This window comes from Gymnodraco acuticeps, unplaced genomic scaffold (genome assembly GCF_902827175.1).
Source record: "Gymnodraco acuticeps unplaced genomic scaffold, fGymAcu1.1, whole genome shotgun sequence".
Classification (NCBI taxonomy): Eukaryota; Metazoa; Chordata; class Actinopteri; order Perciformes; family Bathydraconidae; genus Gymnodraco; species Gymnodraco acuticeps.
The window spans coordinates 1-52,585 of NW_022990163.1; the positions used below are offsets into that span (position 1 = coordinate 1).

General features: G+C 41.2%; 3 protein-coding genes and 1 pseudogene across 6 annotated transcripts; all 4 read left to right on the forward strand.

Moving 5' to 3' along the window:
• Positions 1-15,270: 15,270 nt before the first annotated feature.
• On the forward strand, positions 15,271-16,853 carry LOC117547003 (nuclear factor 7, ovary-like). Its single transcript, XM_034217466.1, has one exon. The coding sequence runs from the start codon at positions 15,296-15,298 to the stop codon at positions 16,673-16,675; it is 1,380 nt and encodes a 459-aa protein (XP_034073357.1). The 5' UTR covers positions 15,271-15,295; the 3' UTR covers positions 16,676-16,853.
• A 2,634-nt stretch (positions 16,854-19,487) lies between these two features.
• Positions 19,488-26,045, forward strand: LOC117547002 (nuclear factor 7, ovary-like). 2 transcript variants are annotated; one of them, XM_034217464.1, is made up of 3 exons: positions 19,488-19,890; positions 24,173-24,320; positions 24,640-26,045. In XM_034217464.1, exons 1-3 carry the CDS (start codon positions 19,851-19,853, stop codon positions 26,042-26,044), a joined length of 1,593 nt encoding a protein of 530 aa, XP_034073355.1. In that variant the 5' UTR covers positions 19,488-19,850; the 3' UTR covers position 26,045. The 2 variants fall into 2 exon arrangements, with proteins under 2 accessions (XP_034073355.1, XP_034073356.1); XM_034217465.1 differs by lacking the exon at positions 19,488-19,890 and having other exon boundaries at positions 24,234-24,543.
• Positions 26,046-32,079: 6,034 nt separating this feature from the next.
• Positions 32,080-33,912, forward strand: LOC117547004 (annotated as a pseudogene).
• A 1,936-nt stretch (positions 33,913-35,848) lies between these two features.
• LOC117547001 (nuclear factor 7, ovary-like) lies at positions 35,849-45,221 on the forward strand. 3 transcript variants are annotated; one of them, XM_034217462.1, is made up of 3 exons: positions 35,849-35,981; positions 42,160-42,265; positions 42,363-45,221. In XM_034217462.1, exon 3 carries the CDS (start codon positions 42,378-42,380, stop codon positions 43,776-43,778), a length of 1,401 nt encoding a protein of 466 aa, XP_034073353.1. In that variant the 5' UTR covers positions 35,849-35,981; positions 42,160-42,265; positions 42,363-42,377; the 3' UTR covers positions 43,779-45,221. The 3 variants fall into 3 exon arrangements, with proteins under 3 accessions (XP_034073353.1, XP_034073354.1, XP_034073352.1); XM_034217463.1 differs by having other exon boundaries at positions 35,960-36,071; XM_034217461.1 differs by lacking the exon at positions 35,849-35,981 and having other exon boundaries at positions 42,089-42,265.
• Positions 45,222-52,585: the final 7,364 nt, after the last annotated feature.

Sequence of the window (52,585 nt, forward strand, 5' to 3'; positions counted from 1 at the left end):
CACGGCTAAGCTGCAGCTTTAAGGGAACACATCGCATCTCCTTCTCCACACGGCTAAGCAGCCAATAGCAGCTGAAACAGAGCAATATTTGGCAATTTGTTTGGCTTTTCTCTTTGACATTCCAGCAATTCTCAGACCAATCATGGTGCATTTATATACATGGCCAAGACTTCCGAATATAAGCATGCTATATCTACACTTGTACCCAAAGCTGGTTACATTGAGCAGTGGTTGGTATTTGACATCTGAAAGTGTGGTGAAGCATCCTCATTACCCACAATCCTCGGGGTGTCATTGAGGCCAGGGTGGGGAACACACACACACACACACACACACACACACACACACACTGGGCGGTGTATTGTTAGCGCACTCTGGTTATGATGTGTTCCCTCTGTTATTATGTGTTTTCACCTCAGGATCATCTCAGTGAGTTATTTCACATCTGACACACACGTGCTGCTGTAATCACACACACACACAAACTTGGTGACCCTCAGTTAGTGCTAAACGGGACAATAAAACTGTGCACAAACTACAGTATGGTAATTTTCAAAAGTCTTAAGATGTTATTTTATAAAACAAACATTTTTCAAAGAGTTGTCAATAAATGCACATTATTATTTTGTAAGACTTTTTTAAGACATGACTATCCATGAATGCGGGCGTCGTAGCCATTATATGAGGGTGGGACAAGTCCCCAGTGGCGTTTTCTCCCGGAGGCCAAGGGAAGCCAGGCTTCCCCTGTTTTTTCGGATTGTAGTTATAATTTAAATAAATAAATAAAAACACTTTGTTTTGTTTCAATAATTCTCCTTTGCTGTGTGTTGCTGCCGGCCCGTCTCTCCCCCATTCTCATTGAGTACTTTACAAAGAGTGAAACAGCGCCCCTCTAGATGTTATGGTGAAACAGTAGATTGCACTCTCTGCTGCGAGAGGAGGCCAGCCGAATCTGGCTTCCCTTGGTGAACAAAAATTCAGGGATTGACCAATCAGATGAGGCTCACGTGATGCCCCTGCCAACCTGTGATTGGTCAGGGCCATGCCAAGGGAAGCCAGAGGCGGCTGGCTTCCCTTGCCTCACAATCCAATCAAATCGCATCAATTTAGTGTGGCAGTGACGCGTCCTAAAACCCGGAAGTAAGCTGCGCTCGGATTCCCTCGGCAGAAAGCAATGGGAGTTCTCCATAGAATTTTGGAAAATAGCTCGAAATAAGATCAGTGGAAAACGAACCTGTTAGATAAATGCACGTTTTGTTCAGTCGGATAATATCCACATGTCTACCCTACTTTTATAATTTTCGAATCATAAATCTAATCGATAGAAGATAGATAGCGTGCCACTGCACCACTCCGCCTTTAGAAAGTAGCAAGCAACTGAATCAAGTGCAATTATGGAGGGTGGAGATTTGGAGTATTTCATCAAAAATAATTGTACTAAACTTCCGCTACAGCAGAAACAACAGATACAATCTGATGACAGGCCGATGCCCAAACTGGAGCTGTGTATAGAGAGGAAAAAAGGAGCGAATCGGACGTAAAACGTTAAAGGTCTCCTGATTTAGTTTGTGAATGAATGCTTATTAGAGTTTGGGCTGGAGAGTGCGTGCGGACCTGTCGGTTAGATAACAGGCGTGTGTAAGTCCTGCATCTGATAAAAATGTGTGTAAAATGATACCGGGTGCTATAATCACTCATCTGGTTACGTTATTACATTGACCACCACACCCCCGACCCAAAATAAAGGACGTATTATTGGCTTCCCCTAATTTTTTCCCCATGCCACGCTACTGCAAGTCCCCCCCACTTTTTCAAATGATTAGTTTAGACCCCCCCACTTTTACCATTTTATTGAGAGAATGGCCAAATCAATGAAACTCCGTACCATGTTTTCACTGCTACTTTGTACCAAGGCAGATTCTCACATAGCGCGCGCATGTTCAAGGAGTGTTGTCATAGTTGGACAGCTCAGATCTGTTGTATGAAGCGATGCCGGTAGCGGAGGTAAGGCACACACACCAAGTGTTCAGGACATTGTTAATATAGCGAAAATCAAAGCTGACGATCTCTTGGTTTGATATGTTTTCTCCCCCAGACAACATGGACATAAGAAAAAAAAATTCAAAGAAGAGGAAAGTAAGTCTTCAGCTGGTAGCAGTTAATCAGTTAACAGTGATGGCGGCGGCGTCTCACTTCTTGAGAGGAGTTTCATCTTTATGTCATGAGAGAGATACAGATACTGAATAGTTTAGATGAGAAAAGGCATCGAAATGCCAGGTTACTAGTATTTATCATGTAAACAGGGAACATGAATAACCCGATCTCTCTGTGCTCATGTAAACACCATATCCCCAATATGATCATAACCGGGATAATACTCATAAACGGCTTACTGATGTCCATGTAGACGCAGTCAGTGTGTTTTACTGGAGCCTCAGTTCGATAAGAGATTATTTTCTGAGTTCTTTAACTTCGGTACTCTCTCTCAAAATGGTAATGTGCATTATGTTTTAATTATACTTCTTATCATTCAGAAGCTTGTTGTGTGTGTTTATGTTTTACTGAGTGCTTATAGGCCATTTCCATCTGAGTATTCAGTTAACTATTTATTTTCTGTGCACATTACATAGACTAGCTAATATTCTACCTACTGCTTGGGACTTTGAGTCTTCAAAATGTCCAATGTCACAGACTGGGACTTACTTTAGAGTCAGTTGTATTTACATTCAGTATGACTTGTTATGATTCAATGTGAAAGAGTAACTGCTCAATCAGTAATGATCACTTCACCACCTCTCTTGACATCGAGGCGCTTGAGAGTGAGTCAGAGGCAGAACACAGGGACAGTGGAGAGAGGTCCGTTGCTGAGGTGAGTGATGAAAGGGAAATGACAGTTTAGAGTAAATTGTGTTGTGGACTCTCATCCCAGAATGTTAAGGAAATCAGTGGGGATATTGAACAGGAAACATTTCAGTCAAGGGGCATCATATGACCAATATAGACAGAAGAGCAACATTTATTTGAACATTTAAGTCAATAATACCATTCCTAGGTGAACTTAACATCTGTATGGAGTCAGATCAGTCTCAATATTAATAAATGCTCACAGAAGGATTCACACATTTATTTTGCGATTTATATACTGTATAAATGACTCTCCACAACAATATCTCTCAATGCACTCACAAATATTTATTGTTTTATATAAATGTACAAAAAATGGGCATTTAAACTGCTTTTCTTGTGAACCTCTGCATTTGTGTTTTGTTTTTTTGAGACTTCCCTGACGGAAATGCATATTTTTTTAACAGGAAACTATGGAAATTATAACTAATTGTGGTTTTCTTTTACATTACTTAAAACAAGAAATATTTATATGTCAGAAATATGCCTATATTTGCGAAACTTTTTTTATCTGGATTTTTTTACATTTATATACAACAATAAATATTTTTGTGTGCATTGAAAAATATTTTTGTGGAGAGAGTCATTTATATATAAATCCCGAAATACATTTGTGAATCCTTGTGTGCATTTATTAATATTGAGGCTGATCTGACTCCATACATCCTAGGCTATGCTCACTTTCAAACTGTAAATCCACAATGCACCCTATAATCATTGTCATTTATTTACACACAATGGCAGAGAGTGTAGTCAAGTGCTTTAAAACACAGCCCGGCGTCAACATATGATACACAATGCAAATATAATGTTTTAGAACATAAACTCAAGGTTTAGTATCCAGAATACCGGAAATCTATTTTTCTTCTCGTGGGGGAGGACCCCCACCCGTTAAAAATGTCCCCCCCATATTCAGGATGCTTCCTACGCCGATGGACTTAGATAACAGAAGTAATCATATATTCATATTAGCAGATAGTGTAATGTGTGTGTGTTCAGTATGTAGGGGAAAGGTGAGCAGCAGGAGACTGAAGGAGAAACAAAGATGGATACTTTTTATTATTCAGTCTTCTTCTTTTCTTTCCTCACCTGCTGTGTGCAGTGGCGCCTCCAGAATTTGTTCATAGGGGTGGCCAAATGGGGCCACTGAAAATCTTGGGGTGGCCCACCAAAACCAAGCATTTAATTGTTGTAAAAGTATAGAGATGAAAACAATGGCAAAGAGAATCACCTACTGATATACTTTGGTTTCTTATTTTACATTTTCTGATACTATTCATCTGAAGTGAATATAATACGGAAAGTTAACATTTTACTTCAAACAACATTTAAAAGAACCTTGTTTTGTGTTATGTATACATGTGTTGGTGATTTATTGTTTTGTTTTTTATATATGCTAGTTGTTCTTTCCTTTTAAAAAGATAAATACAGCTTAATTTAAATAAGTTCCTTTATTGTAAGGCACAAAATGTTCAGCATTCTCAACACATACAACACACAACATGTTATTCAGTTATAAGGGGTATACAATGGTAAATACATACTGTGATTGAACACAAACACACCATCTATTATTGACCTTTAAAGCAAATTCAAAACATTATAAATGATACAAAACACCACCTTTTAGTATTAGACAGAAAATAGGTGACGAGACATATTTAATTTTTTTTAGATTAGGCCACTGTGGTGAGAGTAATACATATAGCTTGTATTCCATTTGTTTTGAAAATGTATATTTATACTTTATAAACAAACTGGTTACCCTTTTTTAAAATTAGCATACAGAACATTATGAAAACAAACTTGACTAATGGTCAGCTCATAACCTCAGAACACAGAAGAGGAAAAACTGCATAGATTCTCGTTTCATTTTGAAGGAGCTGCAGACCTAAAGTGTGTAGAAGACTTAAATGATTACAAAGGTCACAATCACATTAATACAACTGTATTTAGGTTTTAATTTCACTTTTACAAAACAGAGTTCCACATGTACTTTCTAGCATGTATGGCCATCTCCTCACTAGCCCTATGCTGCTGCTCCCCTGCCAGCTCTGTCTCTCCTTTACTCATCTTCTTCTTAAAATATGAAGAGATGTCTGTTGACTTTCTCTTCATTTTCTGCAAATTGACATTACACACAGCAGTGATTAATAGTAGCCTACGCATTACACCAGCCCAGCATACCAACATCAGCATCAACATTAGCGTTAGCTTAGCAAGCTAAGCTAACGCTAACTAGGATAGCTGCCAAAGTGTGTTTACAGACAAATTATACCTGAAGTCAAGCCAGCCTTTACTGAGCCCCGAGCCTGTTTTCCAGGTCTTCCAGCGTTTTTCTCGTTTTAATGCCATTGAACACACATTTTGATCAGAATAACAGCTAAAGGTAAGCATATCTCCGTTTTTTGCTACCTAAAGCTAACACACTAAAGCCTAAAGTGTTGTGGGGCTTAACAGGCAACGAACGTATACGACTTACCTTCTAGAAGTCTGGTGGATTTGTGTCAAGTCAGTAGAAAAGTCAGTAGAAAGAAACGTTTTGCTGCAACCTGCTGCTGTCTGTGTCAATCTCAGAGTGGTGTGCGCAAGTATCAGAGTGGTGCGCGCGAGTATCAGAGTGGGGCGCCGAGTATCAGAGCGTTACCATGGTAGCAGAGGGGGGGGCTGAAGTATGAGTGTTGGAAGCTCAAATCAAGCGATTCGCTGGCTGTGTATTTGTTGTTAAATATCAGATAAACTACTACGCATACGTGACTGGCGAGGCGGTGTGTGTGGTGGGGGGGGCCAACAAATATATCAGGGTGGCCATGGCCCCCCCTGCCCCCCCCCTGCTGGCGCCACTGGCTGTGTGTGTCGTCTGATGCTCCCGGCAACAGGTGGCAGGTGAGGGACTTGGATCACACACACACACACACACACACACACACACACACACACACACACACACACACACACACACACACACACACACGTCCAGTAAATCAGACATTATATCGCTGAGATCATCCCTCCAGGGTCAGATAAACAAAGAGAGACAGAGAGAGAGACAGGTGAGGCAGTGAACGTGTAATATGCTTAGTCATCTTACTTACACACACACACACACACACACACACACGCACACACACACACACACACACACACACACACACACACACACACACACACACACATACACACATACACACATACACACACACACATACACTGTCACATCATTGAATCAGACTGACCCAGAAAGATAACTCTGTGTGGCAGCTGCTCAGTGACTCACAGTGACTCTGCACAAGTGTGTGTGTGTGTGTGTGTGTGTGTGTGTGTGTGTGTGTGTGTGGGTGGGTGTGTGTGTGTGTGTGTGTGTGTGTGTGGGTGTGTGTGTGTGTGTGTTGCACTAGTGTTGCACCAGCTGCAGTACCACTCTGCCCCACCAGAGGAAACGGTAGACCAGAGTTGTAATCCTGCATGGAAACCTCTACTTGTTTCTTGCACACATTTCTGAATTTACAGAAATAGGAAATACAAACTTCCTGTTGACTCACAATATCTGTTAACTGTTAATAATTAATGGGAACTTGTTGTATTCTATTATATTTTTCATTAACATTTCACTAGTGTTAACATTCAATTAGTTTCAATTGCTTTTAAAGAGGCCCTGTTTTGCTTTTAGTTTTTCCCTCTCCTGTAGTGTGTTATAGGTTTGTGTGCATGTAAATGGTCTGCAGAGGCTAAAATCCTGTGTTCCCTCCAGAGGGAGTGACATCACTATGTTGCACTCGCGCTTCTATTGGCTAGCGCTCCAACACATTGTACGTGATAGGCTAAGAGGCGGGACATCTCTAAGCGGTTGACCAATCACAACAGAGCCGGCCAGCTAACCAATCAGAGCAGACTGGGCTCTGGTTTCAGACAGAGGCTGAAAAGAGTTGCTGCAGCACAGACAGTAAGAGTAACAATAAAGAGCTTTTTGAACATTAAAGCATGGAGACATGTAGAAACACTACATACTGATATACACCTGAACATCAGCAGGAGAGGACTCTTTAAAGTAGAGACACTACATACTGATATACACCTGAACATCAGCAGGAGAGGACTCTTTAAAGTAGAGACACTACATACTGATATACACCTGAACATCAGCAGGAGAGGACTCTTTAAAGTAGAGACACTACATACTGATATACACCTGAACATCAGCAGGAGAGGACTCTTTAAAGTAGAGACACGACATACTGATATACACCTGAACATCAGCAGGAGAGGACTCTTTAAAGTAGAGACACTACATACTGATATACACCTGAACATCAGCAGGAGAGGACTCTTTAAAGTAGAGACACTACATACTGATATACACCTGAACATCAGCAGGAGAGGACTCTTTAAAGTAGAGACACTACATACTGATATACACCTGAACATCAGCAGGAGAGGACTCTTTAAAGTGGAGACACTACATACTGATATACACCTGAACATCAGCAGGAGAGGACTCTTTAAAGTAGAGACACTACATACTGATATACACCTGAACATCAGCAGGAGAGGACTCTTTAAAGTAGAGACACTACATACTGATATACACCTGAACATCAGCAGGAGAGGACTCTTTAAAGTAGAGACACTACATACTGATATATACCTGAACATCAGCAGGAGAGGACTCTTTAAAGTGGACACACTACATACTGATATACACCTGAACATCAGCAGGAGAGGACTCTTTAAAGTAGAGACACTACATACTGATATACACCTGAACATCAGCAGGAGAGGACTCTTTAAAGTAGAGACACTACATACTGATATACACCTGAACATCAGCAGGAGAGGACTCTTTAAAGTAGAGACACTACATACTGATATACACCTGAACATCAGCAGGAGAGGACTCTTTAAAGTAGAGACACTACATACTGATATACACCTGAACATCAGCAGGAGAGGACTCTTTAAAGTAGAGACACGACATACTGATATACACCTGAACATCAGCAGGAGAGGACTCTTTAAAGTAGAGACACTACATACTGATATACACCTGAACATCAGCAGGAGAGGACTCTTTAAAGTAGAGACACTACATACTGATATACACCTGAACATCAGCAGGAGAGGACTCTTTAAAGTAGAGACACTACATACTGATATACACCTGAACATCAGCAGGAGAGGACTCTTTAAAGTGGAGACACTACATACTGATATACACCTGAACATCAGCAGGAGAGGACTCTTTAAAGTAGAGACACTACATACTGATATACACCTGAACATCAGCAGGAGAGGACTCTTTAAAGTAGAGACACTACATACTGATATACACCTGAACATCAGCAGGAGAGGACTCTTTAAAGTAGAGACACTACATACTGATATATACCTGAACATCAGCAGGAGAGGACTCTTTAAAGTGGACACACTACATACTGATATACACCTGAACATCAGCAGGAGAGGACTCTTTAAAGTAGAGACACTACATACTGATATACACCTGAACATCAGCAGGAGAGGACTCTTTAAAGTAGAGACACTACATACTGATATACACCTGCACATCAGCAGGAGATGACTCTTTAAAGTAGAGACACTACATACTGATATACACCTGAACATCAGCAGGAGAGGACTCTTTAAAGTAGAGACACTGCATACTGATATACACCTGTACATCAGCAGGAGAGGACTCTTTCAAGTAGAGACACTACATACTGATATACACCTGAACATCAGCAGGAGAGCACTCTTTAAAGTAGAGACACTACATACTGATATACACCTGAACATCAGCAGGAGAGGACTCTTTAAAGTAGAGACACTACATACTGATATACACCTGAACATCAGCAGGAGAGGACTCTTTAAAGTAGAGACACTACATACTGATATACACCTGAACATCAGCAGGAGAGGACTCTTTAAAGTAGAGACACTACATACTGATATACACCTGAACATCAACAGGAGAGGACTCTTTAAAGTAGAGAACCTACATACTGATATACACCTGAACATCAGCAGGAGAGGACTCTTTAAAGTAGATACACTACATACTGATATACACCTGAACATCAACAGGAGAGGACTCTTTAAAGTAGAGACACTACATACTGATATGAACTTGAACATCAGCAGGAGAGGACTCTTTAAAGTAGAGACACTACATACTGATATGAACCTGAACATCAGCAGGAGAGGACTCTTTAAAGTAGAGACACTACATACTGATATGAACCTGAACATCAGCAGGAGAGGACTCTTTAAAGTAGAGACACTACATACTGATATGAACCTGAACATCAGCAGGAGAGGACTCTTTAAAGTAGAGACACTACATACTGATATGAACCTGAACATCAGCAGGAGAGGACTCTTTAAAGTAGAGACACTACATACTGATATGAACCTGAACATCAGCAAGAGAGGACTCTTTAAAGTAGAGACACTACATACTGATATGAACCTGAACATCAGCAGGAGAGGACTCTTTAAAGTAGAGACACTACATACAGATATGAACCTGAACATCAGCAGGAGAGGACTCTTTAAAGTAGAGACACTACATACTGATATGAACCTGAACATCAGCAGGAGAGGACTCTTTAAAGTAGAGACACTACATACTGATATGAACCTGAACATCAGCAGGAGAGGACTCTTTAAAGTAGAGACACTACATACTGATATGAACCTGAACATCAGCAGGAGAGGACTCTTTAAAGTAGAGACACTACATACTGATATGAACCTGAACATCAGCAGGATAGGACTCTTTAAAGTAGAGACACTACATACTGATATGAACCTGAACATCAGCAGGAGAGGACTCTTTAAAGTAGAGACACTACATACTGATATGAACCTGAACATCAGCAGGAGAGGACTCTTTAAAGTAGAGACACTACATACTGATATGAACCTGAACATCAGCAGGAGAGGACTCTTTAAAGTAGAGACACTACATACAGATATGAACCTGAACATCAGCAGGAGAGGACTCTTTAACGTAGATACACTACATACTGATATACACCTGAACATCAGCAGGAGAGGACTCTTTAAAGTAGAGACACTACATACTGATATACACCTGAACATCAGCAGGAGAGGACTCTTTAAAGTAGAGACACTACAAACTGATATACACCTGAACATCAGCAGGAGAGGACTCTTTAAAGTAGAGACACTACATACTGATATGAACCTGAACATCAGCAGGAGAGGACTCTTTAAAGTAGAGACACTACATACTGATATGAACCTGAACATCAGCAGGAGAGGACTCTTTAAAGTAGAGACACTACATACTGATATGAACCTGAACATCAGCAGGAGAGGACTCTTTAACGTAGAGACACTACATACTGATATACACCTGAACATCAGCAGGAGAGGACTCTTTAAACTAGAGACACTACATACTGATATACACCTGAACATCAGCAGGAGATAACTCTTTAAAGTAGAGACACTACATACTGATATACACCTGAACATCAGCAGGAGAGGACTCTTTAAAGTAGAGACACTACATACTGATATGAACCTGAACATCAGCAGGAGAGGACTCTTTAAAGTAGAGACACTACATACTGATATGAACTTGAACATCATTAGGAGAAGACTCTTTAACATAGAGACACTACATACTGATATGAACCTGAACATCAGCAGGAGAGGACTCTTTAAAGTAGAGACACTACATACTGATATGAACCTGAACATCAGCAGGAGAGGACTCTTTAAAGTAGAGACACTACATACTGATATGAACCTGAACATCAGCAGGAGAGGACTCTTTAAAGTAGAGACACTACATACTGATATGAACCTGAACATCAGCAGGAGAGGACTCTTTAACGTAGAGACACTACATACTGATATACACCTGAACATCAGCAGGAGAGGACTCTTTAAACTAGAGACACTACATACTGATATACACCTGAACATCAGCAGGAGATAACTCTTTAAAGTAGAGACACTACATACTGATATACACCTGAACATCAGCAGGAGAGGACTCTTTAAAGTAGAGACACTACATACTGATATTAACCTGAACATCAGCAGGAGAGGACTCTTTAAAGTAGAGACACTACATACTGATATACACCTGAACATCAGCAGGAGAGGACTCTTTAAAGTAGAGACACTACATACAGATATGAACCTGAACATCAGCAGGAGAGGACTCTTTAACGTAGATACACTACATACTGATATACACCTGAACATCAGCAGGAGAGGACTCTTTAAAGTAGAGACACTACATACTGATATACACCTGAACATCAGCAGGAGAGGACTCTTTAAAGTAGAGACACTACAAACTGATATACACCTGAACATCAGCAGGAGAGGACTCTTTAAAGTAGAGACACTACATACTGATATGAACCTGAACATCAGCAGGAGAGGACTCTTTAAAGTAGAGACACTACATACTGATATGAACCTGAACATCAGCAGGAGAGGACTCTTTAAAGTAGAGACACTACATACTGATATGAACCTGAACATCAGCAGGAGAGGACTCTTTAACGTAGAGACACTACATACTGATATACACCTGAACATCAGCAGGAGAGGACTCTTTAAACTAGAGACACTACATACTGATATACACCTGAACATCAGCAGGAGATAACTCTTTAAAGTAGAGACACTACATACTGATATACACCTGAACATCAGCAGGAGAGGACTCTTTAAACTAGAGACACTACATACTGATATACACCTGAACATCAGCAGGAGATAACTCTTTAAAGTAGAGACACTACATACTGATATACACCTGAACATCAGCAGGAGAGGACTCTTTAAAGTAGAGACACTACATACTGATATGAACCTGAACATCAGCAGGAGAGGACTCTTTAAAGTAGAGACACTACATACTGATATGAACTTGAACATCATTAGGAGAAGACTCTTTAACATAGAGACACTACATACTGATATGAACCTGAACATCAGCAGGAGAGGACTCTTTAAAGTAGAGACACTACATACTGATATGAACCTGAACATCAGCAGGAGAGGACTCTTTAAAGTAGAGACACTACATACTGATATGAACCTGAACATCAGCAGGAGAGGACTCTTTAAAGTAGAGACACTACATACTGATATGAACCTGAACATCAGCAGGAGAGGACTCTTTAACGTAGAGACACTACATACTGATATACACCTGAACATCAGCAGGAGAGGACTCTTTAAACTAGAGACACTACATACTGATATACACCTGAACATCAGCAGGAGATAACTCTTTAAAGTAGAGACACTACATACTGATATACACCTGAACATCAGCAGGAGAGGACTCTTTAAAGTAGAGACACTACATACTGATATTAACCTGAACATCAGCAGGAGAGGACTCTTTAAAGTAGAGACACTACATACTGATATGAACCTGAACATCAGCAGGAGAGGACTCTTTAAAGTAGAGACACTACATACTGATATGAACTTGAACATCATTAGGAGAAGACTCTTTAACATAGAGACACTACATACTGATATGAACCTGAACATCAGCAGGAGAGGACTCTTTAAAGTAGAGACACTACATACTGATATGAACCTGAACATCAGCAGGAGAGGACTCTTTAAAGTAGAGACACTACATACTGATATGAACCTGAACATCAGCAGGAGAGGACTCTTTAAAGTAGAGACACTACATACTGATATGAACCTGAACATCAGCAGGAGAGGACTCTTTAACGTAGAGACACTACATACTGATATACACCTGAACATCAGCAGGAGAGGACTCTTTAAACTAGAGACACTACATACTGATATACACCTGAACATCAGCAGGAGATAACTCTTTAAAGTAGAGACACTACATACTGATATACACCTGAACATCAGCAGGAGAGGACTCTTTAAAGTAGAGACACTACATACTGATATTAACCTGAACATCAGCAGGAGAGGACTCTTTAAAGTAGAGACACTACATACTGATATGAACCTGAACATCAGCAGGAGAGGACTCTTTAAAGTAGAGACACTACATACTGATATGAACTTGAACATCATTAGGAGAAGACTCTTTAACATAGAGACACTACATACTGATATGAACCTGAACATCAGCAGGAGAGGACTCTTTAAAGTAGAGACACTACATACTGATATGAACCTGAACATCAGCAGGAGAGGACTCTTTAAAGTAGAGACACTACATACTGATATGAACCTGAACATCAGCAGGAGAGGACTCTTTAAAGTAGAGACACTACATACTGATATGAACCTGAACATCAGCAGGAGAGGACTCTTTAACGTAGAGACACTACATATCAACCTGGTCTCACCATAATACGTGACTCCACCACGACTCCTTAACACCGCAGTGCGTGGTGGAGTCACGAACTCTGCTACATTTACGTGTCTGCACCACGGAATCAACCCCAATGTAAAGTGAATGAGGCTCCTTTGTCGTGGTGCACACACGCATTTTTACAACGTCCCGCAGTGAGCTTTTATTCTATGAAACGTTTTTAAAATGTAATTTATAGCTTAACTCACGGGAGGCTTCTTTTATTTTATTTGTATTCATAATAATTTGTATTTTTCGTCAGAATGTATTATGGTGCATTAGTTACGAATTTTTGTTCTCAAAAAACCAACCCGGTATCACAGCAAGACGTGAACATGTGACGATTTACCATGCTAGGAGACGTGAAGATGTCACGATTTCGTCCCCTTAAACGTGACAGTTACACGGTATTGTTAACCCATGTTAACCAGTGGAGAAATACCCGGAAATGCCAAGCAAATGCTCCCCGACGGTCGGTTATTATTGTCAATATTAATATAATAATGATTTATTTTTTAATAATCACACTCGATTTCGCCGATTTTCTTGTTGCCCCAGCTGTTCGACACCTCTTTGAGCATAAACAAAGGCTACATTAAAGTATTAAATCGATGTTAATCCGTGCGTGTGGATGTGGAATTAACGGACGTGACGTTGTGCAATTGCGTTGCCAGGCAACAGCTTCGGTTCATGTTAATTTACAAACTCTTCAACTAGAACCGTAGTTATATTTAAAAACATTTTAGAAGGCCTTACGAAATACTTTATTGTACATTTTAATTTAAATGTGAAGGAATGTGTGTATAACAAAATACATCCGTCATAAACAATACCGGAAACAGACGTAGGCAAGATCCTCAGCTCGCTGATTGGATGGTTTAGCCGCAATGCACGTTGGGACATGGTGTTTATGCGATGTGAAATCCGAAAACATTTTTTTAAAATAAAATAATACATAGAAATGTCTCTACTTTAAACATATGTTTAAGCACTTATTTTAACTGATATTATACATATGTATTATACAGTATACTCTTATAAGATGTATGTAGATAGTATAAGAAATGTGCAGAATATGACAGTTTAATGGTGGAGGTATACACTGGTTTGGTCTGCCTACAAAAAAAGGCAGACCATAAAAACAACAACAACAGCCTCTGATTCCTCTGAGTTCATGCAATGCTTCATGGGATGCATAATCCATCCATCCATCTATCCATCTTCTCCCGCTTATGCGTGGTCGGGTTGCGGAAGTAGCAGTTCCAGGCCACATCAACCAGCTCTGACTGGGGGATCCCAGGGCGCTCCCAGGCCAGCGAAGAGATATAATCCCTCCACCTGGTCCTAGGTCTACCCCTCGGTCTCTTCCCAGCTGGACGTGCCTGGAACACCTCCCTAGGGAGGCGCCCACCTCAACTGGCTCCTTTCGACGAGAAGGAGGAGCGGTTCAACTCTGAGTCCCTCCCGGATGACTGAACTTCTCACCTTATCCCTAAGGGATGCATAATTAGATCTATAATCTCCATCTAACTCCTTGAACATCTAAAACTACTTCCAAGATGGATAAATGTTCAAAAAATATATCCATTGTTTGTTTATACGCTTCTTGAAATCTAAAAAAACAAACATTGTTTTTCTATAATAGATTACAAATTGCCTGAAAAAGTTACAAACAAGCGGCAACATATGTGATGAACTTAAGCTCGCACCGTTGCGGAGATATTTCCACGAGAGTGACATGACTCTTGAAGAGAATGAGGAAGCTGGTCTGTGACATTTGAACAACAATGCTCCACCCACTGCATGACTCACCTGAGACAAACAAGGATTGTCAGTGTGTTGTTCTGAGACAAAGACAGAAGAGATTTACCTTCGTAGCAAACTTCAGTTCACGAGGGGAAAACTGGACTACTGCGACACTGAATGTAAGTGTATTACTACTAAAGAGAAAACAACACTTGATAGAAAACTGCCATACTTACAGTGCTTGAACTCTTGCTGTGTGCCTGCATCATTTTCAGCATTTTGCAACACACAATGGCGTCCATATCAGAGGAGGATCTCTCCTGTCCGGTCTGCAATGACGTCTTTAAAGATCCAGTTGTCCTGACATGTAGCCACAGCTTCTGTAAAGCCTGTTTGAAGAACTGGTGGAAAGGAAAACAAACACACGAGTGTCCAGTTTGTAAGAGAAGATCCTCAAGGAGTGATCCTCCTCATAACCTGGTGTTGAAGAACCTGTGTGAGAGTTTCTTAGTGAAGAGAGATCAGAACGTTTCAGCCGGGTCTGAGACTTTCTGCCGTCTGCACTTTGAGAAACTCAGACTCTTCTGTCTGGACCATCAGCAGCCAGTGTGTGTCGTCTGCAGAGATTCAAAAGCACACACCAACCACAGATTCAGACCCATGGATGAAGCTGCTCAGGATCTCAGAGAGGAGCTCCAGAAAGCTCTGCAGCCCTTTCAGGAGAAGTTAAAGACTTTTGAAGAAGTTAAAGTGGAGTTTGATCAAACAGCAGGACACATGAAGGTCCAGGCTCAACGAACAGAGATGCAGATTAAGGAGCAGTTCAAGAAGCTTCACCAGTTTCTAGAAGAGGAAGAGGAGGCCAGGATGGCTGCACTGAGGGAGGAAGAGGAGCAGAAGAGGAGGATGATGGAGGAGAAGATGGAGGCTGTGAGCAGAGAGATAGCAGCTCTTTCACACACATTCAGAGCCACAGAGGAGGAGCTGAGAGCTGAAGACGTCTCCTTCCTGCACAGCTACAAGGCTGCAGTGGAGAGGCTGCAGCGCCCCCTGCTGGAGGATCCACAGCTGCCCTCAGGAGCTCTGATAGACCAGGCCAAACACCTGGGCAACCTCAGCTTTATTATCTGGGACAAGCTAATGGATTTGGTCACCTACACTCCTGTGATTTTGGACCCAAACACTGCTGTTCCATTACTCATCCTGTCTGAAGATCTGACCAGTGTGAGACGAGGAGAGAGACAGAAACTTCCTGATAATCCAGAGAGGTTTCATAAATACTACTACTCAGTCCTGGGCTCTGAGGGCTTTAACTCAGGGACTCACAGCTGGGATGTTGAAGTTGGAGGCAGTGCAGGCTGGTTTCTTGGTGTAGCCTCAGAGTCCATCAAAAGGAAAGGGAAAGCAGAGTCTGGATTATGGAGAATAGGATTCTCTAATGGAAAATACAAAATATTCTCCCCATCAACAGCACCAAGTAATCTCTCAGTGCCAACGAAGCTCCAGAGGGTCAGAGTGCATCTAGACTGGAACAGAGGAGAGTTGTCATTCTCTGATATTAATAACAACGCACACATACTCACCTTCACACAAACTTTCACTGAGAAGCTGTTTCCATACTTTAGCAATAAGGATAAAATCCCTATACAGATTCGACCAGAAGTGGATTAGGACAAGGCTGATGGTTGTTATCACAAATATGAGAGACTAAAGATAGATAGATGGATACTTTATTCAGCCCAAATTGGGATATTATATATAATTTCCCATATTGTATATGACTCCAAATGTCCATCTACATACACATCTAATACTTTATGCAGATGGTAGAACTGACACAGATCTTTTTTAAGTCATTGTCTCGTACTTCTTTGTGACGCATGTCACAAAGAACATCAGGACGGCAGATAGCTTGCACATCTTCCGGCGCAAACTGAAAACTCATCTCTTTCGACTCCACTTCGAGCGTTAGAACTATTAACGAAGCACTTTTATACTAATAAAGGACTGGCTTACCTAAAGCCAGTTGAGTAGCACTTGAAATGTTTGGCTCTATGAAACCTGATGTACTTATATGATTCTGTTTTCTTCAAGGTTGTGTCTTCCTGGTCGAATGTACTTATTGTAAGTCGCTTTGGATAAAAGCGTCAGCTAAATGCAATGTAATGTAATGTACTTGTCCCTTGTACTTGTTCCCCCCGAACTCTTTAGTCCCTGGAACTGTACTAGTCTATCACGTCCACACCGGAATAAATCCCTGAGGGAGGATTACGCAAATGAAGCCGCTGACGCCACTTCTTCTTCTTCTGCTTTGGGTTTACTGGTAGGCCGCAAAGAACTTCACAGCGTATACTGCCACCCGAAGTCCCAGAGTTTCCCGGAAGCTGCTGGGTAGCGTCTTCCGAGTAAATCGCCAGAAGCGCCAACACCTCCTCATCACTCCACCGCTCCCATATTTTATTTTGTGTTGCCATAAGTTTGTCTCTCTCCGTTGGTGCGCTGGGCTAATGCAAATGCTAATCATGCTAATGCGAGCAAATAAAATGGCAGCTTCACAAAACTTTTCGGAGTTTTACGGGGCGTTGTTTGCAATTCTCCCAGCCAATCAGAAATTGTTAGTGTGGCCGACACACCCACGAACCATTTCCTCTCCAGGAAAGTGCCACCTTTCTAGCAGGGACTATCTGGGGGTGAAAATGTCCGTGCGAACTAGGGACTAGTTCCAGATCTTTTTAGTGTGAAACCAAATCTCCCCCCTATCGGCCTAGTTCGGGGCGAAAAGTACACCGGTGTGAAAGCGCCTGTATATAGGCAGTGAAAACACACACACACATTGAAAAATACTTAAAGTTTTAAGACGATAATGTACTTAATTAACGTCATGTTAGTTTGAGGAAGCCTTGACGGTAGAGATTGAGACTGAGCTCATCTGGAAAATGTTTCCTGAGGTAATGAATCAATTGAGAGATAGTTACTTTCTGTTAGGAATCTTGACTCAATAGTATGAGTACTCAAATGCACAACCCAGAGACAAAAGAGGTTTGAAGAAAATAATCTTTACTTTGCAAAAACAAATCACTCTTCCAGAGGATATAACAAACTGTCAAAAGTAAAGCGCTCACAATGGAGGATAAAAGGAAAAACACTGAGTCCTTTAAATGATGGCTTGGATCTGGCTTAATGGAACGAACGAACAATACGAACCGACTACTAACAAGGGGAGACAGCACAATATATACATGAGGTAAGTGGGCACAGGTGGAAACAATCAGGGGCGGAGCAGACCCTGACAATGGCGGGAAAAAGAACCAAGGCAGGAAGTAAAGGGACCTGGAAGAGACATGGTGAGTACAAAATAAAACAGGAAGTGGAACATAAACTAAACTAGCATGAACATGACAATCACAAACATGACAAAACTTAACATATTTGATGAGACACTACACTTTCTCATAGACTTCTATACCTCTTGTGTTTTTGAGTGGTGTCACCGGCTGCTGGCCACTTGAACAGAATAATGACTTTCCAGGCAACCGAAAGGTTATTTCTGTGTTTTGCATTGTTTCATAATTCATGCATACTGTCAGGCCCGCCCCTCCCTACAGGCAGATCACGCATAGTGCGTGGTGCCATCTTGCGGAGGGGGCCTCATCTTGCTGAGGGGTCCTCATCTTGTTTGCAAATGCGGCGCAATTTTGTGCTCCACAGTTTCCCCGCTGCGAGGCTCTGGTGCTAACAGCTCCGCCGCTAACAGCTCACGAGCGTGCTCCGCCCCTCATGACGGAACTTTGTGTAGGGCCCCAAGTTGGCCAGGAGCAGCCCTGCATGCCGTCATAAAGTAATTGTGGCAGCTGGGTGTGGTTAGAGCGTCGGCTGCTGGGGTGAGTGGCTCAGCCAGAGGCCAGATTGTTGTTTATTTTTGTGAACTCCCCCTCAGTTTCAATAAACTTTGTTTTATTTTTCACAAACCACCTTTTACTTCCATCATTTTTTACTCTAGCGTGAGCCAGAATGCTCACAGTGGCACCTGAACTGGGACCTACATGTCGGAAGGACAAAACCCTCAAAGCGCGCTGGGGCAGGCACTCGAGCATCTCCCTACTCTCCAGGAGAACACCACCACGCTACAATGACAGCAGAGCTAGACTCTGCTGGAAATTGATGCTTCCCAGCGCGAGGAGCTGCTGCAGCGTCCGGCCACCCGGAGGCCTCCAGAAAATGACGTCGGACGACGACCCGGAGGCTTACCTCAATATCTTTGAGGGCACCGCGGCGGCGTGTGGGTGGACGGAGGAGGAGTGGGCTGTGCGGCTGTTGCCCCTGCTCTCCGGGGGGCACAGTTGGTTGCGCACAGCCTGCCGACGTCCTCTCGATACGACTATGACCAACTGAGGACGGCCATCCTGGACCGGCTGGGCAGCATGCCGGAGGGTCATCACGAGTTGGCTTTATTTTGTGTTCATGCACAGTAGAAAGACTTTCAAACCCTTGAACTTATAAAAGAAGAGATTTCTCATTGCCAGGAAAAAAGGGTAATTTTATTCAGATAGTACAACAGAAACAGAGAAAGGACTTGGTCAGCATGCAAAAACAAGGTCTTAATTATCCTCAGGATAGAAAATCTGCTCTGCCGGAGATTGGAAAACCTTCTCAAATAAGATGGAAACAACCAACACCAGTGTGATTTTGGTAACAGTACGACTATCTAGGACAAAGTTATAGTGTGGGTGCCAAATCCGGCAGCACCAATAACTGGTTCTGCCACATGTCATCTTTTCGGATCTTTTAGATGTTGGTGATCTTTTTGGATGTTGGTGAACTTTTTGGATCATAGTGATGTTTTTGGATGTTGGTGAACTTTTTGGACGTTAGTGATCTTTTCGGATGTGAGTGATGTTTTTGGATGTTTCACATGAGTGTAAAAATAGTTATGAGACCACAAGTACAAAAGAAAAAACAACATGAAAGTGTTATCACTCAGAGATGTATTCAAATCCCACAGTGAAAAGTATTCTATAAGTCTCTTGATCAGAAAATAGTTATTTCAACTCTTGGTGACCATGGGGGAAAAAGAAAGTATTTTAAAGAAGATGAACTCAGTGTGCATCTGGACCCGGTGACAACATTACCTATTGACGCAGCAACCACTGTAAGTTATATTCTTGTTTAATTAGACTTCTCGGTTTCATTTATTCGACTCTGTATAATTGTTACTGTAGCTTAAACGGCTAAATCGCTTTTGAGAGATTTTAAATCTCAGATCTGCTCAGGCGAAACCTGCTTTACAGGTCTCAGCACTCAAGCCTGCATTATTAACATAGGCAGGGCCAGTCTATTGTCGCCCATCAGCTGTAGATAGTTAACTAATTAACTTCAGCTGTGAGAACTGAGCAATCAGGCGTCCATTTCGGGTAGCTCTTTCCTGGAGCGTCAGCTTCAGCGGCAGACAGGCTAAGACTGACAAAGACATTAGAGTCCTACAGGAGTAAGACTGACAAAGACATTAGAGTCCTACAGGAGTCACGAGGGAGGCAAAGAGGAGGCAAATCCTACTTTGATTGAGCTAAGTATCGTTCACGTTTTTAATTTTTAATTTTGTTGTTTAGCCCCTCATGCTATAATCATGTGTATTTTCTCCATTCCTGTTCATGTGTCTTCTCGCAATTATCACTGGCCCCGTGTATCTCGTAATCGATATAACCGGCCTGCTCTCGTCTATCCCACGTGCTCCACTGAGATCCAACATCTAGTTTCAGGTGGCCTGTGGAACTGCCAGTCAGCTGTTCCTAAGGCTGACTTCATCTCTGGCTACGCCTCCCTGCAGTCTCTGGATTTCCTTGCTCTCACTGAGACCTGGATTACTCCATCCAACACATCCACCCCAGCAGCTCTCTCCACTGCATATTCCTTCTCCCATACACCCAGACCCACTGGCAGAGGAGGTGGCACTGGTCTCCTGCTCTCTCCCAAATGGAGCTTTTCCCTCTTCAAGCTACCTAACTTCACTCCTTCCACCTTTGAATTCCATGCCGTCACAGTAACCCATCCTATACAGTTAACCATTGTTGTTCTCTACCGTCCACCAGGCGCCTTGGGGGACTTCTTGGAGGAATTAGATCATCTCCTCTCACACATCCCTGAAACTGGCCCTCCCGCTGTACTTCTCGGAGACTTCAACCTCCAGATGGGGAAGATAGACGAACTAACATCTCTGTTAACCGCCTTTGCTTTCTCACTGTCTCCGTCCCCACCGACTCATAAAGCTGGCAATGTCCTTGATCTCATATTCTCAAGGAACTGCGCTACTTCTAACCTCTCTGTAAACCCGCTCCACACATCCGATCACTTCTTCATTTCATTCTCTCTATCCCTTTCCAAACATAACAAACTAATCTCTTCTCATCCTGCACTTGTCCGCCGTAACCTTCGCTCCCTCTCCCCCTCTAGCTTTGCCTCGTCGGTGCTCTCAGCCCTCCCTTCCTCTGATTCGTTCCAACTACTGCCTCCAAACTCTGCTGCAGAAACTCTCCTCTCTACTCTCTCATCCACTCTGGACTCGCTCTGTCCTCTGACATCTCGGCAGGCTCGTCAGTCCCCTCCTGCTCCCTGGCTAAATGATGCACTGCGTGCTAATAGAACCGTCCTTAGGGCAGCAGAGCGGAAATGGTGGAAATCCAAACACCGTGACGACCTCCTAACCTATCAAGCTCTCCTCTCCTCTTTCTCTGCTTCGATCTCTCAGGCAAAAAGCACTTTCTTTCAAGATAAGATCCAATCTTCCTATTCCAATCCTAAAAAACTATTTTCCATCTTCTCCACCCTCTTGGACCCTCCAAAAGCTCCTCCCCCCTCCTCACTTCTGTCAAGCGACTTTGTTACCCACTTTGAAAAAAAGGTTAATGATATTCGCTCTTCTTTTTCTGACTCACCTTTACTCACCGCTGGGTCACCAGACCTTCCTTCCACCAACACACTAACCTCCTTTTCCCCTCTCTCTCCAAGTGAGGTTCTTACCCTCATTACCTCTGCCCGCCCTACCACCTGTCCTCTGGACCCTATCCCTTCAAACTTCCTTCAGACTATCGCTCCTGATATTCTACCGTTTCTCACCCATTTCATCAACACTTCTCTAACTTCTGGTCACTTTCCAAACAGTCTCAAGGAGGCAAGAGTAAACCCTCTCCTAAAGAAACCCACTCTCAACCCGTCTGATGTTATAAACTACAGGCCTGTCTCTCTCCTCCCGTTCCTGTCTAAATCACTTGAACGCGCTGTCTTTAAACAACTCTCCTGTTATCTCAATCAGAACAACCTTCTGGATCCGCACCAGTCTGGTTTCAAGGAAGGTCACTCCACAGAAACTGCTCTCATTGCTGTCACGGAGGAACTGCACACTGCCAAAACTGCATCCCTCTCCTCTGTCATCATCCTGTTGGACCTGTCTGCTGCATTCGACACGGTGAATCATCGGATCCTCCTTCGCACTCTCCAAAAACTTGGAGTTTCAGGCTCTGCACTTTCCCTCCTCACCTCATACCTGAAAGACCGTACCTACAGGGTGACTTGGAGAGGGTCTGAGTCCGACCCTTGTCAATTAACTACGGGGGTCCCTCAGGGCTCTGTTCTTGGTCCCCTCCTCTTCTCCTTGTACACAAACTCGCTCGGATCAGTCATTAGCCCGCATGGTTTTTCTTACCACTGCTACGCTGACGACACCCAATTAATTCTGTCCTTTCCCCGCTCAGAGACCCAGGTCGTCGCACGCATCTCTGCTTGTCTAGCTGACATCTCTCAGTGGATGTCTGCTCACCACCTCAAGCTCAACCTTGACAAGACTGAGCTGCTCTTCCTCCCGGGAAAAGATTGTCCAACTCTTGACCTGACAATCAACATCGGCACCTCAGTTGTTTCCCCGACTCAGACTGCAAGGAATCTGGGTGTGACCCTAGATAACAACCTGTCCTTCACTGCAAACATCGCTGCTACAACCCGCTGCTGCAGATACACGCTTTACAACATCAGGAAGATACGTCCCCAGCTGACTCAGAAAGCGACTCAGGTTCTGGTCCAGGCTCTCGTCATCTCACGCCTAGACTACTGCAACTCCCTCCTGGCTGGTCTACCTGCATGTGCCATCCGACCTCTGCAGCTCATCCAGAATGCAGCGGCTCGTCTGGTTTTCAACCTTCCTAAATTCTCCCACACCACTCCGCTCCTCCGCTCCCTTCACTGGCTTCCGGTAACTGCTAGAATCCACTTCAAGACACTGGTACTTGCTTACCGTGCTGCGAATGGATCTGGCCCTTCCTACATCCAGGACATGGTTAAACCGTACACCCCAGCGCGTGCACTACGCTCTGCATCAGCCAAACGACTCGCTGCACCCTCGCTGCGAGGGGGACCCAAGTTCCCATCGGCGAAAACACGTGGGTTTGCTATCCTGGCTCCAAGATGATGGAATGAGCTCCCCATTGACATCAGGACGGCAGATAGCTTGCACATCTTCCGGCGCAAACTGAAAACTCATCTCTTTCGACTCCACTTCGAGCGTTAGAACTATTAACGAAGCACTTTTATACTAATAAAGGACTGGCTTACCTAAAGCCAGTTGAGTAGCACTTGAAATGTTTGGCTCTATGAAACCTGATATACTTATATGATTCTGTTTTCTTCAAGGTTGTGTCTTCCTGGTCGAATGTACTTATTGTAAGTCGCTTTGGACAAAAGCGTCAGCTAAATACAATGTAATGTAATGTAATAAAGCAGCAAAATCAATATATATATATATATATAATATTTACAAAAAAAGTAATGGCGCTTTATGTCAAGAATGTTAGTTGTGCCATTCCTCAAAGCAGATTATGTCAGATACAAGCCAGAGGGCCACAGTACACTGCCTACATCTTGAGGAGGTGCATTGGCCTGCATGGTCTGCCTACAAAACAAGGCAGACCAAAACAAAATGGTATGCAGCCCCAACAACAGCCTCTGATTCCTCTGAGTTCGTGCAATGCTTCATGGGATGCATAATTAGATCTATAATCTCCATCTAACTCCTAGAACATCTAAAATTACTTCCAAGATGGATAAATGTTCAAAAAAGATATCCATTGTTTGTTTATACGCTTCTTGAAATCTAAGAAAATAACAATTGTTTTTCTATAATAGATTACAAATTGCCTGAAAAGTTACAAACAAGCGGCAACATATGTGATGAACTTAAGCTCGCTCTGTTGCGGAGATATTTCAACGAGAGTGACATGACTGCACTTCAACCAGAGGACATGCAACAAATACCTGGCTGGATTCCAACAAGGTAGGTTGTGATTACATTTCAAAGTACAAGTTGTAGGGCCTTTTATGAGAGAATGAGTAAGCTGGTCTGTGACATTTGAACAAAAATGCTCCACCCATTGCATGACTCACCTGAGACAAACAAGGATTAACAGCAGTGTCGTTCTGAGACAAAGACAGAGAGATTTCCCTTTGTAGCAAACTTCAGTTCACGAGGGGAAAACTGGACTACTGCGACTCTGAATGTAAGTGTATTACTACTGAAGAGAAAAAAACACGTGATAGAAAACTGCCATACTTACAGTGCTTGAACTCTTGCTGTCTACCTGCTTCATTTTCAGCTTTTTGCAACACACAATGGCGTCCATATCAGAGGAGGATCTCTCCTGTCCGGTCTGCCATGACGTCTTTAATGATCCAGTTGTCCTGACATGTAGCCACAGCTTCTGTAAAGTCTGTTTGAAGAACTGGTGGAAAGGAAAACAAACACACGAGTGTCCAGTTTGTAAGAGAAGATCCTCAAGGAGTGATCCTCCTCATAACCTGGTGTTGAAGAACCTGTGTGAGAGTTTCTTAGTGAAGAGAGATCAGAAAGTTTCAGCCGGGTCTGAGACTTTCTGCCGTCTACACCTTGAGAAACTTAAACTCTTCTGTCTGGACCACCAGCAGCCAGTGTGTGTCGTCTGCAGAGATTCAAAAGCACACACCAACCACAGATTCAGACCCATGAATGAAGCTGCTCAGGATCTCAAAGAGGAGCTCCAGAAAGCTCTGCAGCCCTTTCAGGAGAAGTTAAAGACTTTTGAAGAAGTTAAAGTGGAGTTTGATCAAACAGCAGGACACATGAAGGTCCAGGCTCAACACACAGAGACGCAGATTAAGGAGCAGTTTAAGAAGCTTCACCAGTTTCTAGAAGAGGAAGAGGAGGCCAGGATGGCTGCACTGAGGGAGGAAGAGGAGCAGAAGAGGAGGAAGATGGAGGAGAAGATGGAGGCTGTGAGCAGAGAGATAGCAGCTCTTTCACACACAGTCAGAGCCACAGAGGAGGAGCTGAGAGCTGAAGACGTCTCCTTCCTGCACAACTACAAGACTGCAGCGGAGAGACTGCAGCGCCCCCTGCTGGAGGATCCACAGCTGCCCTCAGGAGCTCTGATAGACCAGGCCAAACACCTGGGCAACCTCAGCTTTATTATCTGCGACAAGCTAATGGATTTGGTCACCTACACTCCTGTGATTTTGGACCCAAATACTGCTCATCCATTACTCATCCTGTCTGAAGATCTGACCAGTGTGAGACGAGGAGAGAGACAGAAACTTCCTGATAATCCAGAGAGGTTTCATAAATACTACTACTCAGTCCTGTGCTCTGAGGGCTTTAACTCAGGGACTCACAGCTGGGATGTTGAAGTTGGAGGCAGTGCAGGCTGGTTTCTTGGTGTAGCCTCAGAGTCCATCAAAAGGAAAGGGAAAGCAGAGTCTGGATTATGGAGAATAGGATTCTCTTATGGAAAATACAAAATACTCTCCCCATCAACACAACCAAGTGATCTCTCAGTGCCCATGAAGCTCCAGAGGGTCAGAGTGCATCTGGACTGGAACAGAGGAAAGTTGTCGTTCTCTGATCCTGACACTAACACACACATACACACCTTCACACACACTTTCACTGAGATGATGTTTCCATACATTAGCAATACAGATCAAATCCCTATAAAGATTTTACCAGAAGTGGATCAGGACAGGTAGGTAGGTAGGTAGGTAGGTAGGTAGGTAGGTAGGTAGGTAGGTAGGTAGGTAGGTAGGTAGGTAGGTAGGTAGGTAGGTAGGTAGGTAGGTAGGTAAATTAATTAACTGTAAGTACTGTACTCAATCACAATTTTGAGGTACTTGTACTTTACTTGAATATTTCAATGTTATGTTATTTTGTACTTCTACCTTTAGTTACTTTACAGATGTGGATGAATGATGTGAAATATAATCAAGTGTTGAATCAGACTTTAGTTCCACCTGGAGTAAATCCACCAGCTACCCTGCAGTATACAAAGTCATTCAAACTAGCTGCACCTTTACCAGCTTTGAGAACACTTTAATGATCAATCATTATAAAACATATCATATATATTATTCTGAAATGGACCAATCTGCACAATCACTACTTTTACTGTCGCTACTTTCACTATATTTTGATGAGAATACTTTTCTAATTTTACTTGAGGAACATTTTGAATGCAGGACTTTTACTGTAACAGAGTATTCCTACACTCTGGTACTTCTACTTTTACTCAAGTACAAGATCTGAGTACTTCTACTTTTACTCAAGAACAATGATCTGACTACTTCTACTTTCACTCAAGCACAAGACCTGAGTACTTTTTCCACCTCTGCTAAAAGTGGTTGTTCTCTGCTTCCTCTCCCTCCGTTAAAATCATGCTCATTGGGAGTTCCACAGGGCTCTAATCTGGGGCCTCTGCTGTTCAGTTATATATCAATTATCTCCCATTAGTTTGTGAAGATGTAAAAAAAAATGCACATCTATGCTGACAACACGATCATGTACACTGATGGAGGATGTTGAACAAGTTGCCAACAAACAATGTATCCACAGTTTAGAGCTAATGGATAAATCTGTACCCCTCTAAAGTGCAATCTGCTATTTAAATTACAGCCATAAATCATTGGCTTATATTTGCAGCTGATCTTAAATATGCACAGACTTTCACTCCTTTTTTATTGAGCACCAACGGTTCACTGATCAATGATTTAAGTGTTTTAATTGAAATATATTGGGATGTTGTACAGTAGTTGTACTTATATATGTATGTACAGGTCTTTGTACAGTATGTTGACTATTTACTGATTTTGGCGTGTCTTGATTAGTATGTGTGTACCTGCAGCTCTTTTAAAAAACTATTATTTGATTTGAATAATGCTCCTTGTTTAATTAAAACCAACAATCCTAATAACAGAAGGAGCAGGGATACTCTGATGTTTAAGATTGTAGGCCTATGTTGTAGATTGTATTATCGGATCATGTAATATTTATATTTCTGATGTAATTTCTGGAGTGTCAACCTTGGTTTGTTGTTCAATAAATATTTGTTAAGTTGTACTAAACCTTTGTTTATGCTTATTGTAAATATGGGTTGGTGGCCTGACCTCAGATCTTGGAAAACTTGTTTTGACGGCAGAAGTTGTTTTGTTTGAATATATACAAGCACCTTTTTAAATTGTGGATATATGTGGTGTGCGTGTCTGTGTGGCATGTTGTACCCTCGTCCTGCATCACTGTGATGTCAGCAGGAGGTTTGTTAGATATGATTGCTCGCCACACAGCTGAGCGGTTTTATTGGAACATGCACACACACACACACACACACACACACACACACACACACACACACACACACACACACACACACACACACACACACACACACACACACACACACACACCATGCTGACTGCAGTGGGGTTTGAACCTGTGCTCCCCCTACCCCAACACCAAGGCTCTACCCACTGTGCCACACGCCTCCCTACACACACACACACACACACACACACACACACACACACACACACACACACACACACACACACACACACACCACACACACACACACACACACACACACACACACACACACACACTTAATTAACTAATTATTTTATAATTTAAAGTATTTGTTTTATTTATTATATATAATTTATATATTTAAATATTATTTTACATTTAATTCGCAATGTTGAATGTTCAATGAGAAGTTCTGTTTTAAAGGATGTACTTGAATTATTATTATATATTATCATTATGTCAGTGGTCTAAAGTGGTCATACAACGGTGCCGACAATATTATCGTTTATCACAATAATTTCCGGGATAATGTATCCAACAAAATTAATTATCGTGACAGGCCTATATGCAACAAAGTTCAAGGTTATTTATTGTCAAACTAACATAGCTACAGAGTAATTATGTCGTAATTATGTCGTTGAAAATTCTTCTTCTTGGTGTTTTGTACCTATTTAAAGAAAACTGGGAGGAGGGTCCGAGATCAAGTAAAAATGAAATCCAGTACGTTATGGACCTGCGAGAACTCCACTCACTGGGGCAGATATCACGTGAAAATGTGCTCCAGGCTCAGAAACGTCAGCAGCGCCTGTACAACAGAGGGTCAAAACTGAGACAATTTTCATCGGGAGATAAAGTGCTTGTGTCCTCTAGCTCTAAATTACTCCCAAAGTTTCAAGGGCCCATTGTGGTCACACGGCGAGTGGGGGACGTAGATTATGAGGTGGTTTGTTCTGACAGTGGGGGAGCAACACAGATATACCACCTTAACCTCCTTAAAGCATGGAGGGAGGTGGCGTCTGCTTCTCTGGCCACCACGTTGATTGAGAGGGATTTGGGGTTGGGGCCGGAGGTAATAAAAAACAGCAAATTAGCCCCGGTCTGTTGTGACGACCATCTCTCACCAGGTCAGAGAGCAGACGTTGCCTCCAGTTGTCCTGACATGTAGCCACAGCTTCTGTAGAGCCTGTTTGAAGAACTGGTGGAAAGGAAAACAAACACACGAGTGTCCAGTTTGTAAGAGAAGATCCTCAAGGAGTGATCCTCCTCATAACCTGGTGTTAAATAACCTGTGTGAGACGTTCTTAGTGAAGAGAGATCAGAACGTTTCAGCCGGGTCTCTCTGCAGTCTGCACTTTGAGAAACTCAGACTCTTCTGTCTGGACCATCAGCAGCCAGTGTGTGTCATCTGCAGAGATTCAAGAACACACACCAACCACAGATTCAGACCCATGGATGAAGCTGCTCAGGATCTCAGAGAGGAGCTCCGGAGATCTCTGCAGCCCTTTAATGAACAGATGGTTTCAGTAGCTGAAAATAAGCCTTATGCAGTCTTATTAAAACATCTTAAAACCTCATCTTGTAACTTGCATAAAGGACGGTGAATTGTTCTTTTGTGTTTTTTGTTGAAGAATAAGGTGATCACTTAGTGTGAGTGGTGTCTTTTTAATCTGGCATGTTAAAGGGTTTGGTTCTTTCAGTGGAAGAGGGAAAAGAGCAATGTGGCCTTTTAACAGAATATGTACGAACATGACTGCACTTCAACCTGAGGGCATGCAAGAAATACCTGGCTGGATTCAAAGAAGGTAGGCTGTGATTACATTTCAAAGTACAAGTCGTAAGGCGTTAGCTTTTATGAGAGAATGAGGAAGCTGGTCTGTGACAGTTGAACAAAAATGCTCCGCCCACTGCACACTCTAAAAACAAATGCTTTGGCTCAACAAAGAAAATCAACGCAACAGTTTGCATCAATGTTTATTGAGTTAAGACAACTTCTAATGGAATTGTGTTAAACCATTAAACGTATTTGAGTTAGGGGAGAAGGCTTTACTTCTAATTGGTAGCATAAACACAAGTTTTTACAGTAAGTTGATTACTCAAAAAATTAAGTTGTTCCGACTAGTTTTACCAAATGTTTTAAAAGGAATTTTAAGTTGTATGTACTTAATTACCATCATTGTGAACAACCATTTATAAATTAAGTTCCTTCAAATATATTGTATTCAATTGTTGGTTTTTCTTAGCTTTTTCATGTTTTTGCCTTTAAAGAAAGAAATTAATTAATTCCACAACAAAAATATTAGGCAATTCACTTTTTATTTTGAACTGCAGTTGTTTATTTCAACACATGATGTTTCAATCAGGAGAGACTTCATTTGGTTTGAACATTTATTGACACATGCCATATGATAAGGTGCATGAACACCTGAAATCACAGCTGACTGCAGGAGAGAGGAGAACCATTATAGTTTGGCTGCAGCTCGCTGATTGGCTGCTGGAGAATGAGGTGAAATGTAATAGGTTAAAGAGAACGCCTGTGATGAGCTGATTATATGCAGCTGCGGAGTGAATGTATATACACCCAGTCTTCCTGAAAGAACTTGCGCTGAGCTTCATTTCAATCATGAAAAAAAAGATAAATAACACAAATTTAAATGTCCCCACAAATAATAAATACACACATTAGCCATATTACCATGGGACATGGGGACACAGCAAATACACACTGCCATCACAACGAAGTTAGAGGCCCAGTGCCAAATATGTAAAATCTGTAAAGTCTTTGTAAAAGCTACAGTAACAAACTCTCAATGGCCACCAATCAGATCACACACATCCATTTTACAAAAGATGTAACAAAGATGTTTGCACTGCCGACAGTCATTATCTCAAACAGTATGAACACATTTAACGCAGAATGCTCATTAATTTGTTTCCCTCGACCACGATGGCTGCCATCGTATGGTCAGATCCTGGGTGGACCGGTCACTGATGAAGGCGATATTCATGTCCTTTTGAAGCACATTAAATAATAGGTTAGCGCATAAGAGATAATGAATTAGGTAACTGCATACTTTTTAAACTGTCACTCTGAGCTAATTCAGAGCCATTATTACCAGCTGCTAAAGCAACGCTGGTATTGTTTTCACCTATTGAGTCTGCATGTGTGTGTCGTCATGGCAATGTGGTCCTGAAGACACACAGAGGTGGGTTTGAGTACTTTGCCCAGTGTTTAAATGCATGTGGACAGATTTTGTCAATCACAACCGTGCAAGTTTTAGTGTATCTTCTCATCTGGTTTGCAGGTTCCATACAATACTTGAACTGGAGCAGAAGAGCAGAAGCCACTTCTCAAATGTTACACAATCCTTTTCCCATGCCATTGCTGTCAACACCTATCCATGCTGAACGTTGCTAAGATATTATTGATTGGGGTGTGACCAAAAGTGCAATATGCTTCAGAATGTAACTGACAGAGAGCAGTGCTTTTGTCCTGTGTTTTTACACTGGGCCCATTTATTTTATGTTATTTCAAGATGTTTTAATTACGTCGCTAAACTCCTTGAAAAGGTCCTCTTCCTTTTCTCCAAGGTACACGACAAGGCAGCGGATGGCTATAGTTCTCTGCGTACTTCAATTGTATTGTGCTATTTTTTTAAAAGGAAAAAAAGAGAAATGACCTAAATGAATATATTCTGAATGGGTGACTGCCAACAACTTGCATTTCAATGACAACTCTAAATAACGATCCTACCTCAAGAAGCATCCTTGATCTGCTTCACGAGATTCATTTAGAATAAAAAGCAATATCACAATAGTAACCAAAGTATTTTTACACTCACAGTAGCCTCTACCACTTTGTATCCTCTCACAGAACTATTCACAGTTCAAAGGCTGCTAATGTTGGTCAAACAGCAATTTGCCTATACAGTGCAACTACAAGGCTACCTACTGTATTTGAAAGACAAAAGATGACACTCACCTTAAAATGTCCTTTGTATATTTCTATTTGTCTTAACTGTGGGAACTTGTCCAGGCATGTTAAGTGGGAGTGGACTTGAAATCCTTAACTCAAAGTGTAGAACAATTAAGTTATCAAGCCAATTGCATGACTTACTACAACTTCAATTTTGTTTTAAGTCAATTGACGCAGAAATCTGAGTTTAAATTACACACAATATTAAGTTGATGTAATTACCAACATTATTACGTCAACACAACTTATAAATTAATGTTTGCAACTTAAAATGTTTATCTAAATCAATTAATCCAAATTTGTATCTTGCAACCATGCATTTAATTAAGTGGAGGTGAAAGGTCCACTGAATGACTTTTTAGAGTGCATGACTCACCGGAAACAAACAAGGATTAACAGCAGTGTCTTTCGGAGACAAAGACAGAGAGATTTACTTTCGTTGCAAACTTCAGTTCACGAGGGGAAAACTGGACTACTGCGACTTCACACTGAATGTAAGTGTATTACTACTGAAGAGAAAACAACACTTGATAGAAAAATGCCAGATTTCCAGTGCTTGAACTCTTGCTGTCTACCTGCTTCATTTTCAGCATTTTGCAACACACAATGGCGTCCATATCAGAGGAGGATCTCTCCTGTCCGGTCTGCCATGACGTCTTTAATGATCCAGTTGTCCTGACATGTAGCCACAGCTTCTGTAAAGTCTGTTTGAAGAACTGGTGGAAAGGAAAACAAACACACGAGTGTCCAGTTTGTAAGAGAAGATCATCAAGGAGTGATCCTCCTCATAACCTGGTGTTAAAGCAGTCTGCACTTTGAGAAACTCAGACTCTTCTGTCTGGACCATCAGCAGCCAGTGTGTCTCGTCTGCAGAGATTCAAGAACACACACTAACCACAGATTCAGACCCATGAATGAAGCTGCTCAGGATCTCAGAGAGGAGCTCCAGAAAGCTCTGCAGCCCTTTCAGGAGAAGTTAAAGACTTTTGAAAAAGTTAAAGTGGAGTTTGATCAAACAGCAGGACACATGAAGGTCCAGGCTCAACACACAGAGATGCAGATTAAGGAGCAGTTCAAGAAGCTTCACCAGTTTCTAGAAGAGGAAGAGGAGGCCAGGATGGCTGCACTGAGGGAGGAAGAGGAGCAGAAGAGGAGGATGATGGAGGAGAAGATGGAGGCTGTGAGCAAAGAGATAGCAGCTCTTTCACACACAGTCAGAGCCACAGAGGAGGAGCTGAGAGCTGAAGACGTCTCCTTCCTGCACAACTACAAGGCTGCAGTGGAGAGGCTGCAGCGCCCCCTGCTGGAAGATCCCACAGCTGCCCTCAGGAGCTCTGATAGACCAGGCCAAACACCTGGGCAACCTCAGCTTCAACATCTGGAGCAAGATGAAGGACATGGTGTCCTACTCTCCTCTCATCCTGGACCCAAACACTGCTAATTAAAACCTCACCCTGTCTGAAGATCTGACCAGTTTGAGACGAGGAGCGGAACAGAAGCTTCCTGATAATCCAGAGAGGTTTGATAATTACGGCTTTGTCCTGGGCTCTGAGGGCTTTAACTCGGGAACTCACAGCTGGGATGTCCAGGTTGGAGACAGCAACGAGGTGTGTTAGCAGAGTCTGTCCAGAGGAAGGGAGAAATTTAGTCTGGATTATGGAGAATAGGTTTAAATAGAGGTAATTATTTAACAGGGTCACCATCAGATCCAGACACTCCTCTCAGCCTGAAGAAGGTGTTCCAGAGGGTCAGAGTGAATCTGGACTGGAACAGAGGAAAGTTATCGTTCTTTGATCCTGACACTAACACACACATATACACCTTCACACACACTTTCACTGAGAAGATGTTTCCACTCATTAGCAACGGAGATAAATTCCCAATTAACATTTTACCAGAGGTGGATAAGGTTGACGACAATGAGGAAGATGGCAAAGAGGAAGGCAATTACAGCGAGGATGTGGACAACGAGGATGACGAGGACATTTGCTACCATGTTGACAAGAGATTTAATTACAAGTAAATGTCCTGCTTTGTGAAAAAGTACCAGCATCAGAATAATTTAATGTCACCTATTATGCAAAATCCACTTTTACAGGTCTTTTAAACATTACTATGTGTCCCATATGTGTTAAGAGACAGTGATGGTCTCAGGAACAAAGACCCCCTCTCTTTTTGTCCTGATCCATCTTTATCAAAACCTGACCCCCTGCTGTTTGCCTACAGAGCAAACAGGTCCACAGACGACGCCATAGCCCTCACCATCCACACTGCCCTCTCACACCTGGACCAGAGGAACACATGTGAGAATGCTGTTCATTGATTACAGTTCAGCATTCAATACCATTGTGCCCTCCAAGCTGGTCATCAAGCTCAGAGACCTGGGGCTCAACAGCGCCCTCTGTGACTGGATCCTGAACTTCCTGACGGGCAGACCCCAGTGCGGGTGGGAAACATCACATCCTCCACCCTGATCCTCAACACCGGAGCCCCTCAAGGCTGCATGCTCAGCCCTCTCCTCTACTCCCTGTTCACTCACAACAGCGTGGCCACACACAGCTCCAACACCATCGTGAAGTTTGCTGACGACACGACCGTCATTGGCCAGATCACAGACGGCGACGCAACGATGTACTTAGAGGAGGTCGAAAACCTGACATCTTGGTGCCAGGATAACAACCTCCATCTCAACGTCAGCAAAACCAAGGAGCTGATTGTGGATTACAGGAAGCAGCAGAGAGAGGGACACGCCCCCATCGCCATCAACAGGACTACGGTGGAGAGAGTCAGCAGCTTCAGGTTCCTCGCTGTCCACATCACTGAGGACCTGACATGGACTCTTCACTGAGGACCTGACATGGACTCTTCACACCACCACCATCACCAAGAAAGCTCGACAGCGGCTCTTCTTCCTCCGCAGGTTGAGGAGGTTCAACATGGACTCCAGGATACTCTGCAACTTCTACAGGTGCACCATAGAGGGTATCCTGGCTGCATCACGGCCTGGTACGGCAGCTGCACCGCCCTCAGGAAGAAAGCCCTCCAGATTATAAAAGACCCTCATCACCCCAGCAACAAACTGTTCTGTCTGCTGCCGTCTGGCCGGCGTTAATGCAGCATCCTGACTAAAACCACCAGACTCAGAGACAGCTTCATCCCACAGGCAATAAGACTATTAAACACCTGACCTGTTGAAACAACATCCACAACATTCATCTGGCTGCAATTTAGAAATGACTTATCTAATATATCATATTCCAATTATCTTTTCAGTTTTTAGGTTTTATTGTATTGCATTGTTGGAGGAGCCTGTGACCTAAGATTTTCATCGTCATAACTACACTGTAGCTATGTTCGTATGACCAATAAAAGCCTTGAACCTTGAACCTTTAGCTGATCAGATTTTGACCCCTTTATGATGTCACAATGTTTTTTTGGGTTGTGCAACCATTAGCCAATAACCAACCAATGTAACACCCCCCACCTTATCACCTGCATCTCCTCCTAGAGCACCTTTGAGCTTTTTAAACCAATCATCTGTATATAACTGAGAACTATAATATATTGTTCAAAAACAGATGAATAGGGGACCTTTAAGGTTCCAAAATGTCATGTAAGCTACATACAGAATTGCCCAAATCAGAATCTTACGATACACTGATTTATAATTAGCGATGCATTCATGTATTCAACGATTTAACGTTGCTTCTAATAAAGGACAAGCTTATTTGTATGACTTTTTGTTTGTTTTATAGGCATGATTATAGTTATACCATATTTCTTTGTTTTGTGTCACTAATATGATTCTGAAAATTAACTAAAGCTGCCAAATCCATGTTGACTTATTGACATGAAGGGTAGGGTTGATAAAGTTATGTAACCATCTCCGAGTTGAAGATGAGTCATCAAATGTATTTTCATGCTTTATAGGAAAAAAGAAGTGGGACTGATTTGAACACATATTCAGTATCCGAGTCAAATGAACAATTAACAGAGCTTTACAAATGTAAAATATATATTATTTGCATTACACTGTGTGATTAAGGCTTCTTTGTACTGAATTTGTGTGCAATGAAATGTAAGGGCAGTTTGCTGCAGTTAGAGGTGTTGTGTATAGCCTATTATGCAGAAGTTTAAAGAGGCCCTATACTGCTTTTTGAGGTTTTCCGTTTCCTTTTTCCGTAACGTAACGTAGTTTCTTCTTCAATTCGCCGCAACGTTACTTTTCCCAGGGACGAGTGACAGTGACACCGCCTACTCAGCTGTGTGTTTACGCATTAGGCACGAGCTCTCATTCCACACTGTACGTGATAGAGGCTGGCCGCGGGTGGTGGCATGAAGACTGAAGAGCAGTGATGGTAAGCGAGAAGCAGGCGCAGCCAACGCTAACATTCGAGGGATGGAGGTATTCCCATTACTTCGAACTTGTTGAAACTAAGGGGAAAAATGTGAGTGTAAGGTGTACGTTGTGCCCTGGCCAGAAACTTGTGTCCACTGCCGTTAACTCCACTGCCAACCTCACCAAGCATTTGAAAGGAAAACATGCTAGCATGAAGCTAGTAGCTCAAGATCGCCGGGCAAATGATGATATTTCGAGTCCAAGCCTATTTAGTAGCCTATTGATATGATTTGCACTAGCTTTGCACCTATTTTGGGGCTAGCCTATAACCCTTAATGATTATGATTTTATATTGATATTGTTTGATATTATTGTTTAGTGGTGGTGTTGACGCCTATAGCCCAATGTTTTGTTAAGTGCTCTGTGGCATTTTTTTATAATAAAGAGCACAAAAGAAATATCTGTTATGTCCTCCATAGTAGAACTTTATGTAAGCCGACACATTTAGGAACAGAGATGGGGTTCTGCCCAAAGTCGAGCAACATAAAAGTAACGTAAAAGTAACGAGTAACGTAAAAAGTTACTTTCCTTGGAGGGTAACTAAGTAAAGTAAGGGATTACTTTTTTAAAGAAGTAACGAGTAACGAGCAAACACTACTTTTTTAAAGTAACTTCCTCAACACTGGTTAACACTGTTTAAAGACTGCTAATAAAGGCTGTATAATAGCATCACAAACACATTTATTGAGTTAAACTTCCTTACGTATTAAATCGTTGTAAAACCTAAATTAACCTATTTGTCTTGCTATAGTAATTTATATAGGTATTTTAGTATGTATTTATTAGCAGTTGCATATGGTTTTTGCAGGTATCACATTTAAAACGACAAACTATGTCTTATTAAAGGTAGGGTATGTAAGTTTGAGAAACCGGCTCGAGATCGCTAGAATTTGAAAATACACGACCGGAGAAAATCTGCCACTTCCTCACAGAGCCCCTCCTCCAACACACACGAACACACACATGACCAATGAGCGCACAAGATAAGTTTGTTCACATATTGAAGGCTGACAGGCAGGTAGGCCATCCAGTTACTTTAGCCGGCTCAGATGATTGGTCGTGCTTTTACAGTACCACGGCTTCCAGAGGTGACATTTTTGTATGGATTTTTAAGATATTCATTGCTATCGGGATGTTAAGAGCATTCCATGGAATATAACAAAAAGTGTATCTCGAGCCGGTTTCTCAAACTTACCTACCCTACCTTTAAAGGTGGGGTATGTAATTTATTTCAGAAACACTTTTTGTTATATTCCATGGAATGCTCTTAACATCCCGATAGCAATGAATATCTGAAGTGCTTTGACAAAAAATCCATTAAAGAATGTCATCTGCGGAAGCCGTGGCGCTGTAAAAAGCACGACCAATCATCTGAGCCGGCTAAAATAACTGGATGGCCTACCTGCCTGTCAGCCTTCCATCTGTGCACAAGCTTATCTCGTGCCCTCATTGGTCATGTGCTCATTCGTGTGTGTTGGAGGAGGGGCTCTGTAAGGAAGTGGCAGATTTTAAAATTCTAGCGCACTCGAGCTGGTTTCTCCAAAATTACCTAACCCACCTTTAACCTTAAAAACCCTTTATTTTCCTCTTTTTAACTATGCTTTTTTAAGGATTAATGACAAACAAGGATCATTGCATTAAAGCAATAAAACCCTAAAATTAGTCAGCATTTTAAGACTCCCTGTCCGCTGATCTGGAGGTCAATGGATGTTGGTTGTTATCCTGGAATAAGGTCTGTAGTTTACTCAAGCTGAAAATATGTTTGTTCTACGAAAATATGTCAGTAAATACCCCATTGGTGAATTTCAAAATGGCGGTTGCTAAAAAGTGTCTAATTGAGACGACTAAACATCATCACGCCCAACATTAGCCGCCTTTAGCTTAGTGGTGGTGATGTGAAGTCATGTGACCGTGCTGTAGTTATTTTATAGCCCAACATTAGCAACCTTTAGCTTAGCGGTGGTGACGTGAAGTCATGTGACCGTGCTGTAGTTCCTTTATAGCCCAACATTAGCCTCCTTTAGCTTAGCATTGGTGATGCAAAGTCATGTGACCTTGCTGTAGTTCCTTTATAGCCAAACATTAGCCTCCTTTAGCTAAGCGGTGGTGACGTGAAGTCATGTGACCGTGCTGTAGTTCCTTTATAGCCCAACATTAGCCTCCTTTAGCTAAGCGGTGGTGACGTGAAGTCATGTGACCGTGCTGTAGTTCCTTTATTGCCCAACATTAGCCACCTTTAGCTAAGCGGTGGTGACGTGAAGTCATGTGACCGTGCTGTAGTTCCTTTATAGCCCAACATTAGCCTCCTTTAGCTTAGAGCTGGTGATGCAAAGTCATGTGACCATGCTTTAGTTCCTTTATAGCTAAACATTAGCCGCCTTTAGCTAAGCGGTGGTGACGTGAAGTCATGTGACCGTGCTGTAGTTCCATCCATCTATCTTCTCCCGCTTATCCATGGTCGGGTCGCGGGGGTAGCAGTTCCAGCAGAGAGCCCCAAACGTTCCTTTCCCTGGCCACATCAACCAGCTCTGACTAGGGGATTCCAAGGCGCTCCCAGGCCAGCCAAGAGATATAATCCCTCCACCTGGTCCTAGGTCTACCCCTTGGTCTCTTCCCAGCTGGACGTGCCTGGAACACCTCCCTAGGGAGGCGCCCAGGTGGCATCCTTACTAGGTGCCCGAACCACCTCAACTGGCTCCTTTCGACTCCTTTTCCCGGATGACTGAACTTCTCACCTTATCCCTAAGGGAGACGCCCGCCACCCTGCAGAGAAAACCCATCCTGGCCGCTTGTATCCACAATCTTGTTCGTTCGGTCATGACCCATCCTTCACAACCATAGGTGAGGGTAGGAACAAAAATGGTCCGGTAAACATAGAGCTTTGCCTTCTGGCTCAGCTCCCTTTTCATTACAACGGTGCGGTAAAGCGACTGCAGTACCGCTCCCGCTGCTCCGATTCTCCAGCCCATCTCATGCTCCATTGTTCCCTCACTCGAGAACAAGACCCAGAGATGCTTGAACTCCTTCACTTGGGGTAAGGACTCATTCCCTACTTGGAGTGGACAGTCCATCGGTTTCCTGCTGAGAACCATGGCCTCAGATTTGGAGGTGCTGATCCTCATCCCAGCCGCTTCACACTCCTTTGCAAACCGATCCAGTGAGCGCTGAAGGTCGCAGACCGATGAAGCCATTAGAACCACATCATCTGCAAAAAGCAGTGGTGCAATCCTTGCTGTAGTTCCTTTATAGCCAAATCTGCTGTTAATATGCAACCCAGGTTCACGGCATTTCGTGTTATAGTCACGACATTTAATCTATTGATTCGTGTTCACCAACACGATTTCCCCCTTTTTTTCGTGTCACACAGAAAGATTTGAAAAACAATGTATTTCTATTGGTAGTGTGTTTCGTGCCTACAGCACGTCTTTTTGTCCGTTCGGGTCTTGGAAGACCGGAAGCTGTGTGGTTCATAAAAGCATGTTCTTACTCAATATCAAGCCACGATTATTGTTTTTATTTTAAATCGTATAATGTCGGACTTTTTTGCCGTCTGTGAGGAAAATAAATGGCTCAGAGCCTCAGGATACTGAAATCTGTATTTTTTAAATCTTTTTTTCCTTCTAATTTGTTATTGTTTTCTAAATAACACACTGTTATTTACTCACCAATAACACACAATTATCCTTGCTTTTATTTATTTATTAATTCCTTAATCTCGGGCTTTTTTGGCGTCCGTCAGGAACTGAATTTCAAAATAAAATAACCGGAAACAAATACACACCCACTGAACTGATTACCCAAGATCCTCAGCTATGGTTTGAGCTTGGTGATTGGATTGTTTAGCCGCAATGCTATGGTGTTTATGCGATATGAAATCCAATTTTTTTTTTTTCAAGAAAATAATACTTTAATCCGAGTGTTCTTGCTTTTCTCTTTGAAAGTCATCACATAACGGCATTGTAATACACGGTTCAGCTGCATTACATATTACACATCTGCCGTAGTTCTTTATTCATAGAGCCCTGATGAGAAGACCTTTGGACAAACTGGAAGAACTGCCACCGAAACTGAATACTTGATGTGGATCATAAATATATCAGCAATTAAACAACATCTTCAATTTCTCTTCACACAATACATCTCCTTGCAGTATCAATAGTAATTCAGCTGACTTTTATATTTGATCCAATTGGTAGATAGGCTGTATTTACACCATAAAGGTGCACAGCTGATAGAAAAGGACTTGTAGTTTTTTTAAGATATTACTGATTTTCTTTGAATATCAGAATGTAAATACTGAGTTGAAAGAATAGTCAGGGGTTTTGGGTGATGGGAGACACATCTATGGATTCAGAATTTCAATCGCTTACCATTAAATGACAGATATACTTTTCTGTCTATGTTTTACAAATCAGATATTAATGTGTAGAAGTAAAACATGTGAAATAATATAGAAATATCCTGTAAAATGATGTGAAAACATGAATAAAACTACACATCTTTGGATGTTATATATAGTACATAAGTCTCCTACACTAATAATACAAAGTTATTATGGAATTGTATGCAACATCCAATCACCGAGCTTAAACCATAGCTGAGGATCTTGGGTAATCAGTTCAGTGGGTGTGTATCGCAATGATGCTCGAAATGTCCCTTATAGGCCTACGTCTGTTTCTGGTTATTTTATTTTGAAATTCAGTTCCTGACGGACGCCAAAAAAGCCAGAGATTATAGAATTAAACAAATAAATAAAAACAAGGATAATGATGTGTTATTGTTGAGTAAATAACAGTGTGTTATTAAGAAAAGAATAACAAATTAGAAGGAAAAAAAGATTTAAAAAATACAGATTTCAGGGGAAAATCGTGTTGGTGAACACGAATCAATAGATTAAATGTCGTGACTATAACACAAAATGCCGTGAGACTGGGTTGTAATATGTGGAGATTATCCTGCTGAACAAAACGTTTATAGAGTATCATGAACATCTGTTTCACAAAGAGATTATTTCTGCAATTATCCAAAATCCAATGGAAATAAACCCATTGGCCTTTGTCGAGGGAGCCCTTGCGATGCTAACTCTCAGGTACAACAATGTGTCATCACTGCAAGACTCTTTACCTTCAAATGTGACAGGAACATGCATCAACATGTTGATGGGTAGAACATGCTAGCTAGCATAGCGCTGGGGAGCCAGCTGCCAGGCAAGCCTCATTGTTGGCTCGTGTAGATATTGTTGCACTGACAATAACTCTCTAAAGGCAGGAAGGACTTGTTCTTACCGTGGTAAACAATTCATTTACGTTTACATCCTGGCACTCGATCAACTTGTTTCAACAGTTTCTTTTTTATCAGAAACACATGTAAATGTTGTATTTAGTTTACATTTTGATTCATTTTCTTGTGTTTGAATTGATTATATATATACATAATACATTTTAATCAAATCTGCCGGTGCCGCCCACCCCATTATTTTTTTTAAACATGACATTTGTTCATAAGGATAGAACTCGCAGCAAGATATCAAATATAATAAGATATTTAATATATGTTATATATATTATATCCAAATGCAAATGGCTTCTTTAGATGCCCCTACAGATCGGCCTTCTTGAATTCTAATCCAATGCAGTTTGGGGTTACAGTATATCCTGCATTTCTTGGCATCGACACAATCGTAATTTTTGACTATTTAAAAAGGTGTATTTGCATATTTCTACATACTGGGATCAATTAACAGCTTTGGATTTGTAGAAATTGGGTATTTGTGGAAGGCTGAAACTCTTTATGGATTCATTTGGCGACGATTTTTCATGTGTGAATATGTTAGTCTTCATAGTAGCCATTTCATTAGTAAGACATTATTAGAAAAACGAGATTGAGGGCATTTAGAGGATGTATTGGCTGTTTGTTTTATCACAAAGTGTATGTGCATGACTTCAAGTAAACAACATCCAAAGTCCAGCAAAATTACTCAACAAGAGTTTTTACACGTCACCAAACGCATAAAAGTCTCACCTGAAGCAATACATTGTGTTTAAATGATGAACCTTTGGTCCATCTCAGTTAATAGTTAACCATGTCATTAAAAGTGCTCTGAACAAATTGCACCCTTTGCATGGTTCATCTGAAAGATATCCAGGAAGGGTCTTCATTTTGTTGGACGGACGATGAGATTTACCTTGGCAGAGAACTCACAACCACTGAGGACTGGAGGAAAAAAGTCAACACAACGACAATGTAAGTTTTACGCTACCAAAGTTGGAAACAACCGTTTACTTTATAAATGATAAACTAAGAGTATAACTGATTTACAATGTGCCTGCTTTATTTTCAGCATTTCAGAGACACGATGGCGTCCATATCAGAGGAGGATCTCTCCTGTCCGGTCTGCCATGACGTCTTTAAAGATCCAGTTGTCCTGACATGTAGCCACAGCTTCTGTAAAGCCTGTTTGAAGAACTGGTGGAAAGGAAAACAAACACACGAGTGTCCAGTTTGCAAGAGGAGGTCATCAAGGAGTGATCCTCCTCATAACCTGGTGTTGAAGAACCTGTGTGAGAGTTTCTTAGTGAAGAGAGATCAGAACGTTTCAGCCGTGTCTGAGACTTTCTGCCGTCTGCACTTTGAGAAACTTAAACTCTTCTGTCTGGACCATCAGCAGCCAGTGTGTGTCGTCTGCAGAGATTCAAAAGCACACACCAACCACAGATTCAGACCCATTGAGGAAATCACAAAGGATCTCAAAGAGGAGCTCCAGAAAGCTCTGCAGCCCTTTCAGGAGAAGTTAAAGACTTTTGAAGAAGTTAAAGTGAAGTTTGATCAAACAGCAGGACACATGAAGGTCCAGGCTCTACACACAGAGACGCAGATTAAGGAGCAGTTTAAGAAGCTTCACCAGTTTCTAGAAGAGGAAGAGGAGGCCAGGATGGCTGCACTGAGGGAGGAAGAGGAGCAGAAGAGGAGGAAGATGGAGGAGAAGATGGAGGCTGTGAGCAGAGAGATAGCAGCTCTTTCACACACAGTCAGAGCCACAGAGGAGGAGCTGAGAGCTGAAGACGTCTCCTTCCTGCACAACTACAAGACTGCAGTGGAGAGGCTGCAGCGCCCCCTGCTGGAGGATCCACAGCTGCCCTCAGGAGCTCTGATAGACCAGGCCAAACACCTGGGCAACCTCAGCTTTATTATCTGGGACAAGCTAATGGATTTGGTCACCTACACTCCTGTGATTTTGGACCCAAACACTGCTGTTCCAGAACTCATCCTGTCTGAAGATCTGACCAGTGTGAGACGAGGAGAGAGACAGGAATTTCCTGATAATCCAGAGAGGTTTCATAAATACTACTACTCAGTCCTGGGCTCTGAGGGCTTTAACTCAGGGACTCACAGCTGGGATGTTGAAGTTGGAGGCAGTGCATGCTGGTTTCTTGGTGTAGCCTCAGAGTCCATCAAAAGGAAAGGGATAGCACGGTCTGGATTATGGAGAATAGGATTCTCTAATGGAAAATACAAAATATTCTCCCCATCAACAGAACCAAGTGATCTCTCAGTGCCAACGAAGCTTCAGAGGGTCAGAGTGCATCTGGACTGGAACAGAGGAGAGTTGTCGTTCTCTGATCTTGACACTAACACACACATACTCACCTTCACACACACTTTCACTGAGAGGATGTTTCCATACATTAGCAATAAGGATAAAATCCCTATAAAGATTTTACCAGAAGCGGATCAGGACAACGCTGATGGTTGGTAGCAAAAATATAGATCCTTAAATTAAAGAGTCTTGTAATTCAATCTACTTTAATAGATATATAGATAGATAAATAGATAGATATTTATTTTATTCATTTCAAAATTGGAAGAACTGAAACAGATTTGTTATAGTCATTCTCTTGTACTTTTTTGTGACGCATGTGGAAAAACTGTCTCTACAGAACGTGGAGTGGAGATTAGCTGCCAGTGGTGTAAAGTAACTAAGTACATTTACTCATGTATTGTACTCAAGCACAATTTTGAGGAACTATTTACTTTACTTGAGTATTTCAGGTTTTTGCTACTTTGTACTTCTACTCCACTACAAGTCAGAGGTAAATGGTGTACTTTTCCTCCACTGCATGTATTCAATACCTTTAGTTACTTTACAGATGTGGATGAATGATGTGAAATCTAATCAAGTGTTAAATCAGACTTTAGTTCCACCTGGAGTAAATCCACCAGCTACCCTGCAGTATACAAAGTCATTCAAACTAGCTGCACCTTCACCAGCTTTGAGAACACTTTCATGATCAATCATTATAAAACATATCATATATATTATTCTGAAATGGACCAATCTGCACAACGACTACTTTTACTGTCGCTTTATCTATATTTTGATGATAATACTTTTCTACTTTCACTTGAGGAACATTTTGAATGCAGGACTTTTACTTCCTACTTCCACTCTGATTACACGAGTACAAGATCTGAGTACTTTTTCAACCTCTGCTAAAAGTGTTTTTTCTCTGCTTCCTCTCTTTCTCCGTTAAAATCATGCTCATTGGGAGTGCCACAGGGCTCTATTCTGGGGCCTCTGCTGTTCAGTTTATATATCAATTATCTCCCATTAGTTTGTGATGAAGTAAAAACATGCACATGTATGCTGACAACACGATCATGTACACTGATGGAGGATGTTGAACAAGTCGCCAAAAAACAATGTATCCACAGTTTAGAGTTAACAGATAAATCTGTACCCCTCTAAAGTGCTATCTGCTATTTCCATTACAGCCATAAATCATTGGCTTATATTTGCAGATGATTTTAAATCTGCAGAGACTTTCACTCTTTTTAATTATTCAAGTGTTTTAAAGGAAATACATTGGGATGTTGTATTTGTACTTATATGTGTATGTGCAGGTCTTTGTACAGTATGTTGATATGGCTTTGATCAGTCCGTACAATTCTTAATGTCATGAAGACTATTTACTGTTTGTAGTGTGTCTTGAATGTAGTATGTGTGTACCTGCAGATATAATATAATCTGTGATAAATCTTCTCTGCACTTTAAAAAAATTATTATTTGACTGTCACCTTCTACGTCTTTTTAGGTCATAAATCAGGTGAGAGGTAATAACTTTCTCATAGACTTCTATACTTCTTTTGCTTTAGAGTAGTGGTGTCGCCGACTGCTGGCCACTTGAACAGAATAATGACTTTCCAGACTACCGAATGGTTTATTTCTGTGTTTTGCATTGTTTCATAATTCATGCATGCAGTCATAAAGCAATAAAGCAACACCTTCTCCAGAGGCTTCCTGATATATATTTCCTTTGGCAGTGCTGGAGTGTAACATTTAACACTTTGAACACAGCTGCATAAAGACATTTGCCTTCGTCTATAAAACACTCGAGATAAGCCAACAGTGAGGCTGAGAGCCTGCTGACGTTAGTGGTGAACTGATAATAAGAAGATCAAACGCTGTGTGCTCAGCGCTCGTATCTGAACACAAACAGCCACGAGATAAGAGAGGAATGGTGGTGGGGACACAGCGTCTGTTGCTACTTTAAACTACTTAAAAAATGTTGCCTCGGCGCCACGTGTCAGCAAACACAAAACACACTCTGATACACACCACTGACCCTGAATCAAACACACGCGCACGCACACACACACACACACACACATTTTGTATTTCTATGTCTAAATACATTTAACATCTCTGTTTATTTACACACATGATTTTCTCTGTGTCTCTGTTGTGTGTGTGTGTGTGTGTGTGTGTGTGTGTGTGTGTGTGTGTGTGTGTGTGTGTGTGTGTATGCATCTGTGTGTATATCTGTGTGCATGATGTGTGTGTGTGTGTTGTAAACTTTGCAGAATCTCTTCTCACCACTAGAGGTCCCTGCTGGTGTCTTTAAATTAAACGTCACTCGTGCTCTGTGCTCTCTCTCTCTCTCTCTCTCCCTCTCTCTCTCTCTCTCTCTCTCTCTCTATCTCTCTCTCTCTCTCTCTCTCTCTCTCATCTCTCTCTCCTCTCGTCATCATCATGTTTTGATCCGTTGACCAAAACCAAAAAGTCCAGTAAACAGCCGTCAGTCTGTTCCTCACTTTCTGCCAACTCTCACTGTTTTGCTTTCACTGATATTCATTTTTATTTATTTTTGGTATCTTTCGGGACCACAAAGTGAATAAATGTTGCCTTTTAAATATTAGATGTAAAAACAGCATCAAGAGAGGAACTCAAAGCCTCATCAGAGTTTTAAGGGACTTTTTGAACATTAAAGCATGGAGACATGTCCCAGTAGAGACAATACATACTGATATACACTTGAACATCAGCAGGAGAGGACTCTTTAAAGTAGAGACACTACATACTGATATACACCTGAACATCAGCAGGAGAGGACTCTTTAAAGTAGAGACACTACATTACTGATATACACCTGAACATCACGCAGGAGAGGATCTCTTTAAAGTAGAGGGACACTACATACTGATATACACCTGAACATCAGCAGGAGAGGACCTCTTTAAAGTAGAGACACTACATACTGATATACACCTGAACATCAGCAGGAGAGGACTCTTTAAAGTAGAGACACTACATACTGATATACACCTGAACATCAGCAGGAGAGGACTCTTTAAAGTAGAGACACTACATACTGATATACACCTGCACATCAGCAGGAGATGACTCTTTAAAGTAGAGAGACTACATACTGATATACACCTGAACATCAGCAGGAGAGGACTCTTTAAAGTAGAGACACTACATACTGATATACACCTGAACATCAGCAGGAGAGGACTCTTTAAAGTAGAGGCACTACATACTGATATACATCTGAACATCAGCAGGAGAGGACTCTTTAAAGTAGAGACACTACATACTGATATACACCTGAACATCAGCAGGAGAGGACTCTTTAAAGTAGAGACACTACATACTGATATACACCTTAACATCAGCCGGAGAGGACTCTTTAAAGTAGAGACACTACATACTGATATACACCTGAACATCAGCAGGAGAGGACTCTTTAAAGTAGAGACACTACATACTGATATACACCTGCACATCAGCAGGAGAGGACTCTTTAAAGTAGAGACACTACATACTGATATACACCTGAACATCAGCAGGAGAGGACTCTTTAAAGTAGAGACACTACATACTGATATACACCCTGAACATCAGCAGGAAGAGGACTCTTTAAAGTAGAGACACTACATACTGATATACACCTGAACATCAGCAAGAGAGTACTCTTTAAAGTAGAGACACTACATACTGATATACACCTTAACATCAGCAGGAGAGGACTCTTTAAAGTAGAGACACTACATACTGATATACACCTGAACATCAGCAGGAGAGGACTCTTTAAAGTAGAGACACTACATACTGATATACACCTTAACATCAGCAGGAGAGGACTCTTTAAAGTAGAGACACTACATACTGATATACACCTGAACATCAGCAGGAGAGGACTCTTTAAAGTAGAGATACTACATACTGATATACACCTGCACATCAGCAGGAGAGGACTCTTTAAAGTAGAGACACTACATACGATATACACCTGAACATCAGCAGGAGAGGACTCTTTAAAGTAGAGACACTACATACTGATATACACCTGAACATCAGCAGGAGAGGACTCTTTAAAGTAGAGACACTACATACTGATATACACCTGAACATCAGCAGGAGAGGACTCTTTAAAGTAGAGACCCTACATACTGATATACACCTGAACATCAGCAGGAGAGGACTCTTTAAAGTGGAGACCACTACATACTGATATACACCTGAACATCAGCAGGAGAGGACTCTTTAAAGTGGAGACACTACATTACTGATATACACCTGAACATCAGCAGGAGAGGACTCTTTACAAGTAGAGAGACTACTGATATTACACCTGAACATCAGCAGGAGAGGACTCTTTAAAGTAGAGACACTACATACTGATATACACCATGAACATTCAGCAGGAGAGGACTCTTTAAAGTAGAGACCCTACATACTGATATACACCTGAACATCAGCAGGAGAGGACTCTTTAAAGTGGAGACACTACATACTGATATACACCTGAACATCAGCAGGAGAGGACTCTTTAAAGTGGAGACACTACATACTGATATACACCTGAACATCAGCAGGAGAGGACTCTTTAAAGTAGAGAGACTACTGATATACACCTGAACATCAGCAGGAGAGGACTCTTTAAAGTAGAGACACTACATACTGATATACACCTGAACATCAGCAGGAGAGGACTCTTTAAAGTGGTATTTAAGTGGTATTACTGATTATGTAATCCATTACTCACATTATGCTAAGTTGCACTTTAATACAAGCTGTTAATATATCTGCAAATAGACAAAGAAAAGCTTGACATGTATTGCTGATTGGTGAAAGTTAAAATGATCCAGACCGCTATAAACCTTGTTACATATCAGGAGATATTAAAATGTTTCACACCAGTAGGCCTATCCCCTTTTCATTTCACTAAAACACTCTCACAAGGGCTTCCATATTCAAAGTGAGTGTGAAATATGGAGCATCATGATGGGAGTTATTTCAGAAAGATATGTCTCGTCTGTCGTCTCTGTTTCTACTACTTGGTAACAGCTAGAGACCACATTTATTAATATATCTTGAGCTGGTATAAATACAAATCACATGATGCTGTCCATATTGCATTTCACACTCCTCAAAAGCCCAAAAGAGGGGGGAATCATTCATTCACTTACAAGCTTTTTATGTATTATTTATAGGACGATATTATGCCTGAAAATACATCTGTTGTGAAATCTCTGAGCAGAGCATCTCTGATCCTAGAGTACATTTTGAGGGTACCATGATGTGAAATCTAAACCAAGTGTTGAATCAGACTTTAGTTCCACCTGGAGTAAATCCACCAGCTACCCTGCAGTATACAAAGTCCTTCAAACTAGCTGCACCTTCACCAGCTTTGAGAACACTTTCATGATCAATCATTATAAAACATATCATATATATTATTCTGAAATGGACCAATCTGCACAACGACTACTTTTACTGTCTTTCACTATTTTTGATTGATCATACTTTTCTACTTTCACTTGAGGAACATTTTGAATGCAGGACTTTTACTGTAACAGAGTATTCCTACACTCTGGTACTTCTACTTTTACTCAAGTACAAGATCTGAGTACTTCTACTTTTACTCAAGTACAAGATTACATTACATTACATTGCATTTAGCTGACGCTTTTATCCAAAGCGACTTACAATAAGTACATTCGACAAGATCTGAGTACTTCTACTTTTTACTCAAGTACAAGATCTGAGTACTTCTACTTTTACTCAAGTACAACATCTGAGTACTTCTACTTTTACTCAAGTACAAGATCTGAGTACTTCTACTTGTACTCAAGTACAATATCTGAGTACTTCTACTTTACTCAAGTACAAGATCTGAGTACTTCTACTTTTACTCAAGTACAATATCCGAGTACTTCTACTTTTACTCAAGATCTGAGTACTTCTACTTTTACTCAAGTACAATATCTGAGTACTTCTACTTTTTACTCAAGATCTGAGTACTTCTACTTTTACTCAAGTACAATATCTGAGTACTTCTACTTTTACTCAAGTAAAACATCTGAGTACTTCTACTTTTACTCAAGAACAAGATCTGAGTACTTCTACTTTTACTCAAGTACAAGATCTGAGTACTTCTACTTTTACTCAAGTACAAGATCTGAGTACTTCTACTTTTACTCAAGTACAAGATCTGAGTACTTCTACTTTTACTCAAGTACAAGATCTGAGTACTTCTACTTTTACTCAAGTACAATATCTGAGTACTTCTACTTTTACTCAAGTACAAGATCTGAGTACTTCTACTTTTACTCAAGTACAATATCCGAGTACTTCTACTTTTACTCAAGATCTGAGTACTTCTACTTTTACTCAAGTACAATATCTGAGTACTTCTACTTTTACTCAAGTACAATATCTGAGTACTTCTACTTTTACTCAAGTACAAGATCTGAGTACTTCTACTTTAACTCAAGTACAAGATCTGAGTACTTCTACTTTTACTCAAGTACAATATCTGGAGTACTTCTACTTTACTCAAGTGCACATATGTGAGTACTTCTACTTTTACTGAAGTACAAGATCTGAGTGCTTCTACTTTTACTACAGTACAAGATCTGAGTACTTCTACTTTTACTCAAGTACAACATCTGAGTACTTCTACTTTTACTCAAGAACAAGATCTGAGTACTTCTACTTTTACTTCAAGTACAATATCTGAGTACTTCTACTTTTACTCAAGTACAAATCTGAGTACTTCTACTTTTACTCAAGTACAAGATCTGAGTACTTCTACTTTTACTCAAGTACAATATCCGAATACTTCTACTTTTACTCAAGATCTGAGTACTTCTACTTTTACTCAAGTACAATATCTGAGTACTTCTACTTTTACTCAAGATCTGAGTACTTCTACTTTTACTCAAGTACAATATCTGAGTACTTCTACTTTTACTCAAGTACAATATATGAGTACTTCTACTTTTACTCAAGTACAAGATCTGAGTACTTCTACTTTTACTCAAGTACAAGATCTGAGTACTTCTACTCAAGTATAAGATCTGAGTACTTCTACTTTTACTCAACTACAAGATCTGAGTACTTCTACTTTTACTCAACTACAAGATCTGAGTACTTCTACTTTTAATCAAGTACAATACATGTGTACTTCTACTTTGACTCAAGTACAAGATCTGAGTACTTCTACTTTTAGTCAACTGCAAGATCTGAGTACTTCTACTTTTACTCAAGTACAACATCTGAGTACTTCTACTTTTACTCAAGTACAAGATCTGAGTACTTCTACTTTTACTCAAGTACAATATCTGAGTACTTCTACTTTTACTCAAGATCTGAGTACTTCTACTTTACTCAAGTACAAGATCTGAGTACTTCTACTTTTACTCAAGTACAATATCTGAGTACTTCTACTTTTACTCAAGTACAAGATCTGAGTACTTCTACTTTTACTCAAGTACAATATCCGAGTACTTCTACTTTTACTCAAGATCTGAGTACTTCTACTTTTACTCAAGTACAATATCTGAGTACTTCTACTTTTACTCAAGATCTGAGTACTTCTACTTTTACTCAAGTACAAGATCTGAGTACTTCTACTTTTACTCAAGTACAACATCTGAGTACTTCTACTTTTACTCAAGAACAAGATCTGAGTACTTCTACTTTTACTCAAGTACAATATCTGAGTACTTCTACTTTTACTCAAGTACAAGATCTGAGTACTTCTACTTTTACTCAAGTACAATATCTGAGTACTTCTACTTTTACTCAAGTACAAGATCTGAGTACTTCTACTTTTACTCAAGTACAATATCGAGTACTTCTACTTTTACTCAAGATCTGAGTACTTCTACTTTTACTCAAGTACAAGATCTGAGTACTTCTACTTTTACTCAAGTACAATATCTGAGTACTTCTACTTTTACTCAAGTACAAGATCTGAGTACTTCTACTTTACTCAAGTACAAGATCTGAGTACTTCTACTTTTACTCAAGTACAATATCTGAGTACTTCTACTTTTACTCAAGTACAATATGTGAGTACTTCTACTTTTACTGAAGTACAAGATCTGAGTGCTTCTACTTTTACTCAAGTACAAGATCTGAGTACTTCTACTTTTACTCAAGTACAACATCTGAGTACTTCTACTTTTACTCAAGAACAAGATCTGAGTACTTCTACTTTTACTCAAGTACAATATCTGAGTACTTCTACTTTTACTCAAGTACAATATCTGAGTACTTCTACTTTTACTCAAGTACAAGATCTGAGTACTTCTACTTTTACTCAAGTACAATATCCGAGTACTTCTACTTTTACTCAAGATCTGAGTACTTCTACTTTTACTCAAGTACAATATCTGAGTACTTATACTCAAGATCTGAGTACTTCTACTTTTACTCAAGTACAATATCTGAGTTACTGCTGAGTACTTCTTTTACTCAAGTACAATATCTGAGTACTCCTACTTTTACTCAAGTATAAGATCCGAGTACTTCTACTTTTACTCAAGTACACGATCTGACTACTTCTAAGTACTCAAGTACAAGATCTGAGTACTTCTACTTTTACTCAAGTACAATATCTGAGTACTTCTACTTTTACTCAAGATCTGAGTACTTCTACTTTTACTCAAGTACAATATCTGAGTACTTCTACTTTTACTCTAAATATGAGTACTTCTACTTTTACTCAAGTACAAGATCTGAGTCCTTCTACTTTTACTCAAGTACAAGATCTGAGTACTTCTACTTTTACTCAAGTACAAGTTCTGAGTACTACTTTTACTCAAGTACAAGATCTGAGTACTTCTACTTTTACTCAAGTACAAGATCTGAGTACTTCTACTTTTACTCAAGTACAAGATCTGAGTACTTCTACTTTTACTCAAGTACAAGATCTGAGTACTTCTACTTTTACTCAAGTACAATATCTGAGTACTTCTACTTTTACTCAA

Coding starts and splice junctions, on each gene's coding strand:
- LOC117547003 (XM_034217466.1), top strand. CDS start 15,296: ATGGCGTCCATATCAGAGGAGGATCTCTCCTGTCCGGTCTGCAATGAC.
- LOC117547002 (XM_034217464.1), top strand. CDS start 19,851: ATGTTGGTGAACTTTTTGGACGTTAGTGATCTTTTCGGAT. Junction 19,891..24,172: donor CGTTAGTGATCTTTTCGGAT/GTGAGTGATGTT, acceptor TTTCTATAATAG/ATTACAAATTGCCTGAAAAG. Junction 24,321..24,639: donor CCTGGCTGGATTCCAACAAG/GTAGGTTGTGAT, acceptor CTTCATTTTCAG/CTTTTTGCAACACACAATGG.
- LOC117547001 (XM_034217462.1), top strand. CDS start 42,378: ATGGCGTCCATATCAGAGGAGGATCTCTCCTGTCCGGTCTGCCATGAC.